The 72,089-nt window shown below is 44.4% G+C and overlaps 1 protein-coding gene across 1 annotated transcript; it reads right to left on the bottom strand.

Moving 5' to 3' along the window:
* Positions 1-7,558: 7,558 nt before the first annotated feature.
* Positions 7,559-30,023, bottom strand: LOC120977452 (major histocompatibility complex class I-related gene protein-like). Its single transcript, XM_040405417.1, has 5 exons — positions 29,985-30,023; positions 16,514-16,771; positions 14,756-15,031; positions 9,342-9,617; positions 7,559-7,789 (listed from the first exon to the last, which is right to left on the bottom strand). Exons 2-5 carry the CDS (start codon positions 16,560-16,562, stop codon positions 7,644-7,646), a joined length of 747 nt encoding a protein of 248 aa, XP_040261351.1. The 5' UTR covers positions 16,563-16,771; positions 29,985-30,023; the 3' UTR covers positions 7,559-7,643.
* Positions 30,024-72,089: the final 42,066 nt, after the last annotated feature.

The following is a 72,089-nucleotide window of genomic DNA, read 5'->3' on the forward strand; positions in this document are numbered from 1 at the left end:
AGCTATTACTTTACATTTCCCATATGTCTACTTTATGTTTGGATCATTTTGTGAATGCCATTTTATTTTTTGGGGACGTTAGAAGGCTTAGAAGTTTAAAAGCAAATCCACTTTTGAAAGACCAGTTTAGGTCTGAAGTCACTTTGTGGGGCCTACATAATAGAAACCACTCAAAAATTTGCCCATTTTAGAAACTAACGCAAAATACAAATGCAATAGCACTCTGCAACCAGCATTCTGCCCTGCCTCTATGCTGGATGAGACATTGGTGTACATTTTGGCCAAAGCGTAATAAGCCACTCACCACGTCAAGGTCGCCTCTATGGAGTGGTCCCTAACACTAGTTCCTACCTGTTTATGGGCCATGACAGCCACACAATTAGCCACACAATCAGCCACATTTTAGAAACTACACAGCTCAAGGTATTCAAAACTGATTTTTATAAACTTTGTTAACCCTTTAGGTGTTCCACAAGAATTAAAGAAAAATGGAGATGAAATTTCAGAATTTCACTTTTTTGCCAGATTTTCCCAAAAAATCCACTAATTTGTCTGTTACATATTCGGGTGAAATTCACCAATGTTTGGGTGTGATATACCCCTGCTCTACCTAGTAGACAGGTAACATTTCACTAATTTGTCTGTTACATATTCAGGTGAAATTCACAAATTTTTGGGTGTGATATACCCCGGCTGTACCTAGTAGACAGGTAAAAAAATTTCACTAATTTGTCTGTGACATTTTCTGGTGAAATTCACCAATTTTTGGGTGTGATATACCACTTCTATACCTAGTAGACAGGTAAACAAATTTCACTAATTTGTCTGTTACATTCTCGGGTTAAATTCACCAACTTTTGGCTGTGATATATCCCTGCTATTCCTAGTAGACAGGTAAAAACATTTCACTAATTTGTCTGTGACATTCTTGGGTGACATTTGACAAATTTTGCTGTATACAAACACCTGCTCTGCATTGGTGACAGGGAACTAAATTTCTAAAATTCTTCTTTAATTGATGCGCGCCCCCTTCTTTTATTCAATGCTTAAACTTTAACAACTTGTCCCACATTTGCGCTTCAATAATTTGTTCCACTTTTCCGCTCGATCATGTTTAATTTAAAAAAATTAACCTCCCTTGGATGTGGTCTCTCTTTCTCAAGCTCCCTCTCCGGCGTGGAACCCTGATTCGCCGATAACCGTGATCAACATGGTAGGCTCAGAAAAGAACATCGAAAGTTGATAGAGAAGATATCCAAATGGATCGTGGACGTCACGGTGACTTGCGATCAGGCAGAAGTTATCTAGAGTCCACAAAGCGGCAGCAGGGCCTCTCCTGTCTAACATTTCCAAATCCTAAATACCCCAGTGACATTCCCTATAATTTTTTTTTAATCATTCCAATAACAGGGCATCTTAAGAGTCCTGTATTGTTATTTATCGTCACTACCTCCCCGAGTCGGGAGTGGGTAATTGCCGCGCACCCCCACCTTTCCTTCAATTCTTCCGTTTTAATAACTTCTCCCACATTTCCACTCGATCACAATTTAATTTCATCCATTGATCTCCCTTGGATGTGCTATCTTTTTCTCACGCTCCCTCTCCGGCGTGGAACCCTGATTCACCGATAACCTTGATCAACATGGTAGGCGCAGAAATAAACATCGAAAGTTGATAGAACAGATATCCAATTGGATCGTGAACATCACGGGGACGTGTGACATGGTGGGGCAGTATGTGTGCACACGCCTACACAAACTGACTGATGGGTCTGCCCCCTACAACTTCTGGGTCTCCAAATTGGGCACATGGCCTGAGCTTGCCCTTTACCCCTTGGAGGTGCTGGCCTGCCCTGCAGCCAGTGTATTGTCTGAACATGTGTTTAGCATGACTGGAGGGGGTTATCACAGGTTATATTTCCCAATGTTTTGGGGTGTACCCTAATTTAAAAAATATATAAATAAATTTAAAACCAAAAAGCAGTGTAGGCTACCTCCTCCTCCACCGCTGCTTCCACCTACACCGCCACATCCACCGCCTCCTCAACCTCCTACTCCGTATGGACCTCATCCTCCTAGATCAAGATTATTATTTTTTATTTTACGTATTTTATGTTATTTAAAGTCATTTCCCTATCCACATTTGTTTGCAGAGCACTTGCCATGCTCTTAACCACATTTTGCTGGCATTTGCAGCCCTCTAACCCTTTCCATGACATTTTTAGAGTCATTTTAGTGCTCAAAAGTTCGAGTCCCCATTGACTTCAATTTATACTGTATTTTAGTAGTAGAAAAGTGGTTGAGATTTTGTCAGTTCTCATCCATATGCTGCAGGGGAAAAAAATCCTGCATAATCTGTTTGGAAATTGACCTGCTGTACAGATTTTAAAGGAGTAATCCCATGATAAATGTAAAAAATGAAAACAAGACATTATATAGTACATGATAATGTCTTTCTAACAATCTGGAACCAGCCCTGTACCTCACACGGCTAAAGAGATCTCCCCTTTTATTGCTTCAATTGCTTTACTTGATTTATTTCAAGCTACCAGTTTAGGGGCGAGTCCTTTCTTAAGGGGCATGTTCTTTCTCAGGACACTTGTCCTTTCTGCTGCAGCTCTCTTTGTCACAATAAGAGTTGAGCGGACACCGAACTTCACAAAAAAGTTCGAGTTCGGGAGCTGAACTTGACCTAAACTTGACCCCGATTATTTTGCATATCACTGTTTCCCAGGGAGCTTTGCACTTTGGATTGCTGTGTCGAGACTCTTAAATGAGGCTCGACAGTGTTTTCTGTAGCTGGTCTCCCTAAGATCAGCTATTGTTTTGTTTGAGTAGTCTCCAAGGCATTGCTTACGGTTAGCCAGAATCCTACTCCACACTGATGAGGGGCAACACCCCGAAACAGCTGTCTGTGGATGGATAACTGGCTTAGGTCTTCCCGGTCACTCCCAATCTTTTCTCCGGGTCTAGCCATTCATCCACTATCATGTCCCTTATATTCTTATTAATTGGGAATACTTTAGATCTTTTTGTACACAGACCACCTGTCATGGTCTTACCTTCTTGCTGTTCTCCTTCGTTTGACATGTGCTGGCGGCCATCTTGGTTTCTGGGTTTCTTGTAGCCTTCCACCCTGCGGCTCCTCCTTCCCACTGGGAGGAGCTGGATGCCTAGCTCATATATATAGGAGGTCTGTGGCTTCAGTTCCTTGCTTGGTCCTCCTGTGTTCACATGCTTCTAAGACTGCTGCTGCTTCTGGTTCCTGATCCTGGCTTCGTCTGACTACCCTGCTGGTTCCTGATCCTGGCTTCGTCTGACTTCCCTGCTGGTTCCTGATCCTGGCTTCGTCTGACTACCCTTCTGGTTCCTGATCCTGGCTTCGTCTGACTACCCTTCTGGTTCCTGATCTCTGGCCTCTCAAAGACTCTGCTTCGGTTTCACCATTCGTTTGGACTTTTGCTTTACAGCTTTATTTTCAATAAAGCCTTCTTATTTTCACTTATCTCTTGTTGTACGTCTGGTTCATGGTTCCGTGACACCACCAAACATATCATCCTGTACAGAACACGGGTTTTGAACCTCTTCTATTCCCAAAGTGGTTCTGACTGCTTTTAATAAGTTGTCCATCGTCTGCATAGAAAAATAATATTTTTTATCATCTTCTATTAATTCTCCCTCATAAAATTGATCATCATCCACCACCGGTCTGGATGTAGAAGCATCCTCTTCCATTTTCTTGGATCCGAGGAAGATGGTACAGATAGCCTAGGCTGTTTTGGAGGAATGGGAGCAGGACTATGACCTCTCATGGATGCTAAGGAAGATTTAACCTCTTCATGGATAATATATTTTAGATCCTGTAAGATAGATGGTGGTTCCTCTTTAATTAAATCTGAACTGCAGGTTTTGCATAGTTTATTTTTATATGATTCTGGTATTTTTTTAAGGCAAGTTGCACACTTCAGAGCAGGGCCGTCTTTAATATTGATTGGACCCTGGGCAAGAATTTACGTGGGCCCCCTGGATCCCGCCTTCCCACACCTTAAAAAAAAGTGAAAATCTTATACTCACCTGTTTCCTTTCACTGGCGCTCACTAGCTGCTGGTACGGCGAGGGATGGTGCAACGCAGACGCGCACACCTCACCGTGTCCTGGCACAGGCGGGCGTGATGACATCATCACGCCTGCCTGCGCTGGGATTTCACTACCAAATAGACCTCAGGCCTGTAGCCTATGACAAGTCTTGTCGCCATCTGCAAATTTTAAGGCGCATTGGCGACCATTTTGGTCGCCATCTGGAGCGCTGTATTGCATCAGTGACATGAACACTCTCCACATATAATGTTATATTACATCAGTGACATCACCGCTCTCCACATATAAGTGATATTTTACATCAGTGACATCACCGCTCTCCACATATAGGCGATATATTACATCAGTGACATCACCGCTCTCCACATATATGTGATGAGCGGTGATGTCACTGATGTAATATATTACTTACCGGTATATGTGGACAGCAGTGATGTCACTGATGTAATAAATTACTTATGTGTGGAGAGTGGTGATGTCACTGATGTAATATATCACTTATAAGTAATATATTACATCTGTGACATCACCGCTCTCCACATATAAGAGGCATATTACATCAGTGACGTCATCCCTTGACGCTGGGGTGCGCAGCCAGGGCCGGCCTTAGGTGTTCAGGTGCCCTGTGTGAGCTAACCTTGTGGTAGTGTTACCTGCAGTCCTATGTAAAACCACAGATAACACTAGTGCTAAATAATGTAGTAGTGTTACCTGCAGTCCTATGTAAACCCACAGATAACACTAGTGTAGATCATGTGGAAGTGTTACCTTCGTCCTTAGTGTACCTCCCTGTGTCTATCGCACGGACTCCATGCTGGCGCTGCCTCCTCTTCCATCTTCTTCCTCTTCCCCCGCACAGAACGTTCTGAAGCAGCTGCGTCAAGACATAGGAACACTGTGGGCATGGTGATACACACAGGGAGAGACACACACACAGGGACGGGGACACACACACAGGGACGGACACACAAAGGGACAGACACACACACAGGGACGGACACACAAAGGGACAGACACACTCACACACAAAGGGACGGACACACACAAAGGGACAGACACACACAAAGGGACAGACACACACAAAGGGACAGACACACACACACACACAAAGGGACGGACACATACAAAGAAACAGACACACACAAAGGGACGGACACACACACACACACAAAGGGACAGACACACACACACACAGGGACGGACACACACACACAGGGACAGACACACACACACACAAAGGGACAGACACACACAGGGACGGACACACACACACAGGGACGGACACACACACACACACAAAGGGACAGACACACACACACACAGGGACGGACACACACACTGGCACACTCAACATCAGCAGCAAGTCCAACCCTTAATGGCCCCCAAAATCCCTGGGGGGGGGGTTGATGTAGTAGCAGGCAGGAAAGCACACACTGTCCCCCTGTCCTATATGAGCCCCCCCCCCCCCCCCCCCCCCCCGGCTACCAAATACCTGTAAGTTCTGTTAGTTGCTTGGCTTTGGCTGTGGCTGTGGCTGCTGGCTGGGGCTCGCTCCGCCTCCTTCCTCTCTCTGCCTGTGCGGCAGCTGCATCACGCTCCAGCAGCCACTGGTCTGCTCTGTTAAAGAGACAGGCAGGCCAGGCAGCAGAGCGGAGCGCAGAGCGGCTGCGGGCCCCGCCCCCTCCTCACTCCGGACCGTGACTCCGTGCTGTTACATGGCCTCCGTGCTGTTATATGGCCAGCGGGCGGCGGCGGCAACAAAATATAGGGGGCCCAAGTAAAATCCAAGTAAAATGCTGCTTGGGCCCCCCAGGAGCAACTGGGCCCGGGGCAGCTGCCCCTTTTCCCCTGCGGTAAAGACGGCCCTGCTTCAGAGATTTAGATTTCGCCTTGGTCTCTTTAACCCCCTAGTAAGAGAGAAAGCAACCATATATCAGGTCCCAAACATAATATAACATTACAGATTTTTTTTATTCCCACTGGGGAACTCATGGAGAAAGTAACAGCAGGAGGGTCGACTCTAGACTGTCCATGCAAGCTGAAGGAGTCTCTGATCCTGTGCCAGACACTTCAGAACTCAAGGTGCCTACTGCCGATCAGTCATCGTCTCTGGTCCCTGTGCTCCATATGAATCAAAAGCGGCATCTGACATCATATCCTGATACGGCCTCCCCCGTGGTGACGCCGGACACGCAGTGACGCATGACTGTGATGACGTCTACCGCTACATCATCTATTGTTTACTGGCTTGTATCCCCATGCTCAGGAAAGAAAGCTGCTGGTGCCCAGGACTTTTTTTTCCCTGCCAGATCACAGGTTCCAGATCCACTGGAAAAAACGCTGTCTTTTTCCTCTGCCCAACATTGGAGGTACTGCAGGAGGACAAAAGAGGCCCTGGACTACCCATAATAGGGTAGAGTGCAAGGAAGGCCCCAGCCCCCGATGGATTTATTTTATGCACTTATTTAGCACTACTATATTCCACAGCGCTTTACAGACATTAACATCCAACTGTCCCCAATGGAGCTCACAATCTGAGGATGTTGTCGTTGGTTGGATTTGAACCTAGGACCCCAGAGTTGCAAGGCACCAGTGTTAACCACTGAGTCACCGTGCTGCCCTTAGGGATAACAAGAAAATAATAAACCACAGTTTTTTCACCCCCCTGGAAGTCCAGAGAGTACTCTCTCTGGCCTGACCACGGTAGGGACAAGAAACACTGATGGAAGAGGGTGGGAGAGGCAATTTAAACTCTCTCTGTGTTCCTGCCCCTACAGTGGTAAAGGGTCATGGTGCTTGGAATTCCTGCGAATTCAAGACTCAAAATGGTAGCCACTATTTTACAGGCCAGAAGACAGAGAAAGAAGACAGAGAAGAAGGCACCTGCCACCAAAAAGGGATCATTTTTGGACCTTTTTTTTTATTAAAGAAAATCTGAGAGTGCAGGCTGTTTGTTCTCACACCCACTACCATGCATTTACTCATAGCCCTATATGTTGCTGTCACTCTGACATGTTGTCATGGTGTTAAAGACCTTGAAAGAGACCCAAAAGCATCATATTCGACTTTTCAGGAAAATTGGGGCACTTTCTATTCAGGTTAAATTAATTCTTATCCGAGTGGAATCTGACAACCGATTTGTGTGGATCGGACTTAAGTTAATTTCAAGAAATTTGCTCATCTTGACCTAAAAACTGCTGTGTAGAAAACATTTTCTTTCATTGATAGAAGGAAAAGTGCACACTGGCAACTGACTAGACGCTTGTCCTTTACATGGGCAGATAATTGCTCCATCTGAACATCCCACTGATCAGCTAAGAAATAAGCAAGGGCTCATTTGTTGCCCAATCAAATTTTCATATGTGCATACAAAAACTCACTGGTCAGCGGCACATCGCCCAGAGGATATGCTTCCAACAATATATAAAGTGCCGGAGGGCAAATGAATATAACTTCTAATTGACCAGTGGAATGGCAAATTGTTATATCGGTTACAGCTCCATAATAGGATCCCTTACTCGATACATTTACTTGAAACGACAGATATCATTGTCGTCCCCTTTTTGCAAATGATACTGAGCTAAACACAATGATAGTGATGGCCAGGATGATGGCCAGGCAGATAGCAATCACCGCCCCAGTAGATGGATTCGAAGAAGTGCTGCTTAGACTTTCAAAATCACCTGAAATTCCTGCAGAAAAAAAAAACAGAACACAGAAAATGTTATGACTGTATTAAAAAATAATTACATCTATCATGAATGCTTCAATGTATTCACTTAAAATCATGCGATGGAGAGTAAAACTTTTAGCATCTTAGGCTTCATGCACACGACAATGTCTGTATTTCAGTTAGACAAAGGAGTCACAAAATACAGATAGTTTCTGTGTGAATTTCACATTTTTCTTATTTCCATCAATAGAAATGACTATTCTAGTCCGTAATGCGGAGAAGAATAGGTCATGTTCTGTAATTTATAGATGAGTGTGCAACCGCATGAAGAGTCACAATAGTGGCCCGAGAAGAGAGTGGGGAGGGGGAGGGCAATAGCAGTGGCAGTAACAGCACAAGATGGTGGCAGATCACAGTAGGGGCAGATGGTGTGTGGCATCAGGTGGGTGACAGCATCAGAATAGTGGCAGCAGCAGCAGGTGGGCAGATGTAATGGGCCATTTTTCACAATGTTCCAGTGTGGCGGCACACTACAGTCAGAAAATTACTGCCAGAATGATCTAGTCTGTTGTATCAGGTACGGGTGTCTAGAAATCCTGGTTATGTCTGATTCATCTTTATAATGGTTAGTCTCTCAACTTTTTGTGTTCAAAGGCAAGTTCTCATTAGGGTAACTATGGCCCCGCTGCACTAAACACTCGATCTGATGCCACGCTACTGGTCAGGCAGGAAAGGTTGTGTCACCCACGATGCTAGGGACGCTCGTCTTCGTCGCAGCCTGCTATTGGCTGCTCCCCCTGTCACCGGATGTTTTGATCCACACAACAGGGAGATGCAGCAGTGGCTGTGCGGAGATCAGAAGTGACGTGGATGCCGTGGAGTGGGGTAAGTAGCAGATGAACTAGGTAAACACTCCCATAAATTAGACCGCCTGATGCACTATAAGTCTATGTATAACAGAACAAATTAAGTATAAATGGTTCAGCAGATGAACAAGACGCACAAGGCGATTACACGGAGCCTGCACTGTCCCGGCAGTCTAACTATGCTTTCCCTACAGTGTCTGAAAACTCTCCCTACGATCTCCCTATGCTGTCGCTATCCAATACTGTACAATTAAAAGCTTTGTTAATCACTGTCCCTAGCACTTGTCACGTCTCTCCCTGTGCTCAGCTCACAGTAAAATGGAGACCGGACGGGATGAGGCTTCTATAGGGGATGGCTATCTGCTGATTAGCTGGCTGCACGGCATCATGGGTCAAACCGCATTCACAGGCATTTACTTGCACTTTGTAGCACGTGTAGCTGCCATTTTAGGAAAAAAAAAAAATATTCGTTACCATGAAGCGTGAGGAAATTTGGATTCGTGGCAAATCAAATTTTTCCTGAAATTCGGATCGAATTCAGTTTGTATAACTTCAATTTGCTCAATATGCATAAATATAGATAGAAGGGAAGATACATAGACCCCAAAAAATGAATTGCCAGGGGAAATCTGTCTGCATGAGGATGAGCACTAATTCTCTAAAAGTACTGTGTTGTAAAGTTCTACAAAATTTTATTCCACTTACTTAGATCTTGTGTGAAATTCAGCAGCATACTACTGTGGTTGACCTTGCAGGTATAAACCTCAGCAGCCACAGCCGAAACATTGAAAGATAATGAGGTCAGATATGTCAAGTCAGGAAGTGGCAGGGTCAGCTTTTCCATCATCATCTCACTTATCTGGTGTCCGTTCTTGTACCACATTATGAAGATGTCCTTGGGGTAATGTCCATATGCTCGACAGTAGAGCTTAACTCCAGCATTCTCTTTAGGGACCTGAGTCACTTTCACAACTGGAGCCTCTGCAGGAGATAAAACAAGAGTTTGTGATTAAGAGTTTGATGTTTTTGTCATGTCACCTTTAACAAGAGAGCCTCGGGGGATCAGCTGATCGTCGTGGGTTTGTCTGAAAGGACCCCAACATACAGCTAATTTTGCCAGGGGAAGATTTGGATGGTTAAATATTTTCACAGTGCAGTGGCTCCTGGAAGACTTTAATCCACCAGACCAAGACTCACTGGTTGCTGGAGTAAGTGTCCTGCTTAAAGATAAGCCAACTTTATCAAACATCACGCAACATCACGATACATTTGGCGCATATTATTCCAATGCAAGCAAAAGAAAAACTGACTTCAAAAATTAGCTTTGTGATAAAGTCCTCCTTCAATATTTTTACAAATAATAACAGGAATATACATGGACATGTAACATGTGAGGCAGATCTGCTAAAGTGACACAGTGCTTTCTAGCCACAAGGTTCAGTACCTGCCCATGTAAACGCACCCTAAGGTCAGTTTTACAGGAGCCAAGTGGCCTAGTCCAACCGCAGGTCTACTGACCTGAACACAAATAATCACAGGGATCTATGATATTGATATTTTGGGGCAGTAGACCATGAACAGGCTTCGACACTCAGGTGCAAAATTCTCCCATAATACATTTGTGTGAAATTGTCCTAAACCTGGTGTCACACATAGGTTTTTGTGGCATTTTTCGGTATGGTTTTTGATACAGTTAGAAGCGTATTAAAAATATAAAGGAAGGACTTAGGCCTCTTTCACACGGCGTCGCGGGTGAGGGCCAGATGCGTTCAGGTGCATTGAGGGAAACCCGCGCAAGTAGGCACGCAATTTCAGTCCGTTTTGACTGTGATTGTGTTCCGTTGTTCAGTTTTTTCTGTGCGAATGCAATGCGTTTTTCATGCGCGTGAGAAAAAACTGAATGTGGTACCCAGACCCGAACCCAGACTTCTTCACTGAAGTTCAGGTTTGGGTTTGGTGTTCTGTAGATTTTATGTTTATAACCATGTTATAATGGAAAATAATAAAGTAAATTGGGTCCCGGGTTGCTCATCCCTCGTCTACTTAGCAACCATCCGTGAAAATCGCATCGCATCCGCACTTGCTTGCGGATGCTATGCGATTTTCACGCAGCCCCATTCATTTCTATGGGGCCTGCGTTGCGTGAAAAACGCAGAATATAGAACATGCTGCGATTTTCATGCAATGCAGAAGTGATGTGTGAAAATCACCGCTCATGTGCACAGCCCCATAGAAATGATTCAGTGCCGGTGCAATGCGTTCACCTCACGCATTGCACCCGCGCTGAATACTCGCCCCGTGTGAAAGGGGCCTTAGAGTTCACTCACAGGTGGTAGAACTTTCAGCCAGAAAATCAGATTTTTACAAAGTTGTGGGTCTTAGGGTGGATTTTAGGGCAGATTTTTCTCATGCAGAATATGGGGATTTCTTGTTAAATCATTTTGTCGATTTCTGTGCAGATTGCATCCCTCATTGAAATGAATGGATACATTCAGCATCAGAAAATCCGCAACAAATCATTATTTAGGCCGCTTTCAGAAGAGCGAGTGTCACGCTGTGGACTCACAGCGCAGCACCCGACCTGAACTTCCAGCACTGACGGGGTCACATAGCATTATATTGATTTATGATGCTATGTAACCCTTAGAGGTCTGGAATGTATTGTATAACACTGACATAATGCTGTCACTGTTATCTAATACATTCCAGAACTGTAAGGGTTACATAGCATCATAAATCAATATAATACTATGTGACCCCGGCAGTGCTGGAAGTTCAGGATGGGAGCTGTCTTATACTCACGCAGAGAGTCCGGAGTGTGCAACTCGCTCGTTTGAAAGTGGCCTTACGCTGTGGATTGACACTTTTCGGTTCCATAGGATAACATGGGGGATGTCTTTCCGTTGTAGATTTTTTGTCCGAAAATTCTACCACTAATGAGTGCAACCTCATGTTTCCCCCTCCTGCTGGAATCTGCCAAAACTTTGCCAAAAACCTATGTGTGACACCAGCATAAAAGTAGTGTCATAGGCTCATCAAACATTGGCTACATCTTTTGAGGCTGCTTATATAACCTGAGACACTTAAGGGGACATTTATGAAGACCAGTGATTTAGACACCAGTCTTTGTCCCTCCTGCGCTGGCGGTTGATCCGCCTAAGTTATGTAGAGGGGCCGGCCTGATATTTCCATGCCATGCCCCCTTTTAGACCTGGCGTCAGCGGCAAAAAAGGTCTAAGATTGTGTAGCAAATAACCTTTGTGCCACAATCTGCGACAGATATATGCCAAAAATGGTGTATGTCTGTTTGTAAACGACCACCTTAGAGTTTGTTTTTCATAATTGGTGTAATGGGCCGTGGCTTGTCATTTACATCAGTGAAAGATATTTATCAACATAGAAATTTCACTGATAAACTGCACAGCACATCAGATTTAGTTGAACTCATGCACCTGTTAAATAGTAATTAGTAAAATAACAGCTATTTCACATAAGCCTAAAGGCTATGGACACCTTTGCGGGCAATTTTTTTTTATGATTGCATTTTACTTATTTTGGGCTAAAAATCATTTGTTCAGTTGGTTTTTCTTAAAAATATTGAGCCGTTCTGTTAAATGTTTTTCTAGCTGTGTGCATCCTACTTTTACTTTGTGCCGGTCATCTAATGACAGAGCAGCTCTGTAGAGAGAAAAGGACTCCACATATTTAATAAAAAACAATTGAAAATTGAAAATGATTTGTACCTCACAATTCAATAATAAAAAAAATGCCCCCAAAAGCGTGCATAGCCTTTAATGTTGTGTTTGACGTAGAGGAATCACAGCTGGATTTTTAGGTTTTAATGAAGTTAAAATACAGTAAACGTTTCAGGCACACATTGGGGGCACCTCTAATGTATGACACTGCTATAAAAATTCAGTATAGCAGTATACAATTTTTAGGGCTGTCCCTCTGTATACGAAAACATAGCATACTACAGTTTCCTACATAGTAGAAAAAAGTATACTGGCCCAGTGTATGCAAAAAACATACTCTTTTAGCATACGCCAGAGGCACGGTTGCCTGTGGATACATCGGGCACTTAAACTGTTAGCTTTACGCCAAACAGCAATATGCGAACAATTTGAATTGTACAATGTTATGGGTGAACCAATTAGCTATGGGGTTTTACCAATTAAAGGGGTTTTCCAGGTGTTTAGAATTGATGGCCTATTCTCAGATCGACAGCAGAGGTCTGACTCCCAGCACCCTCACCAATCAGCTATTTGAAGAGTGCCCAGCACGTTGTATAGCAGTTGTGCTTGGTATTGTAGCTCAGCCCTATTCGAGGGACTGAGCTGCACCTAGACCATGTGACCAATGGCTAAGACTAGCTGGGAGGCAGAGGTGCCTGGAGTCAGACCCCTCACTCATTAGATATTGATGACCTATCCTAAGGATAAGAAAACATTTTAAACAAGTTGTATTTTTTGTAAAAGAAAGAAACAAAGTGAGAAACAGTTGGCCTCATTTTGTCATCATTGTTAACCCCTTCCTGACTGCCCACTGTGTATATACGTCCTATATGCACATGCCCTGTGCAGATAGCACATATATACACGTGCAGGCAGCACTAGCAGGGGCAGGTCATGTCCCAGGCGGCAGACACAGTGGGGACCCTATTACCACTTCTGCCTTCTCCTGTGCCAGCAGAAGATCAATGCAGGAGCGCAGAGGGGAGAGCAGGAAGCGGCCGAGCCATTTCCTCTGTTAGTTCTGGCGGTCAAGTGATCACTAGGTGTCAGGAATCATCCTGCTATGTCTGTTTAGTTCAGATTGTCTTGCCCTCAAGTTTTCCCTCAGTTAAGATGGTGGATTGTGTCTCAGCTGGGTGCCATCTTTTCCTGTTTCACATTTAAACCTCTCAAGCCTGTTACTAATTGCTTGAGTATTGGGTTTGAGCTCCTTCTTGTGCAGTCCTCTCGCTTGGAACTTGCTCTCCGGTTTGTTCCTCCTCCTTGCGGTTTACCCTGCTACCTCCTGTTGCCGACCCGGATTGCCTGACTACGTTCCTGTGCCGCCTGCCCTGACCCATTGCTCGTCTGAACTCGACTCTGCTTCATCCTTCAATCCTGCATCGTTGCTACAGCTAACGGATCCGCCTGCCTGGCACTGCTTCATCCTTCTGTCCTGCTACCTCCTGTTCAAGACTTCGGTGCTTCCTGTGTTCAGGCCTTGTCCCTGTCATTGGATTCCAGCAGTATTCGACTAGTATCGTGACACTGGGTGTCTCGGGGCAGGAGAAGAGCTGCAGGGTCACCATAGTCGACCCGTTCAATCAAACCTATACATGTTATATATCAAAACGATCGTCAGAAAATAGGGAACCCATTGCAATAATTAAATTTGTGTTAGTTTTAAGATTTAAGAAATAAAAAGCTATAATTAAAAAGAATTACTTTTTAAATAAGAACTAGCGGTTTTCCTCCAAATTAAACCTAAAAAAAGAAAAGATCTCTAAACAAAAACATTCTAAAAAAAAAGTCCTAAGTGTCAAGTAAAAAATTGCTAAAATTATTTTGGTTGTCAAACAAATAAAAAAAGTTAGGGTCACTAAACCAACACGTGCACAAAATCACAAAAAGTTGCCTGGACATTCAGGCCTTTTTTTAGGCCCGGTCATAAAAAGAGATAAGCCGCTGCTAGAGGAAGCAGTTTTTTTCCATCTCACGAGTCGAGATGAGCGGGGATGTGTATAGGGAAGGAAGGCGGTCGGGAGAGATATGTGTTGGCCAATTGAGCATTAGGTCAACAGCTATCTAATGTGTTGGGCTGTCCGTACATCACTCATCTCCTCTGTGTCCACCAATCTGTATGATGGTGGGACAGCATTCAACACGTATGGCACTTAAAAATTACATGTAGTGAGTGGCCAGCCATAACATTCCCTGGGGATATCAAGTGTTTGCTGGGGCTTTGAGAAGCTGGACCTACATAACATTCACAGAGCTTCATTGAAAAATGGGGTTATCCCCTTTACCCTTTCTGTAATATTTCTTGGCACCATGATCACGCAAGATACAAAATATTATTATTACTAAAAGTTTAAAGTTACATAGCTCATCTCATACAGTACTAACCTTTCCTATCGAGCGTGCATTTGCCCAGTTGAAGCAGTTCTTGTATGTGCGGAATACATTCACTCAATGAAATATTCTTTTCTTGTTCAGACATAGTTATATTTCCATTCCAATCATCAACAAAATCTTCATACTCCGGCAGTTCTGCCTTCCATTTTCCAGTCTCCCAGTTGAAAAACGCAAGTGGTTTTCCATTAAAATGATATTTTTTTATGATATTAACTGTGCCATTACCAAAGAGGGCGCATCCGTCTAAATTCTGAAGAATGTGGTCTCCTTGAAACGGAAGAACATAAACTCTGCATGAGTGGTAAATAATGGAATGTCCCTTACAGAAAACCATCACCTCTCGAGACATCTCTATTGCAGTAAATACTTGTATTCCCCATAACTATTTCTGGCAGTGGCAAACTGCAGCTCCCATTTACTTGAATGCTGCAGTTCCCCAGCCGTCTGCATCCAGTGCCATCCTCTGTATGGTTTCTGGTGTCTTTGGCTGCCACGAACAACTGGTCATGGAGGTGCCGGTCTCATATTGATGACCTATTCTGAGAATAGGTCATCAATATCTAAGTCCTGGAAAACCTACTTAAAAGGTCATAGTAAACACTAAACAAAAATGTAATAAAAAAAAATGTTTTTACTGTGCAAGTAATATAGCATAATAAAAATTGTATACTTATATGGTATGATCACAATCGTACTGATCCGCAGAATAACGTTATCAGGTTAGTTATACCACCAGGCTCGGACTGGCCCACAGGGGTACAGGGGAATCCCCCGGTGGGCCCCTAGTCTCCCACCCCCTGCACAAGTGGCACATAACACATTAGATTTAGTACACTACATACATATATTCAATGTACAGCACCTCAACCAGCCTATGTTCATATAAAAAATGTGTTCAATTATTTATTATATTTGAATGTATCCGTTCGGTGGGACCCCAAAATAAATTTTACAGGTGGGTCCGACAATGAATACCACACAGTGAATGCTGTACAAATAAATCCCCAAAAATGTTGAAAATAATGTTTTTTTTAACCCCCACAAAATGTAAGTATCATACAGCTAAACTAGAAAAAGATAAGTTATGACTGCTGGAACACAATGGGGAAAAATGTTACTGGTTTTTAAAAAGCATCTGCCAGAAGCATCAACCCTATTAAATGATACATGCTGCTTGGTAGGGTCGATACTGCTAATTAATATGATACCTGTCTTGTGAAAACCAGTTGCCATGTTCCCAGGAAATAAAACAAACTGTTATTTCTTATGCAAATGAGGGCTTCCCCCTCGGTGCGCCGAACTCCTCAATTGCATAAAAGATAAAAGTATTTTTTTCTTAGGAATACAGCAACTGATTCTTCAATCAGCAGGACCCATCCTACCAGGCAATATGCCTGCTTAAAAGGCTAAAATTAGTTATATCTCTAAGGGGTGAAGAATACACTAAAGTCCCTTGAGTTGTATACTGTACACATTTTCAGACATTAATTGAATGTGACTAGTAGGGGGTTAAACAATAGGAATTTATTGGTGCTTCATGAATTGAGGAGCCCTGTTCATTGTGCAGGAGCTTCCAGCAGCCTAGGACCCCGGTTTAAGATTTCTAAGACTTTTGGAGCTTTTCAGCTGACTGGATATGCCAGTATTTTATTTAACTCCAACATCCCTGTAAGCTATCTGCAGAAGTATATCTGTTTGACTATATTTTGCAAGATCTCTTCACTTCCAAATATGAATTGTGTTACTTACCCTCGGGGTAACTTAGAAAGTCCATGATGTCATGTAACGTGAAATTCATTACCCGATAAAAATCGTGTTCATTAACACTGACACTCAGTAGAGTTCTATTAGCACCCTTAAACCATGGAACTTTACGTTCTACCACTCCCTCGTTGATGTCAAACCGGAATAGCGTGATGTCATCAATCGTCCTCGTTGAGTAGTATGAAAGAAGACCGAATGGTACATTGTAGGTTAGAGTTGTGTAGAAGATATGAGAGTGGTCGCCTGGGTAAGAGAGAGCATATGCAGAGGTTGTAGTTATACAAACATTAGATCCACACTCCGATCAATTTACATATTAGAAACGTGAGCCCTTCTGACATTCATTATGTCCAAGTATTCTCTTCAGATTGGTCACAAATTGGATTAACTGGCAGTGAGGGGTTGAAGGATGTTGTTCACAACCCCATCTATGCACATTATTTGCATGGTATTCTTTCTTAGGCTGACCATACACATGATGATAACTTGTGCAGTACCCCAGAAGACTACTGCAAGGGGTTAATTATTGACAAAAGGATTAACTTAATTTTGCCAAGTTAAAAGTTGTGATTTATTGTTGGAGCACTTATCTTTCTTTGCACTGTACCTGTGTATCCTAAATAGCAATGTATGGGCAAATATAGGGTTAACATTGCCAGACTAGTTAGGTTACTAGGGTGATGGATTTATTCACCAGTTGGTTAGTTAGTTGATGAATCTAGTCTCAGCATAGCTGAAGGAAGAACGTGTGTGTACAAGTTCCTGCTGACCATGCTCAGGTCCAGAGAACCTATGTTTCTACCAATTATAGCTACCCCACTACCAGAGTACCCCTGACAGAAGGAGGTAAGCCAGCTTAGAGGGTCCAGAACCATCCAGTCTGTTCAGGATTTTGACAGAAATGTATTCGCTTATTTATGGCATTAAAAACTTTGCTACTTTGGAAAAGATTATTGCTTTTGGCACCTACTACCCTTTGAGACAGACCGGCCATCCATATCTAAAATCTGCACCCGTTAGCCTGGGAACTACAACTACCAACATTGTTGCTGCCCATACACAGCTTCTGGGTAAAGTAACCTTTGTGAGATACTTTGGAACTGTGCCTTTGATGTTATATGTACTACTATTCCTGTCATCAACCTAGTAAAGAAAGACTGCATTTATTGCAACCAACGGGCCTGGTTATTGACTCTACCATCCATCTCCAGACCCTGCATCCGATCTCCTGCCTTGCACTCAAAGGCATCCTAACTACCATCATACAGGAACCTCAGCACAAGGGTGTGCCAAAAGGGAAGAAACGGTGCACCCTTCAGTCACTGTATGGCCCTGGGGAGCACCAGGGTGGAGCTAGCTACTGTGTACTGTGAGTATTACTACCACCATCATTGCCATTACCACTCCTCCTATCCTTGCCTCCCCTTTGGTTCACTGCACTATCTCTCCTGAACCAACCATACATATTTGTGCTTAGTGAGGCCAAGCATTCATATCTTCTGAATGGGGAGAAAGTTGCTGTCAGACTCTACCTATGGGCAGGGGCAGACCGGCCATCAACTGGGACTAATCCCAGTGCCCCAATGTCATGAGGACAGTTTTCTTTCCCAATTTCCCCATATGTTCAGTTCAGCCGGGCATCTATGTGTGTGAAAGGTGCTGCCAGACACCTCTGGGTGGCTTATCTGCTGGAAAAACAAAATGTATTCAGTTCACCCAATCCTATTCTGTCTCTGTCAGGGGAGAGACAGGAGCTCCCCATATATATTAGATTGTTGTCCATATCCCTCAGCAGGTCTGGTGATGTGGGTAGTTTGGATGAATGGGCCCTCAAAGGAGGACAACCAGTAAGGTCCTGTCTTATTCTGTTAAAGGAAATTTCCATTGCCTTAACCCCATCTACCACAAATGTGGCTAGGGCTGAGGGTTTACTGACCACATCTACTTGTATTAGCTGCCAGTTTAGACCCACCTAAAATATGTGGCCACCTATAGATTTTTTTCAGGGCCACTGTATCCAATCCATCCATTATCAGGGTTTAGCTCTCAAAGAGCCAAATGTTTGGCAGTTGAAATCCAACAGATCGATCCTTATACCACCTGACTTCTGCTATCAGGCAGAGTCAGGATGCCCCATGCACAATAGATGGTTGGCCAACCAGTCAGCAGGTTTGGGTAACATTTAGCTAATATATGTGGCTAGCTCTAGACAGGTAATGACCTACATTACTGCAGGAATTCCATTGAACAAGGCAGCGTTGCAATCCTGAACACAACATTGGTCAGGAGTGATGGGAGCTAATTAATATGTTCTCAATATCAGTAACATCCCTGTAACATGCGCCTGTAGAATATGATATGGTGTAACTCAAGACTAGCATATGCGTATTAACCAGCAATTCTTTTGTATTAAGGAAGCTGGCATATTCTATATATGCTTTCCCTCTGCTGCCAGCTTTCAGCCCACACTCAGGTGTGTAAGGTCTTTTAGTCCGGCTGCCTCTCGGCGTGCGCTGTCATCGGAACTCCACCCCCGCCCCCATTATAGTAAATGGGAATGGAGCGGCAGTCCGGGGGCACGCGTGAACTAGCGGCAGGACAGATCCGACATGCTTTTCACCCGCTGGAACAGCCTGTCGGAGTCCCCTGACGCTAGTGTGAAAGTACCTTTAGTTGGCATGGCCCGGGAACAGACCCTGTGCCCTCACCTGTCCTCAACCTGCCTCTGTCCTTTTCTGTTCCCTCAGCCAGACAAGTACTATATGCTCCACTATACAGCGAAGACGAGCTACTAGAGGACAGTCAGCAGCTACTGCCCAGGCAAGATCCAGAGGAAACATGCGTTGCTTTTTCCGTTAGGCGGGCAAATAGTAATGAGGAGAGTGGTGTGGGAGCTGGTGTTGCGAGCGGTCAGGCTCCTGGCTCAGAGACAGTTGAGGAGGGCATCAGTGACGTGCAGACAGTACTCTATGATGATGTAGCTGATCGCAATTGGGAGCCGGGTGACGAAGGGGCTTCATCATCATCATCAGGAGAAGAGGGTGGCAGCTTGCGGGTGAGGCAGCGGCAGAGCCAGCAAGTTGGTAGCGTGGCTGGGAATCAGCAGGGTGGCAGCAGTGGGAGGTCGGGAGCCAAACGTGCCCTGGTAGACCACACGCTTCACAGGCAATGGCGGTAGCAGTCAGTCAGTGTGGAGTGTTGGGAGTAAAATCACCTACTTGACGGTGTGGCAGTTTTTTGTTAAGCCGCCGAGGAAGGTAAACATGGCCATTTGTCGAATCTGTGGGCAGAAGCTGAAGCATGGCCAGGATGCCAATGTTGGCACCATGGCCCTGCGTCAACATATACGATAAAGTGGCCTGGGAAAACCGTGGCTCCAATGTCATGGTCCAGCCTGCCACAGCAACCAATACATCACTCCGTCATCCACTTCATCTGAAGTGACATCAGACACCCCCAGCCAACAGCTGGTGGGTTCCTCTGACACGACGCTTAATTGGCATGGCCCGGGAGCAGGCCCTGTGCCCCCACCTGTCCTGAACCTTCCTCTGTCATTTTCAGTTCCCTCACCGCCCTCCACTTTTCAGCGAGGAAGAACTACTAGAGGACAGTCAGCAGCTACTGCCCAGCCAAGATCTGGAGGCGATATCCGCCGCTTCCTCCACTAGGCGGGCAAGTAGTGATGAGGAGAGTGGCGTGAGAGCTGGTGTTGCGAGCGGTCAGGCTCCTGACCCAGAGACGGTAAAGGAGGAAATCAGCGACGTGCAGACAGTACTCGATGATGATGATGTAGCTGATCGCACTTGGGAGCCGGGTGACGAAAGTGCTTCATCATCATCGGGAGAAGAGGGTGGCAGCTTGCCCGTGAGCCAGGAAGTCGCTTGCATGGGCGGGATTCAGCAGGGAGGCAGCAGTGGGAGGTCGGTAGCCAAATGCGCCCGGGGTAGACCACCCGTTTCACGGGAGCCTACCTTCCCAGGATGTAGCAGTGCAGGGGTTCAAGGAAGCAGCGGCCGTAACAGTCAGTCACTGCGTAGTGTTAGGGGTAAAATCACCTACTCAGTGGTGTAGCAGTTTTTTGTTAAGCCACCGGAGGAGGTGAACGTGGCCATATGCAGAATCTGTGGGCAGAGGGTGAAGCGTGACCAGGGTGCCAATGTTGGCACTACGGCCCCGAGTCAACATATGCAGCATCACCATAAAGTGGCCTGGGAGAACCGTGACTCTGATGTGGTGGTCCAGCCTGCTGCATCAACCGCTGCATCACCCAGTGGCACACACCCTGTTTCAGGCAGTCAAGGCTCCACCACCTCAGCCGAAGGAAGCTGTCTGTCCATCCCATCATCTGCTGGTCCTGATGCTGCTGCTCCTCCTAGTCAGTCATTTCGTCAGCACAGTATGTGCCATCATTTCTTTGCCAAAAAGGCAGTACCAGCCCTGTACACATATGTAGAACAGAAGGTGGGCTAGTCCTTGAGCCTGTTGGTGTCTGCCAAAGTGCACGGAAGCGCCGACGTGTGGAGCTGTGACTACGGTCAAGGACAATATATGTCCTTTTTGGCCCACTGGATAAATGTGGTTCCTGCCCAGCCAAACCAGCAACTTGGCCAGGTGACGCAGCTTCTGCCTCCACGTTCTCATGCCGCTGGTCCTGTGACAATGTCCGTCTCTGCCTCCTCATCCTCCACCTTGTCCTCAGCCTCCACTGCAGGGACAATTCACAGTGCCCCACCAGCATACCACATATGCAGGGCACGGCGGTGTCACGCTGTTCTGCACCTAGTTTGCCTGGCCGAACTGAGTCACAGCGGGGAGGAATGCTATGCGTCCATCAAGAAATCTAATCCTGGCTTTCTCCGCGACAACTCAAAATCGGAACCATGTTGACCAACATAAGGAAGAACATGGTGTCGGCGCTGCGTCAAGGAGGGCAGAGCGATGCGCCCTGCATGGTGCATGTGTTCAATCTGGTTTTCAAGCGGTTCCTGAAGTCTTCCACCCGTCTGCAAGACATCCTAAAAATGGCCAGGAAACTTTGCATGCACTTCAGAAACTTGTACACCGCCAAGCACACCCTCCTTAAGCTACAACGGCAGAATGGCATCCCCCAACATAGGCTGATATGTGATGTTTCCATCATTTGGAATTCCACCCTCCATATGTTGGACCGACTGTATGAACAGAGAAAGGCCATAAACGATTTCTTGATGTTACAGGCGGACAGAGGTACTCCCCTGTGTAACTTCGATGTTAGCCAGTGGCAGCTCATGCGTGACACCTAACGTTTGCTCGTGCTCTTTGTGGAGGCCACTTTATTTGTCCGTCGCCAGGACTACGGGATGAACAACGTCATTCCACTGATTCATATCCTGGAAAATATGCTGGTAAATCTGTCTGGTCAGGGGACTGGAGACGTGGCGCATACATCTCACGGCCCCATGAGCCATGTGGGGGCTGAACTGGAGGACAATGACGACATTGGAGCACAAGCAATGTGTAGCAAAATGGGTGGCTTTTATACACAGGTGACAGGAGAGGGGGAGGAGCAGGAGCAAGAGGGAGATTAGGAAGACGAGGCAGATGATCCAGACACACCGTGGCAGTATGCAGTGGAGATGGAGGCAGGGAGTCCCTCCGAATCACTTGCGCAAATGGTCCAATGCATGCTCACTTGCTTGCGTAGTGACAGCCGACTTGTCACCATTTGGCAGAGGGATGACTACTGACTCTCCACCATGTTAGACCCTCGCTACCAGTCCAAAATGGCAGCCTTCTTTACACCTGCTGAGAGGGAGTACAAACTGAACTACTATAGAGACATCCTATGTAGTCAGTTGGCCGCTGCCTATCTGCGACATCGTCCATCCTCTCGCAGGTCTGTGCGATTCAGGTCAGGGCCCTCTCCGCTCACGTTCCAATGCGATGTCTGCTGGGGGGGGGGCGCTGCCAGGAGCAGTACCAGCTCCATCAGCCTGAGTCTAGAGTCACTGATGAGCAGCTATCTTCACCCACATAGTAAAGAAACTACTCACCAGCAGCTAGACATAAATCAGAACCTGAACCAGCAGGTAGTGGCATACTTGGAGTGCACCATGCCAGCTGTCATTGAAGATCTTCTGGACTACTACCAGGGCAAACTCGGCCATTTGCGGCCACAAATCCAGCCAAACTGGATTTGTGGCCGCAAATGGCCGAGTTTGCCCTGGAAAAGCTGTCCTGCCCGGCCTGTAGTGTGGCATCAGAGTGGGTGTTTAGTGCGTCGGGGGCCATAGTTACCCCAAGGAGAACCCGCCTGTCCACCCAAAATGTGCAGAGACTGACCTTTGTCAAGATGAATCAGGTGTGGATCAGCCAGGATTTCCACCCACCAATGCCTGATGCATCAGATTAGATCATCCATGTGGCCTCACCAAAACCTTGACAAAAGAGAACGGTTTCTTCTGGCTACCCGCCTCAGCTATTATTCTGATGCTGCCACACATCTGATGCCAAGTGCTCCTTCTTACACCCATCATCATCAGCGGGTACTGTTAGTGTCACCCACCTCCCGACTCTGTCACCGGGTCACTCTGTGGTCTCCTGGTGCTGCTGCCACCTGCAGACTATGTCACCTTGCCACTCTGTGGTCTCCTGATGCTGCTGCTACCTCAACACTATGTCACCTTGCCACTCTGTGGCCTCCTCATGCTACTGCTTCCACCTCCACACTGTCATTGTGCCACTCTGTGGTCTGCTGATGCTCCTGCCACTTCCACACTATGTCACCTTGCCACTCTGTGGTCTCCTGATGCTGCTGCCACCTCCACACTATGTCACCTTGCCACTCTGTGGCCTCCTCATGCTGCTGCTGCCACCTCCACACTGTCATTGTGCCACTCTGTGGTCTCCTGATGCTGCTGCCACCTCCACATTATGTCACCTTGCCACTCTGTGGTCTCCTGATGCTGCTGCCACCTCCACACTATGTCATTGGGCTACTTTGGGAACTTCTCATACTCTTCCCATCCTCCCCACTTCATGACTGGGCCACTATTTAGCCTTTTTGGCCTGGTTGACATCATCTGATCTGTCAGAAGGAAGGGAAAATTAGACGCACAACGGATCCTGTCTGTGTAGCCGCTGTAAGGCCTGTATGCTCCCATCAGAATTGGCTTATGATTTGGTAGCCAAAAGCATTAGTGGGTACAAAACACAGAAGACATGCAAATATTCCATTCAGGTGTCATCTGTTTTTTGGATCCACTCCTGTTTTTTTTGGCAATTAGCAATACTTATGGGCGCATCTACCTGGGGCTTCTGAGCAGAGTACGTTTGTAGCTGGTTCCTACACTGCCCTGAATATTGAAGGCTTAAGTAAGTCCAAAGTGATGCAGTATATTTAGTGATAGGGACCCATCTGCGGAAGCCACCTTGACGCCTGGTAGATAGGCCCGACACGTATGTGCGCTAAGAGCTTCCATTACTCATTTATAGTTGGTATTGTACCACTTTTATCTAGAATGACCCCCATTTCTTAGATCTATTGTTTGTATATATAACGGTGTGCAGCCATTTTGTTTTTTGTAATAATGTTTGCTTCATGGATATGCACCTGTGATTCTGATAGTTCTAGTCTAAATTTTCTTGCAGTGTTTATTTTAGGACATGGTCAGATATCATAGTCCAGTATCAGAATAATGCCAGTGTGACACCTGACCCTAACATACCACCTCATTGTCACTGTCATATCAGAAAAGAGTGATGCCATCTAGTGTCCTTGTCATCATAAAATAAGGAATGTCAGAAGTCAAATCATTGGTGATAGTCGTGTAGAAATAATGAGTGTGGACGTCTGTTTGATAGAAGACATGAGAATTCAGGGCTTGTAGTCATACTGATATCACCTCAGTGTTCTTATATTTTATATGAATTTTGGTAGGGATTGGGGTTTTCAAAAAAATAAAGTAACAGGTGGACTACATCCATCGGGCTTTACCATCAGAAACCTATATGGCAGAATAAGTCATAAATCTCTGATAGGTGGGGGCTAGTCCATAGAACATGTTCAGGTGCAGAGGCACGGACAGAAAATCATGGAAGCACTCCGTAGTGTTTTCATGGAGTTGGGTGCCTCCGTTCCACACCGCACCTTCAAATGAATGAGTCCGCATCGGTGATGCAGTGTACAAACGGCCAGTGCCCCTATTGTTTGCAGGTCGTAATACGAGCCCAGCTGGCACACCTTCGTGTGCATGAGCCCTAAATCAGGAAAGGGGCAAGGCTTACTTGGGCTCTCCTCAGTGAAAACTATGGAATTACAGAAAGAAATGAGCATTGCTTGCAAGAGTAGATGACTCTCCGTTCAAACTAATGCAACATGAAACCTCTTAAGGCCTCTTTCACACAAACGTGTGCGCTCCGTGGCCGTATTGCAGATGGCATTTGCGGATCCGCAATACACGGGCTCCGTTCTGTGGGCATTCCGCATCACGGATGCAGACCCATTTACTTGAATGGGTCCGCAAATCCGGAGATGCAGAATGGTGCAGAACGGAAGCACTGTAGAGTGCTTCCGTGGGGTTTCGCCCCGTACTTCCGTTCTGCAAAAAGATAGAACATGTCCTATCTTTTTGCGGAACGGGCGGATCGCGGACCCATTAAAGTGAATGGGTCCACGATCCGCTGCAGCTGCCCCACAGTTGGCGTTCGTGCATTGCGGCCCGCAGCACGGCCATGGGGTGCACACGTTCATGTGCAAGAGGCCTAAAGGGCATCTGTCAGCAGATTTGTACCTATGAAACTGACTGACCTGTTACATGTGCGCTTGGCAGCTGAAGGCATCTGTGTTGGTCCCATGTTCATATGTGCCCAAATTGCTAAGGAAAATGTTTTAATGTATGAAAATTATTATTATCATTAAAATGCCATTAACCCTTTTTTTTTCATTTTCTCCCCAGTCTTCCTTGAGCCATAACTTTTTTATTATTCCGTTCACATAGCTGTATGATGGCTTATTTTTTGCAGGACAAGTTGTACTTTCTAAGGCCACCATTTAATATGGCATAAAATGTCATGGGAAGTCAGAAAAAATTTCCAAATAGGGTGGAATTGGAAAAAAAAACAATTTACAGGTTTTGTTCCCAAAGCGTTCCGTTTGTGGCAAAACTGACCTGTGCCCTTCATTATCAGAGTCAGTACGATTACAACTATATCGCAAATGTTTAGGTTTTTATGTCTAAATAGTGTAAAAATAAATGTAAACTTTAAAAAAAAAAAAATTTTCTTTACATCACCATATTCTGACCCCCATAACTTTTTTATACTTGTATCTACTGAGCTGTGTGGGGGCTCATTTTTTCTATACCTTTTTGGAGTGTGTGACTTTTTTTTTATCACATTTTATAAAAAAAATTGGGGTACGAGAAGCAATGAAAAAATGGCAAATTGGCCATTTTGACCCTTTTTTCCATTACGAAATTCGCCGTATTGGAAAAATATTTTTATATTTTAATAGTACATGTGTTTTTGGTCACGGTGATGCCCATGATGTTTACATTTGTGATTGGGGTGATTTAAACTTTAATATTTTTAAATATTTTTATATATTTTTTGTTTTTGTTTTTAACTTTTATGATTGTGAAGCTCGTATCTGAGCCCACAAAATATATTTTTTTTTAATTCTGAACAATCATGGATTTTTTACATTCATCATTTGTACAGAATTGCTAATTTCTTATGTTCAGAGAGACCCAGCGCATTGAAATCAATCCTCAGTAGCCGCAGAGGATGCTGGCAAGAAGCACAGAAGCTGACCTTCCGTTTTTTTTCACCTTTTAGATGACGTCATCTCACTTGATCACGGCATCTAAAAGGCTTTCATGACCGCGATCGGCATTATTGCCGGTCGCGGTCATCAGCTGCAGGTCTCTGCTGCTTGAAACAGCGGAAACCCACTGGCCATGACACCCACTGCACACGTGAGCGGGCGCCATGTTTGCACTTTGCTCGAGCGCCGTACATGTACGGTGCTGGTAGCGAAGGGGTTAATTCCATGGCGCTGTACATATAAAAAAGGGTTATACATACATAATACAGACAATTGCACTAAGCATCAACAAGACCAGTTACAAACTAGTACAGAAGGAGAGAGGGCCCTGCTCGCAAGGGCTTACAATCTACGAGGGAATGAGCCTCTAGGAACAATGGGGTCATCGCCGTTACTCCTAGAGGCTCATCTCTCTCTGCATCTGTAGCACGCTCTGTACTTTGATTGACAAGGTAGTGAAAATGTCATCACACCTGGCCCTGTCAATTGGAGAGGGTGTGGCAGTTGCAGAGAGAGCAGAGCCATTAGGTGTAATGGCAACACCCACATTGCTCGTAGAGGCTCATTTGCATATATTAAAACATCTTTTCTCAGCAATGTGGACACAAATGAACATGGGACCAACACAGATGCCTTTACCTTCCAAGCGCACATACAACAGTTCATCCTGTTGACAAATGCCCTTTAACACTGGTAAATGGTTTTGGGGCTGCAATATTATATCTTGATTCACTTTATAAAATATTTTTGTATTGATCTAAGCACTGATAATGATACAGATCCTAGCTTCTCTTTGAAATTCTGTCTGCCTGCAGCCATCAATAGAGGGTGGTAACTAAAGACATATTTACATAACTAATATTGAGCAAAATGGCTGAAGTTAAAGGGCAGGCCAGCATCTCAATGGCGTAAAGAGCAAGATCAGGCCATGTGCCCAATTTGAAGACCCAGAAGTTAAATGGGGCAGACCCATCAATCCGTACATGCAGACGTGTGCATATGTACTGTTCCATAATGTTGCTGAAACAATGCCTCCTGATAAAGTGTTCCGTATCAGATGGTGGTCCTGGATGTTGTGGCATGCTGACAAAGCTTTTCCACATTTCAGCCATGCTAACCCTCCCTTCTGAGGTGCTGGCGGTAACCCATCTGCATTGGTGACTTCCTCCTCCGCCTCGTGCTTCCACTGAGTCCCAGCTGTCAGGTGGACTTGTACTCGCGCATCTCCCGATCATGTTCCAATGATGGAAGTAAGGACGGCACATTGTGCTTGTAGTGGGGATCCAGCAGGGTGGCCACCCAGTAATCAGCCCTGGTAAGAATGAGGGCAACTCGGCAGTCATTGCATCATGAAGTTGCTCATGTGTGCCAGGCTGCCCAGAGGCAACGACAAGCTGTCCTCAGTGGAAGGTGTATTATCTGTATCCCCCCAAGCCATGCTCCAGTGATGCCCGTGAGCTGATTTGGGTGCCACACTGCTGTGAATGCAGATCCTCCTCATCCTCCAAAACTGTGACCTGGCCGGACAGTTGTGAACCTGGCTGCTGCAGGTGCGGAACCCACCCTCTGAACCACCTGTGGAAGACTAGCCTGATAACGTGTTCCTCCTCCTCTTCTGCCACATCCTCATCCATCATCGCCCGAACCGTTTTTTCAAGGAAACACAGAGGAGGGATAGAAGGACGGCGTCATCGGTGCTGGCCATGTTGGTGGAGTACTCTAAACTGCGTAACATGGCACACACGTCGCACATGAGAGGCCCACTCGGTGGTGAAGTGGTGCTGTTCCGCAGATCGACTCACCCGTTACGCTGCAGCGCAGCAAGACAAGCAACAGCAGGGTGAGAATGCTGAAAGCGTGCACAGACGGCCCGCACTTTCTGCAGCAGCTCTGACATATCGGTGTAATTTTACAGGAAGCTCTCTGCACCACCAAATTCAGCACATGCGCCAGGCAAGGGATGTGCATCAAACCGGCTAGGCCCAAGATTTTGCCCATTGTCGCACGCCACCAGGCCGGGCTTGAGGCACAGCGGCACTGCATACTGCCACAATCTGTCGGGGTCATTTGCGTTGTCTTCATCATCTCCCTCATCATGCTCCTCCACTCCTGTCGCTTGGGCATATAAACCACCTACTTCAGTATAGAATTCCTGGGAGTTTATGTCCTCCTCCTGTGCCAGTTCAGCCTCCACATGGCTCAGTTGACCGTTAGATATAGACACCACGTCTTCTGCCCCCTTGCCAGTCAAATTTATTAGCATCCCCTCCAGGAATTGAAGGAGTGGAATGACATCATTCATCCCGCAGGCCTGGCGATTGACAAATAAATTGGCGCGCTTCGCTTGTCACTTCCTCAGGGGATAGGATTTACATTGGTAGGGGCTGGAGCTACATTGGTCGGTATATGGTATTACTGTTTACCCTTGTACTGTGCACTTTATATTGGGCAATTGTGTTGCTTTATATTGCAGGTTTTTGCGTTTTATTGGGCTTAAAGATTAAAATACCTTTTATGATATGAATTAAAGGTTATTGGTACCCCCATATTAATATTGGTATTTTGCACTATGCACTTTTCATGTGTGTAGTAACCATTGCTTTTTTAACATAAATCAGGGATACTCAACCTACGGCCTTCCAGCTGTTGCAAAACAACAACTCCCAGCATGCCCTTATAGCTGTAGGTTGTCCAGGCATGCTGGGAGTTGTAGTTTTTCAACAGCTGGAGGGCCGCAGGTTGGGCATCCCTGACATAAAGCATGTATTTGGGGTCTCATTTGGATTACAAATGTGATCACAGCGGCCAGTGGTGTGCCTAAGGTGTTTGGCACCCGTGGCGGATCTCTGGCAGCCCCCCCCCCCCCCCCCCCCCCCCCCCCCCCGTTACATAAAAAAATTGTACTTCCTCACAGTAGTATTGCCCTCATTGTACAACGGTCACAGTAGTTTTGTCCAGATGTGTGTCCCCTCACAGTAGTTATGCCTATATTGTGCCTCCTCTTGGTAGTTATGCCCACACTATGCCCCATCACAGTATTTATGTATAACTTTCACAGTAGTTCTGCCCATGTTCTGCCCCCTTAAAGTACTTATCCCTTCATTGTGCCCCCTTCACAGTAGTTATGCCCTCATTGTTGTGCCCCCTCACAGTAGTTATGCCCATTGCGCCCCCTTGACAGTAATAATGCCCATTGCACCCCCTCCATAGTAGTAATACCCATTGTGCCCCCTCCATAGTAGTAATGCCCATTGTGCTCCCTTAAAAGTAGTAATGCCCTGTGTGCCCCCTCCATAGTAGAAATGCCTATTGTGCCCCCTTCACAGTAGTAAAGCCCTCTGAACCCCCTCTGTGTTTAAAAAAAAAGCGATCCATCGTCTGCATACTGTGAAGAAGATTGCTGCATATAAATGTAATAGCCATCCCTCGTCCTCATACTGGGAAGGGGATACCTGCATGTAAATACCGAGGTCTCCTTTGCTGAATGAGCAGCCAACTGTCGGGAAGGAAAGCTTCCTTCCTGACAATCGGCTGGAAAATCATCCCCTCTAAATCTACCTTAAGTGTATTAAGTTCACAATTAAAACAAGGTCAGAGAAGCAGGAATAGACTAACCTTCCATGTATGGTACAGAATATAAAGCAATGTTACCTGTACAAGCAAGGCGAACAGACAAGATAAGTAGAAACATTTCTGATAAAATATCTCTGTTCATCCTGGCGCACTCTCCTGTAGCCTTATTCTTCTCTGATAAAACCTGGCAAAGACTGGCACAGCTTAAGCTCTTTATAAATCCACATAGTAGCTCTAAGGTGTGTCTCCATGTCACATGTAAAAGTCCCTTTACACCGTCATCAGCTGATTCCACATAGATGTCTACAGAACCTGTACTATTAAATGCTTATCCAAGTAGAGCCCCCCGACAGAGTGGAGAGGGTGTCAGCAGTAAGTTTGTGTTGACGTTGATTATTTTGCCCTTCCTCTGATCCTTCAGAACAATAACCCCAAAAAAACGGATCCTGTCTGTGGAGCATGCGCTTTCACACGGTCAGCATTTGGTCGGTAATCCATAAGTATTGCTAATGCCAAAAAAAACAGGAGTGGATCCAAAACAGAGATGACACGTGAAGGTAATATTTCCATGTCTTCTGTGTTTTGTACCCACTCCTGCTTTTGGCTGCCAAATCATAAGCCAATTCTGATGGGACCATACAGGCCTTACAGCTGCTACACAGACAGGATCTGTTGTGTGTCTCATTTTTCCTTCCTTCTGACAGATCAGAAGAAGGGTCAAATAAATGATGATCAGCCAGGCCGAAAGGCAAAATTGTGGCCCAATCATGAAGTGGAGAGGGTGGGAATAGCATGAGAAGTTCCCAGAGTGGCCCAATGACATACTGTGGAGGTGGCAGCAGCATCAGGAGACCAAAGAGTGGCAAGGTGACTTAGTGTGGAGGTAGTAGCAGCATCAGGAGACCACAGAGTAGCACAATGACAGTGTGGAGGTGGCAGCAGCAGCATGAGGAGGCCACAGAGCGGCAAGATGCCATAGTGTTGAGGTAGCAGCAGCATCAGGAGTCCACAGAGTGACAAGGTGACATAGTGTGGAGGTGGCAGCAGCATCAGGAGACCTCAGAGTGGCAAGGTAACATAGTGTGGAAGTGGCAGAAGCATCAGGAGACCACAAAGTGGCAAGGTGACAGTGTGGAGGTGGCAGCAGCATGAGGAGGCCACAGAGTGGCACAATGACAGTGTGGAGGTGGCAGCAGCAGCATGAGGAGGCCACAGAGTGGTGTAGGTGACAACAGCATCAGGAGACCACAGAGTGGCACAATGACATAGTGTGGAGGTGACAGTAGCATCAGGAGACCACAGAGTGGCAAGGTGACATAGTGTGGAAGTGGCAGCAGCATCAGAAGACCACTGTCACGGCCTATGGTGTATGCTGTGACACTGTTGCCACGCTTGCGGTTGCCCGCATGCAGTGGCAGTGTCTCGGCCTTCTGGGTGATTGCTGTGACATGGTTGCCACACATGCTGTTGCCGGGGGTAATGTGTGGTTTAGTATGCTTGTGTGTGCACTTTCCCTTTAAGTTGTAGCCTCCCTGCTGTTTGGTCAGCAAGGGGTTAATCTTCTGGCTAGTGAGGATTAAGGTGTTTCCTGGGTGTGGCCGCAAGCATACTAAACCACTCATTACCCCCGGCAACAGCATGTGTGGCAATCATGTCACGGCAATCACCCAGAAGGCCGAGACACTGGCACCGCATGCTCACACAGCAACACATTGCCGCGGGCAACCGCAAGTGTGGCAACAGTGTCACAGCGTACACCATAGGCCGTGACAACCACAGACTGGCAAGGTGACAGTGTGGAGGTGGCAGCAGCATCAGGAGACCATAGAGTGACCTGGTAACAGTGGGGAGGTGGCAGCAGTATTAGGAGACCACAGAATGACCCAGTGACAGAGTGGGGAGGTGGCAGCAGCATCATCAGGAGACCAAAGAGTGGCAAGGTGACATAGTATGGAGTGCAGAGAAAGAGAGAGTTTGAGGGTTACAGGGATCCGATGGAGCGGGTGTCCAGGGGACCCGCTGTAACTGGAGGCACCAGGGGATGGAGGAAGGGATGAGGATGCGGGGGAGGGGGGAAAGGCTGCTGTAGAGGGTCGGCCCTGCAGAAGAGTCTGCAGGTAATTGCAGATAAAATAGGGGGGGGGGGGTAGGGTGTGAGGACACTCCCAATCTCCCTCCAAGTAGACCCTGGAAAAGCGCCAATCCAAACAAGGGGCGATGAGAAAGGGGGGTTGGGCTTGGTAACAGATGATAGCAGGATATATTGTGGAAAATGAAGGGCAATAGAAAACAAAAAACAATGGTGTGGATTAAAATCAATGGGTGAAAAACAGGATGTATATATATATATATATATATATATATGTATATAGATGTACAGTACAGACCAAAAGTTTGGACACACCTTCTCATTCAAAGAGTTTTCTTTATTTTCATGACTATGAAAATTGTAGATTCACACTGAAAGCATCAAAAACTATGAATTAACACATGTGGAATTATATACATAACAAACAAGTGTGAAACAACTGAAAATATGTCATACTCTTGGCATTCTCTTGATGAGCTTCAAGAGGTAGTACCCTGAAATGGTTTTCACTTCATAGGTGTGCCCTGTCAGGTTTAATAAGTGGGATTTCTTGCCTTATAAATGGGGTTGGGATCATCAGTGGAGTTGAGGAGAAGTCAGGTGGATACACAGCTGATAGTCCTACTGAATAGACTGTTAGAATTTGTATTATGGCAAGAAAAAAGCAGCTAAGTAAAGAAAAACGAGTGGCCATCATTACTTTAAGAAATGAAGGTCAGTCAGTCAGCCGAAAAATTGGGAAAACTTTGAAAGTAAGGGCTATTTGACCATGAAGGAGAGTGATGGGGTGCTGTGCCAGATGACCCAGCCTCCACAGTCACCGGACCTGAACCCAATCGAGATGGTTTGGGGTGAGCTGGACCGTAGAGTGAAGGCAAAAGGGCCAACAAGTGCTAAGCATCTCTGGGAACTCCTTCAAGACTGTTGGAAGACCATTTCAGGGGACTACCTCTTGAAGCTCATCAAGAGAATGCCAAGAGTGTGCAAAGCAGTAATCAAAGCAAAAGGTGGCTACTTTGAAGAACCTAGAATATGACATATTTTCAGTTGTTTCACACTTGTTTGTTATGTATATAATTCCACATGTGTTAATTCATAGTTTTGATGCCTTCATAGTCATGAAAATAAAGAAAACTCTTTGAATGAGAAGGTGTGTCCAAACTTTTGGTCTGTACTGTATATTATCACTTAAAATAACTTAAAATTGGTGTAACACTAAAAATTGCCACATAAGTGGCGAATAGATGCACAGATGAATACACTTCGGTGTAAGTCTGCACAATAAGATGTTACGCACTTCACGGGGGGGGGGTTTACTCGGATAAGCATAATACACCGGTAAACCAATACCCCCCCAGCCAGGTTCGCCTCTAGATGGTGAAAGATGAAGGCAGCCACAGTCAGGAAGCTTCTGTTCAAATTTCTTTTATTAGTGTATAAAAGCTGGCTCAAAGCGTTTCGGGACGATGTCCCTTCATCAGGAGTAGTATTACTTGTGATGTGAATGGTGGGGTTATTTATGGCCTGGGTGGGTGTTGGTGTAATTGGCTGAAAAATGCGCCAAAAAGAAGAGGTGGTCAAAAAGGGCACCAAAGGTAAGGGGGTGTGTTTGCATGCTGAGTTCCGTCACCTGTGGTGACGTCAGGGCTCAGGGTGGGCGGTCGCGATGTAGGTTTGTATTGGTGTGTCCAGTGCGCATTTTGGGCCTACTGCGCATGACCGGAAGTAGCGCTGGTGGAAGATGCGTTCCAGGTTGGAACGCAAAACCCGGAAGTGGCGCCGCGGCCGTCCGGATCAGGCGGAGGGATGCTTGATCTGTTTGTGAGTGACTGTGTCAGCTGGTGGGGCTGATTATATATATATATATATATATATATATTTATAATTTTATAATTTTATTTTCAATGCTTTTGATTTTTATTCTCTTTCCTTCCATCCTGTTCTTCACACCATTGTTTTTAATTGTTTTCTATTGCCCTTTATTTTCCACAATATATCCTGATATCATCTGTTACCAAGCCCAACCCCCCACCCCCCCTTTCTCATCGCCCCTTGTTTGGATTGGCGCTTTTCCAGGGTCTACTTGGAGGGAGATTGGGAGTGTCCTCACACCTACCCCCCCCCCCCCCCCCCCCCCCCTATTTTATAGTATGAAGGTGGCAGCAGCATCAGGAGACCACAGAGTGACGCGGTGGCAGTGTGTTCGGTGACGTCACCAGCTCTGATGGGCGTGCTTTAGCGCTGCCCTAGCTGGTATACTGACTAGGGCAGCGCTAAAGCCCACCCATCAGTGCCGCTGACTTCACCGGGCTTCCTGGCAGCCCCATGGAGAGCCCGGTACTTCACCAGAATTCCTGAAAATGCCTTTGCCCTGCGCGATTTATCGCAGGGCAAAGGAGAGCATCAGAGCATGAACTGCTCCGATGCTCAAGTCAGGGGTGCTGCCTGGGTGAAAATGGGGTTATGTCCAGGTTTAGGTCTGAACCTGGACAACCCCTTTAATACACCCCAAAAAAATAAATATACCAATAACAATTTACCGCAGAACGGCTAATAGGACGTACGTATCTATCCTATTAATACACCCTGGAAATGGCTGTAGTACAATGGAACTTCACCGCTGAACAGAAAATAATATATTTTTTTTGCCACTAATACACGCCAAAAAGGGCTTTAGAACATATAACTGCGGCCATGAACGGCAAATAATACTTTTTTTTTGCCACTAATACACGCCAAAAAGGGCTGTAATTTTCCCACTTCACCACACAACGGCTGATAAACCCTTTTCCTTTTCCCTACTAATACACACCAAAAAAAAGGCTTTAGAACATATAACTGCACAGTTGAACAGCAAATAATATATATATTTTTGCCACTAATAGACGGCAAAAAGGGCTTTAGAACATATTACTAGAGATGGCCTTGCGGTTCGCCCGGCAGTCGTTTCACAGCGAACTTTGCTTGTTCGCGATATGCGAACATATGTCGATATTCGCACGCGCCATATTTTTTTGCATGGCGCCGAACTTTGACAGCCAATTGTGACGTTTCAGCACATGGACACACCCTCTACCCTATAAATAAACCCGATCTGGCAGCCATTTTACATTCTATTTTTTTGCCAGTGTAGGGTTAGGTTGCTGTGTGGAGCAGGAACAGACTTAGGGACACCAAACGCTAGCTAATAGGGCCACAAAAGTCCTTTTAAGGACTGGTATAGGTGTGCTATCGATAGGTGTGACATAGTGAGGGGTGTGATATACTTATAATATGCTTTCTAACATAGAAAGTATATTATAGTGCATTTGTATTGTGCAGCAGTTGTGTGCGGTTCTGCTGCGATACTGCAACTAGATAGAGGGACAATGCTGAATGAATTCCCAGGGGGGGCTACTCCATCTGAGACAAGTTAGCAGGAGTCTGAAGAAGAGTCAGAGGAGGATGGTGCCTGGGGGGAGGAGGAGAAGCAAGAAGAGCAGGCTTTAAACTTTTCAGGGATCCCTGGTGTTGTCCGTGGATGGGGGGAGGAGACCAACGACATTCTCCTGGGCGATGAGCAGGAGCCAGGGCGCTCCACCGCTTCCAATTTAGTGCAAATGGGAGCCTTCATGCTCCAGTGTTTGAAGAGGGACCCCCGTATAAAAAGCATAAAGGGCCAGGACCTGTACAGGGTGGCAACGTACTTAGACCCCCGGTACAAACACAAAATGGCAGACATGTTACCAGCATCACAGAGGGATGTCAGAATGCAGCATTTCCAGGCCATACTGCGAGAGATGCTGAATTCTGCTGTTGCGGGCACTGGCAGAGGAATTTCCACCTACAGAGAAACAGTTGCGGGTACCAATCCTACAGCGCATGCAAGAAGAGGGCGGTTTGAAGATGTGGTGGTCACTTCGGATATGAGATCATTCTTGCAGCCAACCCATCGACAGCCGCCCTCCGGATCTAGCCTCAGGGAACGCCTAGACCGACAGGTGTCCAACTACATTGGGTTAACCGCCGATGTGGACGCTCTGAGAAGCGAGGAACCCCTGGACTACTGGGTGTGTAGGCTTGACCTGTGGCCAGAGAGGGCACAATTTGCTATGGAACTCTTGGCTTGCCCCTCGTCAAGTGTCCTGTCAGAAGGGCCATTCAGCGCAGCAGGGGGGATTGTGACCGATAAGCGCACTCGCCTAGCTCACGACAGCGTGGACTACCTCACATTTCTAAAAATGAATGAGGCATGGATCTCGGAGGAATTCAACACCTGTGACGACCACGTTTAATTGAATTTCCTCATGCCAGCCCACACATATCCGCCACCACCCAGAACAAAGAATGGTCCCTGTCTTATGTAAATACAGCGGCATAAAAGGCCTTTTCTGTCCGGTGAATGCCTAATGTTTGGGGCCTGTACTCCACTGGCCTGCAGTAAAATTGGTATCCAATGACTGTCTAATATACCTCCAGCCACATAATCACTTGATCTTTTCTGTACGATGAATGCATAATTTTTGGGGCCTGTAATCTAACTGGCCAACAGTAAAATTGTTATACGGTGACTGCCTAATGTACCTCAAGCCACATAATTACTTGTTCTTTTCTGTACGGTGAATGCCTAATGTTTGAGCCCTGTACTCCACTGGCCTGCAGTAAAATTGTTAACCAATGACTGCCTAATGTACCTCCAGCCACATAATCACTTGATGTTTTCTGTCCGGTGAATGCCTAATGTTTGGTCCCTGTACTCCACTGGCCTGCAGTAAAATTGATATCTAATGACCATCTAATATACCTGCAGCCACATAATCACTTGATGTTTTCTGTCCGGTGAATGCCTAATGTTTGGGGCCTGTACTCCACTGGCCTGCAGTAAAATTGATATCCAGTGACCGTCTAATATACCTCCAGCCACATAATCACAATGCCTAATGTTTGGGGCCTGTACTCCAGTGAGCTACAGTAAAATTGTTATTCAGTGACTGCATAATGTACCTCGAGCCACATAATCACAATTTCTTTTATGTCAGGTGAATGCCTAATTTTTAGGGCCCGTACTCCCGTGGCCTAAAATAAAAAAAATTCTAGTCTCCAGCAGGGCACATTCTTGAGAATTTCCCTTTAAGACGCATAAAAATGGCCCATGATTTAAATACATATTTTTTGGGGGTATATTTGGTCATTGATCCCACTCTAGTATGTCACTGTCCATGTTGTGGGACTATTTGTGCACTTCTAGTAAGTATTTGGTGGCTGCAAATATGTTCGCCTGCCATTAAAGTGAATGGGGCCTGCCGCGAACTTGCGGTTCGCGAGTCGTCCTGGCCGATGTTCGTCCATCACTACATATAACTACACAGCTGAACAGCAAATAATATATATTTTTTTGCCACTAATATACACTAAAAAGGGCTTTAGAACATATAACTGCACCGCTAAATGGCAAATAGGCCCTTGTTTTTTCCCACTTATACACTCCACAAAAGGCTTTAGAATATATAACTGCACCGCTGATCGGCAAATATATTTTTATTTTGCCATTAATACACGCCAAAAAGGGCTGTAATTTTCGCACTTCACCACCCAATGGCTAATAATACAAGCCAAAACATGCTTTAGATTAGAACATAGAACTGCACCGCACAAGGGCAAATAAGACATAGAAATATTTCCTTGTAATAAACCCTGTTAATTGCTGTATCAAACAGCACTTGCCACTCCAATACCAAGAACAGTTTGCTGGAATTACAGATCTGTATAATGGCAATTTGGATCCGCAGTCAGTGCAGCAAGGTGTACTAGGATTTTTCCTATTACCCAGGCTGTAACCTCCCCTATTGAACCCTGTTCTGCTTTAATACTGTGGAATGATTCCTCCCTATACTTTCCCTGCACCTTGAATAATCTTTCCCTGAACTTGTAAATAGTTTTTTCAGGACAATGAACTCTTTCCTAGCACTGTCCCTAGCACCTGCTGACGTCTCTCCCTGCGCTAAGTACACTGGAAAATGGCAGAATCCAAGATGGTTGAGGCTATTTACAGGGCTGTGACATCACAGGGCTGGCTGCTGATTGGCTGCATGCATGGCATTATGGGTGACCCTGCGTTTTAGGAAAAAATGCTATTCGTTACCACGAAGCGTGAGGAAATTCGGATTCGGTGCGAATCAAATTTTTCCTGAAATTTGGATTGAATTCCACTTCGTCAACTTCGATTCAGTCATCTCTAATTATCATCCTTTTCTGGTACAATGCAGATTGTGTTGGTGTTGTTTACAGAAATCTGAGTATCAGACAGGTGGAGACTTTTAAATCTACAGTGAGAAGTCTATTAGTTTTATATTTTTAGTCCTTCTCTATATAGAGTAGGATTACTATTGTGGCACTAAAAAAAGGTGCAAATTATGGTGCATGTGATATTTGGGAATGTCTCTTCACTTGCCACTTTTGAAAAGTGGTGACAAAAGTGGGCAGGAATTAGTGGGAGGAGGTCTTGCTCCCACAGCCTGATCTATTTACTATGATTTACACCAGAAAATGGCATAAGTGATATTTACTACAAGGCTAATATTTTATACAGATGCCATGTTCCTTCATACTCCTTTTTCAATGTTCCTTACTTCCTTCATGCCCCAAGAACATTTCCAAGACCAGTTTCATCCAAAATTGATATTAACAGTATTGTCCCAGTGAAACAACCCCTGTTCATATGCCCAATTACATGGACGTCACAGAGGTAATACTTTTGCTTGGGGCCCATAGATCAGTCACAGTTAAAAGTGCAAATAGCAACTTCCAGAGCACTCAGTAAAAAAAACTTATATAGACCGGGAATAACCTTCATTACCTCTAAACACCACTCCTTATATGATGCAATCATTTTCTCTCTGTATATCTAGCTTATGTAATCTGTTACTCAAACACTTATAGTGTGTAAGAAGGAAGTAAAAGTTTCCCTAAAGTTTAACAATGGCTGACGATTATGAATACAGTTCAAGAATCCCCAATGTCTATAGACAGTAACACGGGTGGGTCACCATTCTACTCTTAAGTAAATTCTCTGTGAGGTACAAGCAGAACTATAACATTTGAAAATCACCCCGACTTAATGGGGTTGGCCCCTTCATATCAACATTTACAAATGTGCTGGAAACATTACAATATTTTTACTAATATAAAGTTACCAGGGCATCTACATAATTGCCCCCCCCCCCCTCTCACTGTGGGGGCCTCCACTGACCCTTTTAACCCCTTAAGGACTTAGCCCTATTTCACCTTAAGGACTTGACCATTTTTTGCAAATCTGACCAGTGTCACTTTAAGTGCTGATAACTTTAAAACGCTTTGACTTACCCAGGCCGTTCTGAGATTGTTTTTTCGTCAGATATTGTACTTCATGACACTGCTAAAATTGGGTCAAAAAAGTTAATTTTTTTTACATTAAAAAATACCATATTTACCCAAAATTTTGAAAAATGTGCAAATTTCAGTTTCTCTACTTCTGTAATACATAGTAATACCCCCAAAAATTGTGATGACTTTACATTCCCCATATGTCTACTTCATGTTTGTAGCATTTTGGGAATGATATTTTATTTTTTGGGGATGTTACAAGGCTTAGAAGTTTAGAAGCAAATCTTGAAATTTTTCTGAAATTTACAAAAACCCAATTTTAGGGACCACTACAGGTCTGAAGTCACTTTGCGAGGCTTACATAATAGAAACCGCCCAAAAATGACCCCATTCTATAAACTACACCCCTCAAGGTATTCAAAACTAATTTTACAAACTTCGTTAACCCTTTAGGTGTTGCACAAGAGTTATTGGCAAATGGGGATGAAATTTGAGAATTTAATTTTTTTGCCTAATTTTCCATTTTAACCCATTTTTTCCACTAACAAAGCAAGGGTTAACAGCCAAACAAGACTGTATCTTTATTGCCCTGACTCTGCCGTTTACAGAAACGCCCCATATGTGGCCGTAAACTACTGTACGGGCACACAGTAGGGCGTAGAGGGAAAGGTGCGCCGTATGGTTTTTAGAAGCCAGATTTTGCTGGACTGGTTTTTTGACACCATGTCCCATTTGAAGTCCCCCTGATGCACCCCTAGAGTAGAAACTCCATAAAAGTGACCCCATCTAAGAAACTAGACCCCTCAAGGTATTCAAAACAGATTTTACAAACTTTGTTAACCCTTTAGGTGTTGCGCAAGATTTAATGGAAAATAGAGATACAATTTCAAAATTTCACTTTTTTGGCAGATTTTCCATTTTAATATTTTTTTTCCAGTTACAAAGCAAGGGTTAACAGCCAAACAAAACTCATTATTTATGGCCCTAATTCTGTAGTTTACAGAAACACCCCATATGTGGCCGTAAACTACTGTACGGGCACACAGTAGGGCGTAGAGGGAAAGGTGCGCCGTATGGGTTTTGGAAGCCAGATTTTGCTGGACTGGTTTTTTGACACCATGTTTCATTTGAAGTCCCCCTGATGCACCCCTAGAGTAGAAACTCCATAAAAGTGACCCCATCTAAGAAACTACACCCCTCAAGGTATTCAAAACTGATTTTACAAACTTTGTTAACCCTTTAGGTGTTGCACAAGATTTAATGGAAAATAGAGATACAATTTCAAAATTTCACTTTTTTGGCAGATTTTCCATTTTAATATTATTTTTCCAGTTACAAAGCAAGGGTTAACAGCCAAACAAAACTTATTATTTATGGCCCTGATTCTGTAGTTTACAGAAACACCCCATATGTGGCCGTAAACTGCTGTACGGGCACACAGTAGGGTGCAGAAGGAAAGGAATGCCATACGGTTTTTGGAAGGCAGATTTTGCTGGACTGTTTTTTTTGACACCATGTCCCATTTGAAGCCCCCCTGATGCACCCCCAGAGTAGAAACTCCAAAAAAGTGACCCCATTTTAGAAACTACGGGATAGGGTGGCAGTTTTGTTGGTACTAGTTTAGGGTACATATGATTTTTGGTTGCTCTATATTACACTTTTTTGTGCGGCAAGGTAACAAGAAATAGATTTTTTGGCACGTTTTTTTTTTGTTATTTACAACATTCATCTGACAGGTTAGATCATGTGGTAATTTTATAGAGCAGGTTGTCACGGACACGGCGATACCTAATATGCATACAATTTTTTTTATTTATGTAAGTTTTACACAATGATTTCATTTTTAAAACAAAAAAAATGTTTTAGTGTCTCCATAGTCTAAGAGCCATAGTTTTTTCAGTTTTTGGACGATTATCTTAAGTAGGGTCTCATTTTTTGTGGGATGAGATTTTGGGGTGCATATGACTTTTTGATCGCTTGCTATTACACTTTTTGTGACGTAAGATGACAAAAAATGGCTTTTTTTACACCGTTTTTATTTTTATTTTTTTACGGTGGTCACCTGAGGGGTTAGGTCATGTGATATTTTTATAGAGCCGGTCGATACGGACGCGGCGATACCTAATATGTATACTTTTTTTTTATTTATTTAAGTTTTACACAATGATTTCATTTTTGAAAAAAAAAAATCATGTTTTAGTGTTTCCATAGTCTGAGAGCCATAGTTTTTTCAGTTTTTGGGCGATTATCTTGGGTAGGGTATGATTTTTGCGGGATGAGATGACGGTTTGATTGGTACTATTTTGGCGTACATGCGACTTTTTTGATCACTTTTATTACCTTTTTTGGGAAGTAAGGTGGGCAAAATTTCAATTTTCTCATAGTTTTTATTTTTTTATTTTTATGGCGTTCACCGTGCGGGGAAAGTAACATGACCGTTTTATAGATCAGGTCGTTACGGACGCGGCGATACCAAACATGTGTAGGGAATTTTATTTTTTTCATTTTTAATCAGTGATAAATGTGTTTTTTGATTTTTACTTTTTTTTTCACTTTTTTAAACTTTTTTTTGGACCCAGACCCACTTGGTTCTTGAAGATCCAGTGGGTCTGATGTCTGTATAATACAGTACAGTACAATATATATTGTACTGTACTGTATTTTACTTACACTTTGTCTGAACAGATCTCTGCCTTTAGCACAGATCTGTTCAGCACCATGGACAGCAGGATGCCTGAGACGGCGTCCTGTTGCCATGGGAACCTTCCCCGTCTGCTCAGTACTGGTCAGAACTTCGCAGACGGGGAAGGATAAGGACGGGGCTGTCGGGGGGCTGTCTGGGGGATCTCTCCCTCTCCATCGGGGGGCTGCAAAGGCACTGCAGCCCCCCCCGATGGGAGAGGGAGGGAGCTCCCTCTTACTGTTAACTTTTTCCATACAGCGGCCCGCCTGCCGCGCCGCCCGCCTCCCGCACCGCCCCCACCGCCCACAACTCCCCCCCCCCTGCACCACCCGCCGGCAAAAAATCATGCAGAGGTGCAGGGGGGGTGTAAAATCTATGTTTGAGGGACACTAAAGTTTCTGATAGGGGGGGTCACATGACCCCCCCTGGCATTGTGACAGGATGCCGGCTGAATGATTTCAGCCGGCATCCCGTTCCCATTAACCCCCGCGGCGCCGGAATCTGCATTTAAAGTTAGGACGTACCGGTACGCCCTGAGTCCTTAAGGACTCGGGAAATAGGGCGTACCGGTACGCCCTGTGTCCTTAAGGGGTTAAAGTGTTACTCAATAAGGCTGATGATGGACAGGTCTGGCCTGCAACAATTTATCAACTGTGACTTCTTCAAAAAGTTATAATAAACAACGCAATCTTATCCAGTAAAAACTGGAATAACATTTCTAGACATATTTAAAGATGTGCCAAATTGATCAAACAACATGTAATGTTAATAAATTTGGCGCAAATTACACCAATTCAAAAATGCTTAATAAATCTCCCACTAAATGTTTTCACAAGGGAGGTTTCAAACTACACCTCTCTTAGAAAAACTGTGCTTTTTTCCTGCATTTTTTTAGCAAAAAACATTGTAGCCGGATTTTACATGCTGGCCTATAGGAAATTAAAAAAAGCAGGGTGGCAGCAGGTTCATACAGCCTAGTAAGTTTGAAAGAAAAAAAAAAACTATGAGCCCTGGAACGATGAGCACAGAAATGAGCAAGTTTTAGTAGATGTTGCAACAAAACTTCTCACCACCTGATAAATATGCAGTCAATATCAGGGGTGTAGCTATAGGGGAAGCAGGGGAAATGGCTACTTTGGTGCCAAACTCAGAAGGCGCCCACCCAGGAAGAGGACTAAAAGATTTTATTGTCAGGGTCCCCTCAGCAGTATTATAAAATAACATATATTGTGACACTGTAGAAAACAGACGGACAATGGCTATTGGGCCTCGTCTGAGAGTGCGATTTTGACTAGCCACAGGAGTGGGGTTTGCAAGAAGTTCTTGGTGGGGTGGCCGTTACCATGTAGCTGCACAGAGAATGTGTATAGAGCAGCCGGGTTTGGGATGGCCCCAGCGATACGCTTTGTCCCCTGGACACCGTTTAGGTGTCACCACATGTTAAGTACCCCTGCTCCAGGGCATTACATGTGTTGCTGGTTCTCACCGTGCCTTATTCATATGCAGGATAGCTTTAGAAGTATAATGGGCAGCACTAGTGGTTCTACTATCAGAGGCACAGAAAAACATGTCTCAAAAGTTGCCTACCCTCACCTTTTCGATTTTGCCTGCCACCTAGTGTTCATCCCATAGGATCTGTGCAATGGACCATCAGTAATGTAAAAAAGGGGAGCATTAATTTCATGTTATACAAGTAAAACTTTGCAAGACTCAATAATTTTTTTCTCTCTTTTTTTTCGTAATTCCATCAAGTGTTCAAAAGGACAATATGGGGGGGGGGTCAAGATGAGGGATCGAAGAAAGAGAGCTTAAAAAGTTCACTACTTTAGTCCATAATGTGGACCAAACACTCCCATTGAAGTCTATGGATCCGTGAAAATCATGGACACAACTCAGATGGCACCGTGTTGCGTCTGTTTTTCACTCACGGAATGAGTGGACAGAGAGATGGTCGGCACTCCTCGACAAAGAAGGTGGTGCTCAGTGGTAAATGGTTCACAAGATGCAAAAGATAATGGTTTATTTATTCCATCCAAAATAATATAAAACCACTGGCTGGGTGCAAAAACCCAGCATTCAAACTGGCAACTCTGATCAATCTGCAAATGGAGAGGATAGAATGACTCACCCTCTGTATGTGCCATTATAGAAGAAAATTTCTTGGAGAAATAATAGAGGGCCCTAGAAAAATTGGCTGAAGACATCTATGCAGTCGAAGCTAAAAAAAACAAGAGGGCATAAAGAAGATATAGGGGAGTCCTTGGTTTCACATGGAGAGCCACCTGTGAAGAGATAACAAATAAAAAAAGTTACACAACAAAAATCAATTGTTGGGTGCAAAACTTAAATGGTAATTCTATGTTACAAATCTACTAGGAGGGGGAGAGGGGCAAAAAAACACACAGTTGGGAAACACCTCTAGATGAAAATGTTCAATCCAAAGTCTCTGTTAAGTCCCTTAGGTTCTAAAGTGTACAATTTGTGAATCCATTTCAGTTTCAATTTTTTCAGAATAGATTTGTGGTCGCCACCCCTGCGGGGTTGTGGGACCCAGTCAATAATTAGAAATCTCAGTTGAGAGATTTTATGTTGATATTTGGTGAAGTGTTCAGAAACCGGTAGCTCAAGAACAGAATTGCGAATTTTTTATTTATGTTGGGTGATTCTTTTTTTTATTTCCTGTGTGGTTTCTCCTACATATAGTAGGCCACAGGGGCATTGTAGGATGTAAATCACAAAGGAGGAACTACAAGTGTAGTAGTGTCGAATGTAGTATCTGGCCCCTGTTCGAAGATGTACAAAAGAGTTTCCCTTGATTATGCTGCTACAGTGGCAGCAATTCAAACAAGGGAAGCATCCAGTCTTTTTACTCAGTAATGGCCATGGTGTAGGGAAGTCCGCATGTACAGTCGTGGCAAAAAGTTTTGAGAATGACACAAATATTAGTTTTCACAAAGTTTGCTGCTAAACTGCTTTTAGATCTTTGTTTCAGTTGTTTCTGTGATGTAGTGAAATATAATTACACGCACTTCATACGTTTCAAAGGCTTTTATCGACAATTACATGACATTTATGCAAGGAGTCAGTATTTGCAGTGTTGGCCCTTCTTTTTCAGGACCTCTGCAATTCGACTGGGCATGCTCTCAATCAACTTCTGGGCCAATTCCTGACTGATAGCAACCTATTCTTTCATAATCACTTCTTGGAGTTTGTCAGAATTAGTGGGTTTTTGTTTGTCCACCCGCCTCTTGAGGATTGACCACAAGTTCTCAATGGGATTAAGATCTGGGGAGTTTCCAGGCTATGGACCCAAAATTTCAACGTTTTGGTCCCCCAGCCACTTAGTTATCACTTTTGCCTTATGGCACGGTGCTCCATCGTGCTGGAAAATGCATTGTTCTTCACCAAACTGTTGTTGGATTGTTGGAAGAAGTTGCTGTTGGAGGGTGTTTTGGTACCATTCTTCATTCATGGCTGTGTTTTTGGGCAAAATTGTGAGTGAGCCCACTCCCTTGGATGAGAAGCAACCCCACACATGAATGGTCTCAGGATGCTTTACTGTTGGCATGACACAGGACTGATGGTAGCGCTCACCTTTTCTTCTCCGGACAAGCCTTTTTCCAGATGTCCCAAACAATCGGAAAGAGGCTTCTTCGGAGAATATGACTTTGCCCCAGTCCTCAGCAGTCCATTCACCAAACTTTCTGCAGAAGATCAATCTGTCCCTGATGGGTTTTTTTTGGAGAGAGGTGGCTTCTTTGCTGCCCTTCTTGACACCAGGCCATCTTCCAAAAGTCTTCGCCTCACTGTGCGTGCAGATGCGCTCACACCTGCCTGCTGCCATTCCTGAGCAAGCTCTGCACTGGTGGCACTCCAATCCCGCAGCTGAATCCTCTTTAGGAGACGATCCTGGCGCTTGCTGGACTTTCTTGGACGCCCTGAAGCCTTCTTAACAAGAATTGAACCTCTTTCCTTGAAGTTCTTGATGATCCTATAAATTGTTGATTGAGGTGCAATCTTAGTAGCCACAATATCCTTGCCTGTGAAGCCATTTTTATGCAACGCAATGACGGCTGCACGCGTTTCTTGGCAGGTCACCATGGTTAACAATGGAAGAACAATGATTTCAACCATCACCCTCCTTTTAACATGTCAAGTCTGCCATTTTAACTCAATCAGCCTGACAATTATCTCCAGCCTTGTGCTCGTCAACATTCTCACCTGAGTTAACAAGACGATTACTGAAATGATCTCAGCAGGTCCTTTAATGACAGCAATGAAATGCAGTGGAAAGTTTTTTTTGGGATTAAGTTAATTTTCATGGCAAAGAAGGACTATGCAATTCATCTGATCACCCTTCATAACATTCTGGAGTATATGCAAATTGCTATTATAAAAACTTAAGCAGCAATTTTTCCAATTTCCAATATTTATGTAATTCTCAAAACTTTTGGCCACGACTGTACTATCCTATGTTTCAGATTAGTAGTTCTCCTATAAGAAAGTAAGCGGGGTTTCTGGAATATCAGGAAATGCTTGGGTAAGTATCCTCCAGTTCTTTTTTATTATGCTTGCAACGTTGTTGGTGAGGGCGGTATATCTAGCGACAAAGGGGATTCTATTAGTTTCCTTCCTAGACCCACTATTTGTCACGAGTTTATGTCTTGTTACGTTCCCACTGCGTTCCTGATGTTTTTTAACTAATTTTGGGGGATAACCTCTCTCTATAAACTTCCGACTCATGCCCTCTAAGGCTACTTTCACACCTGCGTTCGGTGCGGATCTTGTATCTGCACAGACTGATCCGCACCGATAATGCAAACGCTTGTTTCCGTTCATAACGGATCCGTTTGCATTATTCATTTAAAAAAAAGTCTAAGTCAAAACAGATCCGTCTTGATCAGTGTCAATGGGGGACGGATACGGTTTCAATTGCACCATATTGTGTCAGTGAAAACGGATTTGTCCCCATTGACTTACATTGTAAGTCAGGACGGATCAGTTTGGCTCTGCATCGTCAGGCGGACACCAAAACGCTGCCAGCTGCGTTTTAGTGTCCGCCTCAAAAGTGGAATACAGGTGCAACGGAGACCAAACGCAGCCAAACTGATGCATTCTGAACGGATCCTCGTCCATTTAGAATGCATTGGGGCGGAACTGATCCGTTTTGGGCCGCTTGTGAGAGCCCTGAAACGGATCTCACAAGCGTACCCAGAAACGCCAGTGTGAAAGTAGTCTAATCTAGTCTGAATGTAGGCTGTAGGGTAAGGACTCAATCATCCCTCGTAGATGTGGACTTTTAAAGTTGAGGATGTTATTCCTGTTCATTGTCTTAATGTATAAGTCAGTTTGTAGAGTGTCCCCTACTGGATATACTGACGTGTCCAGGAATTGACGTTTTTCAGCTGAACAAACACTAGTGAACTGCAGTTCCTGGTGGATGCTGTTTAGATAAGTGTTGAATTTCTGTAGTAACTCCTCTGTACCTGTCCAGATAAAGAAGATGCATCTCATCCAGCTCCTCCCTCACATTTTGGAGTAGCTGGATGGATACACATGGGCCTCTTCAAAGTGTGCCATAAATATATTTGCATACACTGGGGCCCCATTGGAGAGCCTCTTGGAAGCCACATGGACTCCCACCTCTGGTAAGTGTTTCTTTAGATTTTTTTAGGTTACCGGTATTTATCACACCAACATCCTTATTATCATTGTATGTACAGATAGGTCTAATTATGTGAACACACCTACTTGATGGGAGGCACTTTCCCCACCCACTCATATGGTTACTATTTAACTACACTATGTATTCTATTCCATTGCTTGATAAAGACTTGGTTAAGTTGAAACATCGCATTGTATGCTGCCGATTAAATAAAAAAATGGATTTTTGCACAAACTGAATAGTGCTGTGGATATTTTCACCATTTCATAGTTACATTATACCACATCCTAATACATCCTAGTATGCTCAAATATATTGATGGAAGCCTTTATATTACTTTACATGTACCAATATGCTCTGTGTACTTCGGTCTCAAGCTACAGTTGCAAGAAAAAGTATGTGAACCCTTTGGAATGATATGGATTTCTGCACAAATTGGTCATAAAATGTGATCTGATCTTCATCTAAGTCACAACAATAGACAGTCACAGTCTGCCTAAACTAATAACACACAAATAATTAAAGGTTACCATGTTTTCATTGAACACACCATGTAAACATTCATAGCGCAGGTGGAAAAAGTATGTGAACCCTTGGATTTAATAACTGGTTGAACCAGCAATAACTTCAACCAAACGTTTCCTGTAGTTGCAGATCAGACGTGCACAACGGTCAGGAGTAATTCTTGACCATTCCTCTTTACAGAACTGTTTCAGTTCAGCAATATTCTTGGGATGTCTGGTGTGAATCGCTTTTTTGAGCTCATGCCACAGCATCTCAAATCGGGTTGAGGTCAGGACTCTGACTGGGCCACTCCAGAAGGCGTATTTTCTTCTGTTTAAGCCATTCTGTTGTTGATTTACTTCTATGCTTTGGGTCGTTGTCCTGTTGCAACACCCATCTTCTGTTGAGCTTGAGCTGGTGGACAGATGGCCTTAAGTTCTCCTGCAAAATGTCTTGATAAACTTGGGAATTCATTTTTCCTTCGATGATAGCAATCTGTCCAGGCCCTGATGCAGCAAAGCAGCCCCAAACCATGATGCCCCCACCACCATACTTCACAGTTGGAATGAGGTTTTGATGTTGGTGTGCTGTGCCTCCTTTTCTCCACATATAGTGTTGTGCGTTTCTTCCAAACAACTCAACTTTGGTTTCATCTGTCCACAGAATATTTTGCCAGTACTGCTGTGGAACATCCAGGTGCTCTTGTGCAAACTGTAAACGTGCAGCAATGTTTTTTTTGGACAGCAGTGGCTTCCTCTGTGGTATTCTCCCATGAAATGCATTCTTGTTTAGTGTTTCACGTATCATAGATTCACTAACAGGGATGTTAGCATATGCCAAAGACTTTTGTAAGTCTGTAGCTGACACTCTCGGATTCTTCTTCACCTCATTGAGCAGTCTGCGCTGTGCTCTTATAGTCATCTTTACAGGATGGCAACTCCTAGGGAGAGTAGCAGCAGTGCTAAATTTTCTCCATTTATAGACAATTTGTCTTACCATAGACTGATGAACAGCAAGGCTTTTGGAGATACTTTTATAACCCTTTCCAGCTTTATGCAAGTCAACAATTCTTAATCGTAGGTCTTCTGAGATCTCTTTTTTGCAAAACATCATTCACATCAGGCAATGCTTCTTGTGAAAAGAAAACCCAGAACTGGTGTGTTTTTTATAGGGCTGTAACCAACACCTCCAATCTCATCTAATTGATTGGACTCCAGTTGGCTGACACCTCACTCCAATTAACTCTTGGAGATGTCATTAGTCTAGGGGTTCACATACTTTTTCCACCTGCACTGTGAATGTTTACATGGTGTGTTCAATAAAAACATGGTAACATTTAATTCTTTGTGTGTTATTAGTTTAAGCATACTGTGATTGTCTATTGTTGTGACTTAGTGTCACAACCAGACAGCTGAGAAGCTCTGACAGGAGCCGTCCAGAACCTCCTCCTTGAGTTTCTTTGTTTTGATTTCAGTTCCTCATCTCGTTAGCCTATCTCAGCTGTCATGCAGTTGGACTGATTGCTTCCCTTTAAGTTCCTCCCCATGATGCATTAGGTTGCGGCTTATACAACTTCCTGGAGTGTGTGTGCATGCCTTTCCTAGTTCCCAGTCGTCTGCAAGATAAGTACTGTTTATGTATTTGTGATTTTCTGTTTGCTGGATCCAGGTGACCCTGGCTCCCTCCGTGTCTGTGTAGGGGGCCGGTGGTCTTGTCCCCTCACTATTGTAGGGTCTTCAGCTGTAAGATAGTCGAGGTACGTGGATATGCGCCCATCCACCTTTGGGGTGTTCGCATAGGCTGAGCAGTCAGGGAGAGTGGCAGGTCTCATGCAGGGGTCTCCCTTTTGTTCCTTAGTTGTGGATCCAGTGACTCATAGATTATATTGTATTGTCTTGTTTCCCTGTACACCATCCGTGACATTATAAGCCGCCAAAACCGTCTCAAGCATGGATCCGGTTTCACTTTTGGCTGAACGCTTCCAGGGTCTTTCATTGGAGGTAGCTGATCTCCGTAAGACTTTTTCTCAGTTTCAAGTGACCGGTTCAGCTTGCGTTCATGGAGTTTGTTCTGAGCCCAAGATCTCGCTCCCGGATATGTTCTCCGGGGGTAGTGAGAATTTTGTGCGTTTTAGAGAGGCTTGCAAACTCCATTTTCGCCTTCTTCCACATTCCTCTGGTGATGAGGAACGGAGGGTGGGGATCATTATATCGCTGCTCAGGGGTAACGCTCAGTCCTGGGCCTTTTCGCTGCCGGAGGGGGCACGGCCCCTCCGTTCAGTGGATGAATTCTTTTTAGCCCTGGGTCAGATATATGATGATCCGGATCGTATTGCTCTGGCTGAGTCTAGACTACGTCTGTTATGCCAGGGTAAACAATCCGCAGAGATATACTGCTCAGAATTTCGGAGATGGGCAGCTGATACTGGTTGGAATGATGCTGCACTCCGAAGTCAATTTTGCCATGGTCTTTCAGAAGGATTGAAAGATGCATTTGCCTTTCATGAGAGACCTACCTCCTTGGATTTTTCTATGTCTCAGGCCGTTCGTATTGACAGGCGTCTTAGAGAAAGAGGAGAGATCTCTCCTTCCTGTCATGCTCAGTCCCGGGACAGTGCAGCGGTCCCATTCTGTGCGCAGGGGACTAAGTCGCTGTCAGCCCTTTCTGAGCAGGAGCCCATGCAGCTGGGGTTGATTGCCTCAGACAATAGAAGATTCAGCCCAGTTCATGGGAGGGTTTGTTTTTGTTGTGGAGGTATAAATCATTTGGCAAATGTGTGTCCCTCTAGGAGATTCAGGCAGTTTTCTGAGAGTAATAAAGAAACAAAAAGGAAAAAATCTTTTAAAAATGTTCTGTCTGTTACTATTGGCAGGGTAGAGGCGGAAATTGAAGGTTTTCCGTTTGCTTGTAGTTCCCGTTTTGTCCTGCAAGAGCATTTTTTGTGAGATTTTTGTGGATAGTGGAGCAGCTGTCAATCTCATTGATCATCAATTTGCAATAACTCATGGTTTCCAGGTATGCACTTTGGGAAAGGATATTCCTGTTTTTGCTATTGATTCCGCTCCACTTTCTCAGAAATCATTAAAGGGCATAGTTCACAATATCCGTTTAATTGTGAGTGATGCTCATGTTGAGGATGTGTCATGTTTTGTCCTTAGCGGTTTGCCTACTCCTCTAGTGTTGGGGCTACCCTGGCTCACTAAACATAACCCCACCATTGATTGGCAAGCGAGGCAAATAAATGGTTGGAGTGACTTCTGCAGAGAGAATTACCTCATGACATCTGTTTCTGAGGTTTCTACTAAGACTGTTCCACCTTTCCTCTCTGAATTTTCGGATGTCTTCTCTGAGAGTGGAGTTCAGGATTTGCCTCCGCAGAGGGAGTACGCTTGCCCTATTAATCTCATCCCAGGCGCCAAGCTGCCTAAATCTCGTTTATACAATCTTTCCCAACCTGAGAGGGTCGCTATGCGTGCTTATATCTCTGAGAGTCTGAGAAAAGGACACATACGACCCTCGAAGTCACCTGTTGCCGCTGGTTTTTTCTTTGTTAAGAAAAAAGATGGTTCTTTAAGACCTTGTCTGGATTTCAGGGAGCTGAACAGTATCACTATTCGTGACCCTTATCCGCTTCCTCTGATTCCGGACCTGTTTAACCAGGTTGTTGGGGCTAAAGTCTTTTCCAAATTAGACCTAAGAGGGGCATACAACCTGGTCAGGGTCAGAGAAGGAGACGAATGGAAGAGGGCTTTCAATACCCCTGAGGGCCATTTTGAGAATTTGGTTATGCCTTTTGGTTTGATGAATGCCCCAGCCGTTTTTCAGCATTTCGTGAACAGCATTTTTTATCATTTAATGGGAAAATTTGTATTAGTGTATTTGGATGACATTTAGATTTTTTCTCCTGATTTCAAAACTCATAAGGAACACTTACGTCAGGTCTTGCTCATCCTGCGGGAGAATAAATTATACGCGAAACTGGAAAAATGTGTGTTTGCGGTTCCAGAAATTCAATTTCTGGGGTTTCTTCTCTCCGCTTCTGGTTTTCGCATGGACCCCGAGAAGGTCCGCGCTGTGCTTGAGTGGGAGCTTCCTGAGAATCAGAAGGCGCTGATGCGTTTTTTGGGCTTTGCCAATTATTACAGGAAATTTATTTTGAATTATTCCTCTGTTGTTAAACCACTCACTGATATGACCAGAAAGGGGGTAGATTTTTCTTCCTGGTCGGTTGAGGCGCGTAAGGCCTTTTCTAATATCAAGGAGAGTTTCGCTTCCGCTCCCATCCTGGTACAACCTGATATTTCTTTATCCTTCATAGTTGAGGTTGATGCTTCTGAGGTGGGTGTGGGTACGGTCTTGTCTCAGGGTTCCTCTCCTGCCAAATGGCGACCGTGTGCCTTTTTCTCGAAGAAACTCTCCTCCGCAGAGAGAAATTACGATGTGGGAGATAGGGAGTTGTTGGCCATCAAGTTAGCTTTTGAGGAATGGCGCCATTGCCTAGAGGGAGCCAGACACCCTATTACCGTGTTTACTGACCATAAAAATCTGGCCTACTTGGAGTCAGCCAAGCGTCTAAACCCGAGACAGGCCAGATGGTCTTTGTTCTTTTCAAGGTTTAATTTTGTTGTCACGTTCCGCCCTGGGGTTAAGAATGTGAAGGCAGATGCCCTGTCATGTTGTTTTCCGGGAGGTGGGAATTTTGAAGACCCGGGTCCCATTTTGGCTGAAGGTGTGGTGGTCTCTGCTCTTTTTCCTGAATTGGAGGCAGAGGTGCAGGCAGCCCAGTCGGAGGCTCCTGATCTTTGTCCTCCTGGGAGGTTGTTTGTGCCTCTCACTTTAAGACACAAGATTTTTAAGGAACACCACGATACGGTCCTTGCTGGGCACCCGGGGGCAAGAGCCACACTGGATCTCATCGCTCGGAGATTCTGGTGGCCTGCGCTTCGTAAGTCGGTTGAGGGTTTTGTGGCAGCCTGCGAGACTTGCGCTCGTGCCAAAGTGCCTCATTCACGGCCATCAGGTCCTCTCCTTCCCTTACCCATTCCTTCCCGTCCTTTGACACATCTGTCCATGGACTTCATAACGGACCTGCCTCGTTCCTCGGGGAAGACTGTGATTCTGGTGGTGGTGGACCGTTTTAGCAAAATGGTGCATTTCATCCCTTTTCCTGGTTTGCCCAATGCTAAGACGCTGGCGCAGGCATTTATTGACCACATTGTCAAATTGCATGGTATCCCTTCAGACATAGTCTCTGATAGGGGCACGCAGTTTGTTTCCAGATTCTGGAAGGCTTTCTGTTCTCGCTTGGGGGTTCGGTTGTCATTCTCTTCTGCTTTCCACCCGCAGTCGAATGGCCAGACGGAGCGCGTCAATCAGAATCTGGAGACATATCTGCGCTGTTTTGTGGCAGAGAATCAGGAGGATTGGTGTTCGTTTTTGTCCCTTGCTGAGTTTGCTTTAAATAACCGTCGTCAGGAGTCCTCTGATAAGTCACCATTTTTTGGTGCATATGGGTTTCATCCGCAGTTTGGGACTTTCTCGGGAGAGGGGTCTTCTGGTTTACCTGATGAGGACAGATTCTCCTCGTCTTTGTCATCTATTTGGCAAAAGATTCAGGATAATCTAAAGAGCATGAGTGAGAGATATAAGCGTGTGGCGGATAAGAGACGTGTGCCTGGTCCGGACCTGAATGTTGGTGATCTGGTGTGGTTGTCTACCAAGAATATCAAATTGAAGGTTCCCTCCTGGAAGTTGGGTCCTAGGTTTATTGGGCCTTACAAGATCCTGTCTGTCATCAATCATGTTGCCTACCGTCTTGATCTTCCTCAGACTTGGAAGATCCATAATGTTTTTCATAAGTCCTTATTGAAACCTTATGTTCAACCTATTGTACCCTCGCCTTTGCCTCCTCCTCCTATTATGGTTGATGGAAATCTTGAATTTCAGGTCTCTAGGATTGTGGATTCTCGTCTTGTCCGCGGTTCCCTCCAGTACCTCGTTCATTGGGAGGGTTATGGTCCTGAGGAGAGGATGTGGGTCCCAGTGACGGACATTAAGGCCACTCGTCTCATCAGGGCTTTCCATAGGTCCCATCCTGAGAAGGTGGGCTCTGAGTGTCCGGAGTCCACTCGTAGAGGGAGGGGTACTGTCACAACCAGACAGCTGAGAAGCTCTGACAGGAGCCGTCCAGAACCTCCTCCTTGAGTTTCTTTGTTTTGATTTCAGTTCCTCATCTCGTTAGCCTATCTCAGCTGTCATGCAGTTGGACTGATTGCTTCCCTTTAAGTTCCTCCCCATGATGCATTAGGTTGCTGGAGTGTGTGTGCATGCCTTTCCTAGTTCCCAGTCGTCTGCAAGATAAGTACTGTTTATGTATTTGTGATTTTCTGTTTGCTGGATCCAGGTGACCCTGGCTCCCTCCGTGTCTGTGTAGGGGGCCGGTGGTCTTGTCCCCTCACTATTGTAGGGTCTTCAGCTGTAAGATAGTCGAGGTATGTGGATATGTGCCCATCCACCTTTGGGGTGTTCGCATAGGCTGAGCAGTCAGGGAGAGTGGCAGGTCTCATGCAGGGGTCTCCCTTTTGTTCCTTAGTTGTGGATCCAGTGACTCATAGATTATATTGTATTGTCTTGTTTCCCTGTACACCATCCGTGACACTTAGATGAAGATCAGATCACATTTTATGACCAATTTGTGCAGAAATCCATATAATTCCAAAGGTTTCACATACTTTTACTTGCAACTGTATATTCATCTACTATATTCCCAGTGGTCTTCAGGAATTCTACTCTACAGTACTACACTATGGATCCCTGGGACGACTATTCATCTGGCTCCACTATAATACTATGCAATTATGAATAGTCTGATCTTGTATTCCATGTTACTTACTATTACTTAATTACTCTTTATATGCTTTATATAATAGGCCGTGAACAAGGTTTAGGTTAGACTGAAACGTATATGATTTGTAATCTGGATGGAATAAATAAACCATTATCTTTTGCAACACAATTTATAAGTGCCGTGGTTTTGCCATACTTGATCTTGTTTTTCACTGACCACTGTTAGATGCTCTGGAAATAAATTTTCAGCTGACCATCATCCATGGAATACAGATGACACACTAAGGGTAAAAAAACGGACACACGTACCAAACACAGATGCTTCACGGATGTAACACGACAGATTTTTTTCAAGAATGTGAAACGGATACAGAAATGTGAACAAGGCTTAATTGTCGAACATCTGATGCCAGAAGGGAAGAGACTAAACGACGGTAATGTAAAACTTCCCCCACAGTTTGTAAATTCCACTCAACACACTCAGTTAAACCATCCGGCTACTGCTCTTGGCGAAGCACGGACAGATGCTACAGGTATCACTGTAGTTTGAAAAGCAGCAGCAGAAACCCAGCATCCGTAGGACAAATGAGTAGATGAAATCCAATATTTATTCATCCATAGATCTGCTTATACATTTCAAAACCCAAAGGGCCCATAATCATGGCATGTATCAGTAACCTGAAGGAATGTGACCCGGCCAGATATGGGTATGGTATAATTAACCGGCAGCTTACGGTTTAGTTTGGCCAGATCATAGCATTTCTACTGCTCAGAAAGTTGGCAGCCCTGGAAGATTTACCATTTATAACAGTGATTTTATTTTCTTCTATTATTACTATTTGAATAAAAAACAACCAAAATAGCAATTTACAGAAACTGACTAAATTTATGACCAGTTAACCAGTTCAAGACCAGGCCATTTACTACCCTTTCTGACCAGGCATATTTTCATTTTTTTTTTTTCAGTGTGTGCATCTCTGAAAACCATAACTTTGTTTGTTCGGTTATGTAAATAGTTTTTATGCTTGTTTTCATTAATACATAAGGCTTTATTGTTTTATGTCATTTTTATTTTAGTATATTTTTGTTTTTAATAACCAGAAAATTTTGAAAAAGGGGGATGTGTTTTTCACTTTTTTCATTTATTTTTGTTAAAGAGGCATTCTAGTTTTCATGAATTCCTGTATTTATTTATGATTTATTTGTTTAGAGAACAGGCAGTTATACAATTTTCTAATATACACGTATTTAAAATTTGGCTTGCAGCCCGTTATTATATCCACACAATAGTTTCTCTCTAGAGAAAAAATATGGTACTGGCCATTTTATTCCTGTAAAATGCATTTTTTTTTTTTTTTTTTTCTTCTTGACGCACCACAGGTATGGGGAGGGGGGTGGGTACGGGGGTAAGGGGGAAGGAAAAAAGGACTGTAATGTAATTTTCTGTTTTCTTATATACTTCAAGTAATAAAGATATAAAAAAAAAAAATAAAAAAAAAAAAAATGCATAATTAGGAGATGAATAGGACTAGAGATGAGCGAAGTTTAAAAAATTTGATTCGGACGCCTCGCCAAATTCTCAAGAAAATTTTTATATATCCAAATTAATTAGTGACGAAGCACGTTAAAAATTAGCAATTTCCGTGTGATAGAGCCCTAATTTATGCTCCAAAGACAGGATCTGTTGTGTTTTTAATTTTAAATTTTTTTTGACAGATCAGAAGTGTAAAATAAATGGTGATGTCAACAAGTGCAAACAGGGACACTAGTGGCCCAGTCACAGAATGGTGAAGGTGGCAACAACGAGAGGAGTCAACATAGTGGGCCCGTCACAGAGTAGGGAAGGTGGCAACCGCATGAGGAGTCAACAAAGTGGCCAAGTCAAACAGTGGTGAGGGTGGCAATGGCCCAGTCACAGAGTGGGGAGGGTGGCAACCACACGAGGAGTCAACATAGTGGCCCAGTCACAGAGTGAGGAGGGTGGCAATCGCATGAGGAGTCAACACAGTGGCCCAGTCATAGTGTGGGGAGGTTGGCAACTGCATCAGGAGTCAACACAGTGGTCCAGTCACAGAGTGGGGAGAACAGCAACCGCATGAGGAGTCAACATAGTGACCCAGTCACAGAGTGGGGAGGTGGGGGGCAACAGCAGTGGCCATAACAGCACAAGATAGGAGAAGATGGCAGTACAGGCAGCAGGTGTGTGGCATCAGAATAGTGGTTGAAGCAGGTGGCCAGAAGAAACGGGCCTTATTTTCCACAATGTTTTGGTGTGGCAACCATCAGGCACTAGCGTATGGAAATCCTGGCTCATCCACGCCTGATTCATCTTTGCAAAGGTTAGTGTCTCAACATTTTGTGTAGAAAGACGAGTTCTCTTTGGGTTATCTATGCACCCCGCCGCATTAAAAACCCTCTCTGATGTTATATTACTGGCTTGGCAAGAAAGCTTGTCCAGGGCAAACTCGGCCAGTTGCGGCCACAAACCAAGTTTGACTGCCCATTAGTCCAGGGGATCTTGGATCTGGCATGGCAGGGTGCAGTCCAAGTATGCCACCAACTGCTGGTTCAGGTTCTGCTCCATGTCCTGCTGTTGCTGGGTGGTTTCTTCAGTAGGCAGGGGAAGAACAGTGCTCATTAGAGACTCCAGACTTAAGTTGCTGATGATGGAGCTGGTGCTAGTCCTGCCCCCCATCCCCCTCCAGCAGTCATGAGTGGAGTGTGAGCACAGAGGGACCTCCGATCAGACCTTCATGAGGATGTGCGCATATGCAGAGGCCAACTGACTACATAGGATGTCTCAATAGTAGTTGAGTTCAGCCAGTAGTGAGGGTCTACCCTCATGGTGGAAAGCCAGTTGTCACCCCTCTTCCGAATGGTTATAATACGGCTGTCATTAAGCAAGCAACTCAGATGCATCTGGCCATTTGCGAAAGGGACTCAGAGGGACTCCCTGCCTCCATCTCTACTGCATACTGCCATGGTGTGTCCGGGTCATCTTCCTAGCCTTCCTCATTGCCCTCCAGCGCCTCTCCTGTCTCTTGTGCAGAAAAAATACTCATTTCTGTATACATTACTTGTGTGTGAATGTTCTCCTCCTCCTCTGCCAGTTCAAGTCCCACAGGGCTCAGGAGGCCATGAGATGTAGGTGCCATGTCTCCTGTTCCCTGGCCAGCCAAATTTATCAGCTTCTGCTTCAGGATGTGAAGGAGTGGAATGACATCATTTATCCCGTAGTCCAGGCGACTGACAAATAAAGTGGCCTTGTCAAAGGGCTTGTGCAAACGGCAGGTGTCATGCATGAGCTGCCACTCGCTAATGTGGACGTTACACAGGGGAGAACTCCTGTCTGCCTGCATCATCAAGAAATTGTTCATGGCCTTCCTCTGCTCATTTCCAACATGAGAATGGTGTAGTTACAATGGTTGGAAATGTCACATATTAGGCGATGTTGCGGAATGCTATTCTGCCTTTGCAGGTGAAGGAGGGTGTGTTTTGCAGTGTAAGAGTGGCTGACGTGCACAGCTTCCTGGACATTTTCAAAATATCTTGCAGTTTGGTGGAAGACTTCAGGAACCGATTTACAACCAGATTAAAGACATGCACCATGCAGGGCGTATGGGTCAGCCCTCCTTGAAGTAGTGCAGACACAATGTTCCTCCAGTTATCGGTGACCATGGTTATGATCTTCAGTTGGCAAGGAAATAGCCAGGATTCAATTTCCTCTTGAAGGACGCGGAGTAGTTCCTCCCGGTGTGCTGGAGGAGCATTCCGAATTATGCCTGCAGTGGAGACTGAGGATGAGGTTGAGGATGAGGAGGCAGGAAAGGACATTGGTGCAGCACTCTCAGCTTAAGAATGTGGAGGCGGCGTTGCCATCACCTGACCAAGTTGCTGGAGAAGAGGTGCGGGCCACTGTGAGATGAATTGGTTGCTGCATCAGGCTTTACCACAATATTAGTGACACGATCTTTCCAGGCCACTTTATGGTGACCCTGGCCACGCTTCACCTTCTGACCACAGATTCTACACACGGCCACGCTGACATCCTCCGGCGCCAATCACTGGGGCTGCTGTTACCACCCCCACCTTCTACCGCTGCTACTTCTGCCAGCTCCAGAATCATTTTTGCCATTGCCCGTTCCCTTAGAAGGCCCTGGCACCTGTTTATCGGACATACTGTACTGTAACAGTAACTATAAAATAGAAGTAGGGCCAGGCCGCAATTTCACCCCAGAATCAAGGATGAATGGATTTACTTATGTATAAAAGAACATCAACACCCCAAAATCTGTAGTATCAGGCTGCAATTTCCCCCCTAATTACATAATCAAGGATTAACAGATTTACTTATGTATAAAAGAACATGAACACCCCAAAATCTGTAGTATCAGCCCGCAATTTCACCCAGGAATCAAGGATGAATGGATTTACTTATGTATAAAAAAAAGTGAACAACCCAAAAACAGAAGTATCAGGCCGCAATTTCACCCCAATTACAGAATGAAGGATGATTGGATTTACTTATGTATAAAAGAACGCAAACACCCCAAAATCTGTAGTATTAGGCCGCAATTTCACAACAATTACACAGTCAAGGATTAATGGATTTACTTATATATAAAAGAACATGAACCCCCCCAAACTCTGTACTATCAAACCGCTATTTCACCCCAATAACGGAATCAAGGGTTAATGGAATTAGTTATGTACAGTATAAAAGAATGGGAATAACCTAAAGTCAATAGTATTAGAACGCTTTTTAAGCCCAATTAGTACAGCAAGGTGTAATAGAATAGCTCCTATTACCCAGGCTTTACACTGTTCTATTGGCCCCTGCACTCTCCCTATAGTGTGGATAAAGCCTCCCTAATATATCCCTACACTATCTCTAAGCTCTACCTGAACTGTTCAAAAGTAGTATTTTGTAAAGAAAATCTTTCCTAATCACTGTCCCTAGCGTTTGTCACGTCTCTCCCTGCACTAAGTTCACTGGAAAATGGCAGAGAGCGGGCAGGATGAGGCTTTTTATAGGGCTGTGACATCATAGGGACTGGCTATCTGCTGATTGGCTGGCTGCACTGCATTATGGGTGATCTCTCATTCCCGGGCTTCTTACTTTCTCTTTGTAACATGTGCAGCAGCCATTTTACAAAAAATCTTATTCGTTACCACGAAGCGCGAAGGAACTCGGATTCGTGACGAATCGAAATTTTCCTGAAATTTCGATTGAATTTCAGTTCGTTAACTTCAATTCGCTCAATACTAAATAGGACGAGAGATGGCACTGGTCATGTGACTCTCAAGCCTGCCATGTGGCAATTAGTTAGATCTCTAACAGGTGAATAGTAGTTTACGGATATGTAGAACATATGTCAGTGATACAGTATGTCAGTCTGTCACTGTTTATCTAGAAGCAGATCTAATATTGTTCTCCCTGTCTTCCCTGAATGTGTTGTGTTTATAATTATTTTTTTGTTAACTTTATTAACATGACATCGCCTAGTGAAAGGCAACCATTTACAAATCACCTGAAAACAGGCAGCTATGAAAAAACAGAGACAGTGAAGTAGTTGTTATAATAGCCACAATGGTGGCCATCATTAGTCTTATGTAGTTATCCCATGGAAGTGTGCTGACTAAGCACATACACTGCCTGTCCAAAAAAAAAAAAAAAAAAAAAAAAAAAAAGATTCTCAATGGGGTTAAGGTCTGGACTCTGTGGTGGCCATTCCATGTGTGAAAATGATGTCTCATGCTCCCTGAATCACTCTTTCACAATTTGAGCCCGATGAATCCTGGCATTGTCATCTTGGAATATGCCCGTGCCATCAGGGAAGAACAAATCCATTGATGGAATAACCTGGTCATTCAGTATGTTCAGGTAGTCATCTGACCTCATTCTTGGAGCACATACTGTTGCTGAACCTAGACCTGACCAACTGCAGCAACCCCAGATCATAGTACTGCCCCCACAGGCTTGTACAGTAGGCACTAGGCATGATGGGTGCATCACTTCATCTGCCTCTCTTCTTACCCTGATGCGCCCATCATTCTGGAACAGAGTAAATCTGGACTCATCAGACCACATGACCTTCTTCCATTGCTCCAGAGTCCAATCTTTATGCTCCCTAGCAAATTGAAGCCTTTTTTTCTGGTTTGCCTCACTGATTAGTGGTTTTCTTACGGCTACACAGCTGTTCAGTCCCAATCCCTTGAGTTCCCTTCGCATTGTGCATGTGGAAATGCTCTTACTTTCACTATTAAACATAGCCCTGAGTTCTACTGTTGTTTTTCTTCGATTTGATTTCACCAAACGTTTAAGTGATCGCCAATCACGATCATTCAGGATTTTTTTCCGGCCACATTTCTTCCTCGAATACGATGGGTCCCCACTATCCTTCCAGTTTTTAATAATGCGTTAGACAGTTCTTAACCCAATTTTTGTAGTTTCTGCAATCTACTTAGATGTTTTCTCTGCTTGATAAATGCCAATGATTTGACCCTTCTCAAACAGGCTAACATCTTTTCTATGACCACAAGATGTGTCTTTTGACATGGTTGTTTAAGAAATGAGAAGCAACTAATTGCAACAGTTGGGGTTAAATAACTTGTTGCCAGCTGAAAGATAATCGCCCATGCAGTAATTATCCAATAGGAGGCTCATAACTATTTGCTTAGTTAAATCCAGGTCGCGACTTTTTTTTGGACAAGCAGTGAATGTCTTGTAACACTGTTGCTTACGGAATGTCAGTGGGGTGTCACATGACTGAAGCCATGTTTCATTTAGGCCATGGATGCATTTACACAAGACTGACTGATTCATGGGCTATACCATTCTACTGTGTAGAGTAGGATAGGAAAGGTATGTAAGCAAAATGTTATAGTACAGTACATGCATGTTTGAAAATTTCATAATTTCTCAATATAAACAAATAAATACAATAAAAGAGTATTTATAGTGGCTCACGGACTCCATCAGCATAGAAATGGTGCTTTGACCTAATTGACTCACTGAAAAACTGGAAAAATCTTAGCAATATAATCGGCAGGCACTCAACATCTGGTATACTTAAGTCAGATATGAATTGTTGTATACAAAATCCTAATTTATTCTGGTAATATAAAATACATGTCAACTTAAAACCCCGGCATAAAATACATAAATAATACAATACCCAAAAATTAAAAAATTGTTAAAATAAAATGTGGTTGGATCCATATAGTTTTAAGGCATATATAGAATTGCAGGTTCAACGTGCCAAAATGTAGGTTTAAAAGAATATGTTTTAAAAGAATATGCTGACTCCCAAAGATCTTCCTTTATGTATACATATATGAGACAGGGTGTATAGTTCTTTCTAATTATCCCCACAGTCCAGTATAGGTTTTAATACACATCCATATACATATTGTTAGTTTCAGCAATTCATTCACTCAAACAACTTGTTAGTTTTAGTTGTAAGGTTTCCTCATAAAACTTTGTTGGTGGGATCTGTGCAAAATGATGTAAGAATACACTTGATCCTCCAAGGAATGTATACATTGTAGTAAAAGTTTGCTTTTCATTCCCATTCATATGTATTCATAGAGAATCTTAATTTTTGTGTTTTTACTGCATTGCGCTTCTTATTGTGTTTTTTCATCTTTTGCGTTCTTGTCGTGTTTCTTGTAACTATTTTTAATTTTCAAAAAAATATCTGTACTAGAGGTTTCCTTTTAGAATAGTATTATGTACTGGAATTCTTTTATGGTTAAATTATACACTGATAAAATTTTTACCTAATTTTCTTAGAGTGATTAACTCTACTGCTTAATAGAAGGTTTGTGTCTATCTGTAACTGAACCGATTAACTTATAAGGAGATAGCGCTAAAAAAGAAAAACAAAAAAACTTTATTCACATATAGAAGGATAAAAGGCTATCTGCCCACTAAATTCTAAGATGATTTGTGTCTAGGGTAGGGATAACTAGCGCATATAAACAATTCATTCAGCTTGACAACATGATGCCTTGAGTATAGTGGACACATTTATTCATTCACCTTGCTCACTTGGATCAGCAGCAATGTGGCATGCTAACTAGTCTGTTTTCCCTATCAATTTCTCTCAATACATCACATGGCTACATTTGTTTCTACTCTCTCCTCTCACTCAACGCGTTTCCTTGCTGGACCTTGCCAGCAATTCATCAGGACCAGCGCGGAGATGAAACACAGTATCTAAATGAGATAAATATACTGCGTGCCTCTGATGTGGTGCGCGCAGCAGTACATAGAGAACAAGAATGTATCCACCTGACTGCAGTGATTGTCACGTGGGGAGCCTCACCACAAGGGGGTGTCGTGGTGCTGGTAAACAGCCTGGCACCTGAAGCTCCATCGGAACAGGGCCCCTAGTCACACTCAACTCCATGTCCTAATCAAGAAATATCTTCCTAGTTGAAAAATATACCTATCGAAGATGATGGGCGATTCACAATTTTGATAAAGGTATGGTCTTAACGGATAGATAATTCTGGTTATGCCCCTAGAACATTACTGTTGGGTAGAATGTATATAAATCTAGAATGGGTTCTGATGTCCAGACGATGACCCTTCACAGTGAAGGCTCATACACACAAACATATTTTTTCCCGTGTCTATACGATTTTTTTTGCGACTCATACTGTATGTGGAACCATTGACTTCAATGGGGCTGCAAAAAATTAATAAAAATGAAATGTCTCTGTGAGCTTTCCAAGTTGTTGCGATACCAAATTTTTGATTCGGTTTCGATACCATAAAAAAGTATTGCGATACTCAATACCACGCAAAAAAATAAACCAAAAAAGCCACGTGCATTCCGCATTTTAAAAAATGGCGAATCGCGCAGTTTTTATTTATTTTTTCTGTTCCGGCGTTCACCGCATAGATTTTTTTTATATTTTAATAGTTTGGACTTTTCTGACGTGGCGATATGTAATACGTTTATTGTTTATACATTTTATATGTGAAATTGGGAAAGGGGGTGATTCATACTTAATATTTTGGTGGGGGTTTTTTTTTTCCTTTTTTTTACACTTTTTATTTAATAACTATTTCCCCCCTTAGGGGCCAGAACCTGTGATTTTTTTCATCACTTGTCCTATTCACCCTGATAGAGCTCTATCAGGGTGAATAAGACCTCACACTGTCCCTGCTGCTCTGTGCACACAGCATCAGGGATGTTACCATGGCAGCTAGGGCTTCACTAGTGTCCTGACTGCCATGGTAACCGATCGGAGCCCCAGGATTACACTGCTGGGGCTCTGATCAGAAGCTGCCATTGCACCACCAATGAGGGGAAGGGGAGAGGACCCTGTGGCCACTTCCACCAATGATTTTAATACTGGAGGGTTGAGAGGGGTGGGCGCATTGTGCCACCAATGATTTTAATGGGGTGGGGGCGCACTGTGCCACCAATGATAATTACCCCTTAATACAGGAGGCGGGTACAGGCAGCAGATCAGAGGCAGTTAATCCCTCAGATGCCGCACCTGAGGGGTTAACTGCCGCTGATCCCAGCTCCCTGTCAGGGGCAGGTTCCCAGCAATGCGATTCTGCTGCCAGCACCTGCCTCCTGTATTATTATGTGTTAAAGACGTGGGTCTAGACTTTAAAGTATCAGGCTACACAGAGCGGCGCCCATCGATGTCCCAGCACTTACTATTATTCCTGGGCGCCGCTCTGTTCGTCTGCAGTGCCCCATTACTGTCTCCTCTCCTGCTCCATATGCTAATTACTATCAGAGCAATGGGGAGGAGACATCAGCTTCTCTAGTGGGCGTTCCTTCTCCCTGCGCTGTGCTGTGATTGGACAGCGCTACAGCCAGGGAGAAGGAACGTCCACTAGAGAAGCTGATGTCTCCTCCCCATTGCTCTGATAGTAATTAGCATATGGAGCAGGAGAGGAGACTGTAATGGGGCACAGCAGGCAAACGGAGCGGCGCCCAGGAATAATAGTAAGTGCTGGGACATCGCTGGGCGCCGCTCTGTGTAGGAAAAGCCCTATCATTGGTGGCCCAGTGCGCCCGCCCCTCTCTCCATTCATTGGTGGCAGCAGCACAGGGGGAGGGAGACACTGCTTCCTTCTCCCCTGTGCTGCTGAGGGAACATGAGCGCGCTGACAGCAGCGCACTCATGTTCAGAGATACTAGACTGCGCAGCCCAGTATCGAAAAAATGGAAATCCCGGTATCGTATCATATCAATACCGGGACAAAAGTATCGATTGGGTATCGAAATTTCGATACCCGCAACAACCGTATGTCCTATTATTGTCCACATTACAGACAAGGATAGGACTGTTCTATTAGGGGCTGGCTCTTCCATTCCGCAAAATGCAGAATGCACACAGCCGGTATATGTATTTTGTGGATCCGCAATTTGCAGACTGCAAAACATCCAATGTTCCTGTGCATGAGCTCTTAGACTTATTTTTTTGTTCCCTTGTCTTTTTTTTCATATTTGGGAAGATCTTTCTGTATTTACAGTGAAGACTCCTTGTCTAAATATTTCTCCATGTTAGAAAGGGAGGAGCTGGTGTTTGCTCTAAGATGCATATGAATACGATGGTGTTTACTGTAGGTGGAATATCAAGCTGGACTCCCTCATGTTATGGGCATTTGGCGACCTTGTCTGCTTGGTCACTCTATAAACAGGAGCCTTTGGTCATCTACACCCTCACATCGGGTTATCACTCAATGTCATCATTTTATGGCACATTGTACATTTGATATCTATGTGGACTCGAGATCTTTGACAGTAGAATGGGGGAGGGTTGGGATTGAATAGGTTTGTAAAAGTTTTTTATGACAAGGTTAAAAAAAAACACAATAAAATTTTATTTGATAAAAAAAAAAAATCTTCCTCGACTCAGCACGTAAAATGAAATAGAGAAAAATTACTGTACAGACCCTTTGAGTATATGCAGTATGAGTCAGGAATGCTCACTTTATGCTGTTGTGATGAAGTCACGCAACAGCTTATATTAGCATAGCTCCGCTATGAAACTGGCTCCCATCTCGGCTTCCTGGGTACAGTATAGTGAACTTGTATTGAGGAAAAACAGTGAACATCAAGGATCGCCTCAGTAGGTTTAATAATACACTTTTATTAAATATAAACTATAACACGTTTTGGAGACTACAGCACCTCCTTTGTCAGAAAAACTACCTGAAGTAAAGGATGCTGTAGTCTCCGAAGCGCGTTGTAGTTATATTTAATAAAAGTGTAATTATTGAAGAGAATGCTCCAGTAAACCTCCGTCTTTAGCAGGGCCGATCCTTAATGTCCACTAGATTCTGCCCGTGCCATACGTGAAACACGCTTTCCTCCTCTGCTACTCCCTTTAAACAGCTACAAAGGCTGTCCTGCATGTTTTTTTTTAATTTAACGCTTAAAATTATTAAATAGTGTGTACCTACGGTAGTATCCGATTTAGGTGTTGTAAATACGGTATGCTCTGCTATCCTCTTTTTCAGGGTTAGGTTTGTCCTACCAATGCAGTGCTTTTGCAGGGACACTATCATGTAAATAACGTTATTTACGTTACAGGTAAGTGCTTCCTGTATTTTCCATTCATTATTGTTTTGTGTAGATTGTATTATCATAGTTTTTCTAGGAAACCTAGTCATTTTACAATTGTTGCACATGCCACATCTGTAGAATCTCTTAAAAGTGTAACTGTCATTTTCTTTTCTTCTAATGTGTAGGGACAGTGATAGGGAACATTTTTCTAATACAATTTTAGAGAACCTAGTACATTTGTATGAGTAACCTTGCCCTGGAATGTCCCTCTCTAAATGAGCGTTGCTAAGGCATGTCCGTCTACACAGAACAGCGCTCTCTGTGAAGGTGACTGGGCTTAATTCTTTTTCCCTTACTGCTGGCTCCTATATTTTTCTAGAAATTACCTTCTGTATTCTGTACTGTGCATATATATACAGTGGGGGAAATAATTATTTGACCCCTCACTGATTTTGTAAGTTTGTCCAATGACAAAGAAATGAAAAGTCTCAGAACAGTATCATTTCAATGGTAGGTTTATTGTAACAGTGGCAGATAGCACATCAAAAGGAAAATCGAAAAAATAACTTTAAATAAAAGATAGCAACTGATTTGCATTTCATTGAGTGAAATAAGTATTTGAACCCTCTAACAAAAAAAGACTTAATACTTGGTGGAAAAACCCTTGTTTGCAAGCACAGAGGTCAAACGTTTCTTGTAATTGATGACCAAGTTTGCGCACATTTTAGGAGGAATGTTGGTCCACTCCTCTTTGCAGATCATCTCTAAATCCCTAAGGTTTCGAGGCTGTCTCTGTGCAAATCTGAGCTTGAGCTCCCTCCATAGGTTTTCGATTGGATTAAGGTCCGGAGACTGACTAGGCCACTCCATGACCTTAATGTGCTTCTTCTTGAGCCACTCCTTTGTTGCCTTTGCTGTATGTTTTGGGTCATTGTCGTGCTGGAACACCCATCCACGACCCATTTTCAGTTTCCTGGCAGAGGGAAGGAGGTTGTCGCTCAGGATTTCACGATACATGGCTCCGTCCATTTTCCCGTTTATGCGAATAAGTTGTCCTGTGCCCTTAGCAGAAAAACACCCCCAAAGCAAAATGTTTCCACCCCCATGCTTGACGGTGGGGACGGTGTTTTGGGGGTCATAGGCAGCATTTTTCTTCCTCCAAACACAGCGAGTTGAGTTAATGCCAAAGAGCTCTATTTTGGTCTCATCAGACCACAGCACCTTCTCCCAGTCACTCTCTGAATCATTCAGGTGTTCATTGGCAAACTTCAGACGGGCCTGCACATGTGCCTTCCTGAGCAGGGGGACCTTGCGAGCCCTGCAGGATTTTAATCCATTGCGGTGTAATGTGTTTCCAATGGTTTTCTTGGTGACTGTGGTCCCTGCTAATTTGAGGTCATTAACTAACTCCTCCCGTGTAGTTCTAGGATGCTTTTTCACCTTTCTCAGAACCATTGACACCCCACGAGTGAGATCTTGCGTGGAGCCCCAGAGCGAGGTCGATTGATGGTCATTTTGTGCTCCTTCCATTTTCGAACAATCGCACCAACAGTTGTCACCTTCTCTCCCAGCTTCTTGCTAATGGTTTTGTAGCCCATTCCAGCCTTGTGCAGGTCTACAATTTTGTCTCTGACATCCTTGGACAGCTCTTTGGTCTTTCCCATGTTGGAGAGTTTGGAGTCTGCTTGATTGATTGATTCTGTGGACAGGTGTCTTTTATACAGGTGACTAGTTAAGACAGGTGTCCTTAATGAGGGTGACTAATTGAGTAGAAGTGTCTAACCACTCTGTGGGAGCCAGAACTCTTAATGGTTGGTAGGGGTTCAAATACTTATTTCACTCAATGAAATGCAAATCAGTTGCTATCTTTTATTTAAAGTTTTTTTTTCGATTTTCCTTTTGATGTGCTATCTGCCACTGTTACAATAAACCTACCATTGAAATGATACTGTTCTGAGACTTTTCATTTCTTTGTCATTGGACAAACTTACAAAATCAGTGAGGGGTCAAATAATTATTTCCCCCACTGTATATTTGCTCTGCCCTCCTGCTATATTGATGCTGGTCAGCGTGGCCAGCGCTGACATTGAATAATCGTTCTGTATCCCCGACACGCTAACTAACCTGCCGCCGGGAGATGCAGGATAGTTCATGCAGTCAGCACTGGCTATTGAGGAGGAGAGACAGGGAGTAGCTGACTCATAATATATACTGTCCCTACTTCTTTAACTGTCTTTTATCGGAGGCTTCTCAGGTGGATCTTATTATTTTCTGACGGCATTGTCCATTCGCTGCACTGTACAGTGGTTTTCTTCCGGCTGATTCTTGGTATATTTGCCAAGTTGAGGATGGATCTACATCGGTCCCCATTATAGTTAATGGGGCCTGGGGGTATCAGGTAGTGTCTAGCAATGCCTGATCCAGACATCCCAGGCAGATTGCTCCCTGCCAGAACAGACTGCCGGAGATGTCTAGCGCTAGTATGAAACTAGCCTTATAGTACTTGGTCCTTTTTATACTACTCACAAAAAGTTAGGGATATTTGGCTTTCGGGTGAAATTTATGGAAAACGTAAAAAAAAAAAAATCACACTACATTGATATTATATCATGAAAGTAGGGCATTTAAGTAGAAGCATGCAGTGGTGGTTTCTTCATCTCAAACAATTTATTGAAACAAAAGCCAACCCCAGTGCTGGGTATACCCCCACAAAAATGTCAGTGTCTCAATAACTTGTCATGTGGCCTTGAGCATCAATTACAGCTTGACAATGATGTCTCATGCTGTTCAGAAGTCAACTTATTGTCTGCTGAGGTATGGCATCCCACTCTTCCTGAAAGGTGGCCCTCAGGTCATTGAGGTTCTGGGGTACAGTGCCTCTAACCGGTGACTCAGATGATCCCATAGGTTTTCAATGGGATTCAGGTCTGGAGAAAGTGCAGGCCACTACATTTGAGGTACCCCGGTTGCCAGCACCCATTCCCTAATGATGCGACCTTGATGAGCTGGTGCATTGTCGTCCATGAAGATGGAATTAGGGCTGTGTTGTTCATGCAGAGGCACAATGAATGGTTATTCAAGTAATAATGGCTTGTCACTGTACCATTCACAAAGTGTAGGGAAGTTCCGTATTGACTAGACACACGTGCCCACACTGTAACACGACCACCACCAAAGGATCACCAGTGGCTGATGCATAGCGCTCTCCTTGATGTCTCCAACATCGTTGGTGGCCATCATTTCTGCTCAGCGTGAATCGACAGCACTGAGGCCCACTGGTCCCTCGTCCAACATAGATGCTCCCTGGCCCATGCAAGATGATGACACTTGTTCCTGGTGTTGTGGTCAGGTACCTTTGTAGGTCGTCTAGCACGCAGACCACGCTGATGTAAACGGGTTCGACTGGTCTGATGTGACACTTTGATGCCTCTCACCTCCATTAAATGTAACTGGAGTTGTGTGGCATGATATTCATCATCCGGTTCCGTAGGGCATTGTATCACAATGATGCAGCCATCAGTGTGGGATGTGGCTAAAGGACATCCACTTCTATGCCTTTCTGTGACTCTTCCAGTCTCTCTGTTGCAACCTGCTAATGACACTTTGTGACACTCTAAGCTCAGTGGCCACTTCCGTCTGAGAACATCCTCCTTGAAGCCTCGCAATGGCGAGGTGCTGTTGATCAATTGTTAGGTGTCATCTTGGTCTCATAATGTCAAAATGTGAACACCATGATGAGGACTGTTTAAATACCAATTCTAAACCAGGAAATTTATTGGGCGATTCACAGATTAAACACCTATTGTGAATTTTGCTGTTAAGCTCCTTGTTAGAGAACATAAAATGATGCAAAAAGTACTAACAGTTGGACATGTGCATTCAAAAGTTTAGAGGTTACATTAAAGGGGTTCTGCAGTTCTTATAAACTGATGATCTATCCTCTGGATAGAGCATCAGCATCTGATCGGCGGGGGTCCGACAACCGGGACCCCGCCTATCAGCTGTTTGAGAAGGCAGCAGCGCTAACAGTAGCCCCACGTGGCCTTCTTGCTGTTTACCACAGGCCCAGTGACGTCACGACTAGTAGCACTGGCCTGGGAGCGGCTAAGCTCCATTCAAGTGAACAGAACTTAGCCCCGCCCAGGCCAGTGATACTACTAGTGAAGTTACTGGGCCTGAGGGAAACTGAGAGAAGGCCACGGCACTCCTGGAGCACCGCTGCCTTCTCAAACAGCTGATTGGCAGGGGTCCCGGGTGTAGGACCCTCGACGATCAGATGCTGATGATCTATCCAGAGGATAATCAGTTTAAAAGAACTGCAGAACCCCTTTAAAGGGTTTCTATCACTTCGTATGACATAATTAGCTCTCAGACACTAGCGATCCGCTAGTGTCTGCTCTGGCCAACCATCCTAATATAACAGCTTTTGGGGCAGTTTTGCTAAAAAAATAACTTTTATAAATATGCTAATGAGCCTCTAGGTGCTATGTGGGCGTCATTAGCACCTAGAGGCTCCGTCTACCGTCATACACAGCCACCGCCCAGCGCGTCCCTCCAGCCCGCCCATCTCCTGTTGAATGCGATCCTCCGTGTGACGCAGCGGACGAATTCTTGCGCATGCGCTGTGCGCGCCTGTATTCGGCGCATGCGCAGTGAATGTCTGACCGCTTCCCTGCTCAGACATCTCCACTGCGCCTGTTCCTTGGAGCACTATGACGTCATCGGCGCAGGCGCAGTGGAGATGTCTGAGCAGGGAAGCGGTCAGACATTCACTGCGCATGCGCCGAATACAGCCACGCACAGCGCATGCGCGAGAACTCGTCCGCTGCGTCACACGGAGGATCGCATTCAACAGGAGATGGGCGGGCTGGAGGGACGCGCTGGGCGGTGGCTGTGTATGAAGGTAGACGGAGCCTCTAGGTGCTAATGATGCCCACATAGCACCTAGAGGCTCATTAGCATATTTATAAAAGTTATTTTTTTAGCAAAACTTCTGCCCCAAAAGCTGTTATATTAGGATGGTTGGCCAGAGCAGACACTAGCGGATCGCTAGTGTCTGACAGCTAATTATGTCATACGAAGTGATAGAAACCCTTTAAGTTCACCTGTAAAGGTTAGAGTGCATTTTAGGTTAATCCTGAAATGTAACTCACAAGTCAAATATCCCTAACTTTTTTTTGAGCAGTGTTTATGCTGTACCTCTTACTTACTCTTTTCTTTTTCTTCCTTCTAGCTCTCTTCTTTTTAATTCTCCACCTTCCATTTCCTCTTTTCTGCTCCCTCTTCCTTTCCACTTTTCCATTTTTTCCCTTGTGTCTTTTTTTCTTTCCCGTTTTCTTGTTTTTATGTACCTAATGTGCTACATTATGGGTCAGTTACCCATACTGTTTTTGTTTAGTTTTCCCACTGTTAGCAATATCTGGGTCTATATTGCCATCTTGTGGTCTCTTTTTTGCATTACTGTATGAACAGAGTTTTTTTCTAATATAGGCTTCGCACCTGATCTCAC

The sequence above is a fragment of the Bufo bufo genome, chromosome 8 (assembly GCF_905171765.1).
Source record: "Bufo bufo chromosome 8, aBufBuf1.1, whole genome shotgun sequence".
Taxonomy (NCBI): Eukaryota; Metazoa; Chordata; class Amphibia; order Anura; family Bufonidae; genus Bufo; species Bufo bufo.

Excerpts from the sequence above, each read along its gene's own strand:
- LOC120977452 (XM_040405417.1), bottom strand. The coding sequence starts at position 16,562 with ATGAATTTCACGTTACATGACATCATGGACTTTCTAAGTTACCCCGAG. Across the intron at positions 9,618-14,755 it reads ATGCACGCTCGATAGGAAAG|AGGCTCCAGTTGTGAAAGTG; the intron begins GTTAGTACTGTA and ends TATCTCCTGCAG. Across the intron at positions 7,790-9,341 it reads GAATTTCACACAAGATCTAA|GAATTTCAGGTGATTTTGAA; the intron begins GTAAGTGGAATA and ends TTTTTTCTGCAG.